General features: G+C 35.6%; 1 protein-coding gene across 1 annotated transcript; it reads left to right on the top strand.

Annotated features, from left to right (window-relative positions):
- Positions 1-18,280: 18,280 nt before the first annotated feature.
- On the top strand, positions 18,281-66,143 carry LOC149084959 (transcription cofactor vestigial-like protein 2). The gene is made up of 5 exons (XM_089233871.1): positions 18,281-18,597; positions 46,306-46,588; positions 55,625-55,885; positions 56,027-56,218; positions 65,707-66,143. The coding sequence occupies exons 1-5, from the start codon at positions 18,445-18,447 to the stop codon at positions 65,754-65,756; spliced, it is 939 nt and encodes a 312-aa protein (XP_089089997.1). The 5' UTR covers positions 18,281-18,444; the 3' UTR covers positions 65,757-66,143.
- Positions 66,144-72,089: the final 5,946 nt, after the last annotated feature.

Below are 72,089 nucleotides of genomic sequence, written 5' to 3'. Positions count from 1 at the left end.
AATAATGTTAACGTAGACTTAATTCTTACAAAAGTTTTATTCGAACTTATTCTTTTTTGTTTATTGATAAATGACTAAACAAATTGATCACACTCTTGGGACGTCTTGGCAAAGTAAATTATTTTTCATTTTTATATGAGAGGATTATTATTATTTAACTAGGCCTTATATAGTACGGGAGCCGGATAGTCACGAGCTGAATGTCGAGTATACAGTATGGTCTAAAGGGGGCTATGAGAAATGAATGGTTAAAAAACGCTGATTTAATCCTTTATTTACCACATTATGAAAAAATGAAATTATTATCATGTAAATTTTTGTGGTAGGTCATTTTAGTTGTAATTACGGCCTAAAAATGAAAAAAATTAGTATACAGTAAATTAATTGATGCGGTATCTTAAAGCAAAGTTTCTCAACTTTTTCTAGCCCATGCCCTCACCCCTTTGAACCATATAATACTCTCGTGGCCTCCTTTACTTATCCAGGGCTCCCTACCCTCATCCAGGAGCGTCATCCTTTTTACTTATTGAATTAAATTTAATCAAAACTAAAAATTTATAATGAACAAAAATTTTATAAATATCTCTGGACCGCTGGGACTGGACTGGCAGACTTCTGGTTATGGGGATATTTGAAATCCCGGGTGTACAGATCCGATCCATCCAATCTGTCGGAACTGAAAGATGCGATCCACCGCAATTCGGACCTGCTGCACTCTGCCGTTGTTGGATTTGTGATTCTCCTGCAATGTGTTGGTGGTGGTGGTGGTCATGTGGAACACATAATGCTGTAATAAACGATTTGGAGGCATTCTGTTCGTTATCTGCGTATCTGTTCTTTGACTTGTGTACGTCAGCCCCGCCTATCGGTTGTTTTTTTAGTTTTTTCCTCGCGATGCTAACCCTGCAAACCGTTTTTTATTTCGATTATTTTTCCGGTTTTTATGAATTTTACGGAAGTTTTTACGGACTTTTTGCTCACCCTGTATTTTTTTAGTACTACGCCTCGTAAAGTTGCAACAAAAACTGCTTACAATGGTTCCGTTTATGGAAGTGAATTTTTATTCATAAACTTTCGTCATATTTAAAAAACTAGTTGCCTGACACTTGTGGGGATATCTGGTAATCGCAGAGTAATTATACGCAATATATGCTCCACACACTGCCCGCGTGCCGAATGTGGCCCTGGGAGTCATCTGATGTGGACTGTGACCTCAAACCTACATTTGTAAAAATGAATCAAGTGGCACATTACCGGAACACCTAAGTGACCCGCAATGCAGTTCCACATTATTTCAGTAGTCCGTGACATATTCCCAGATCACTTAAGTTGCTCGTTTCACAGAGCGCTTAAGTGACCCGTAGCACAGTTCCAGAACACTTAAGTGTCCTGCGGCACATTTTCACGTCAATTAAGTTACCCGCAGCAAATTTACAGATCACTCAAATAATATAGAGTACATCCACAGATCACTTAAATGAACCGCGGTACACCTCCACATCACTTCAATTGTCTGCAGCAAATTCTCAGGTCACTCACGTGACCTAAAGCACATCCACAGATCACTTAAATTAACCGCGCTGCACCTCCACATCACTTCATGGTCTGCAGCACATTATCAGATCACTAAAGTGACCCGCAGCACATTTATAGACCATTAAGTAGCTGACGGCACATTTTCACTTCAATTAAGTGACCCGCAGCAAATTACAGATCACTCAAGTGACCTGGAGCACATCCACAGATCACTTAAATGAACCGCGGTGCACCTCCACATCATTTGAATGGTACGCAGCAAGTTCTCCGATCACTAAAGTAACCCGCGGCACATTTACAGATCACTAAAGTCACCTGGCTCACCGTTCCAGATCACCTAAGTGGTCTGCGGCGCATTCTCACTTCAATTAAGTGTCCCACGACACGTTTCCAAACCAAGGAAGGGGCCCCGCACTCTCCAAAAGCTCGAACACCTGTTATAGGGTATTTATACTTCAAAAATATCTAACCCCCCCCCCCCTAACAACGTATGTAAGGAAAATTACGGGGCTCTAAAGAAAGCGGTACTTTAAGGTACCGTCAGTAGATAAAGGATTAATCAATACGAGAGGGCACGAAGTATACCTTGTGGATGTTTAACGCGCCAAGTTCATCTTTCTGACATGAAAACTGCATACAGGCGCTTAGCGGAGTTTATAGATCTATCTCAGTGGTCCTTAAGCTTTTTAAGCCGCGGCTCAAAATCCAATGACATGATCAACTTCACGACCCATCGGTCTATTGCTAATTAAAAAATTCCTATCAAATAGTTCTGTTCAACAAAATGTTCAGTTTTCGACGTGAGACCAGTCCATGGCGTCTTAACGGGTGGGCCAGCGTATCCGGAGCCCGGAATCAAACACCGGCGGCCCAAATTATTGATTGAAAGCTGTTTCTAATTCTGAAGTTATTTCTTTTCGTGAATTCTGGATTTTTTTCTCTCTCACTAATTTCCGATTATTTTTCATTACTTTTAGAATTATTTTTCGAAATAATTTTTCAGTAATTCTGAAATTACGGTATGGTGTTCTTTCATTTCAAATTCTCATCATGTGTGAATTTTTAATTAATACTCATTTAATGCGTTCATAATTTTATATAGATAACTTTCAGCATTCTTATGCATTCTATAATAATGTCAAGCCATGCTGGATTTTCCCAAAAGTATATATAAAACCATGGCTCAAGGAGACCTCAAAAATACTGAGTTCGAGCCCAGGCCACCAGAATTGCTAAAACCCCCTGAAACCAGTGGTGAATAAAATAGATTTACAACGGGAATATAAGTGGATTCATGTGACCCATCATAGGAGCACATGTGACCCAAATTTGGGTAGCGACCCATAGGTTAAGAATCCCGGGGTTAATCGTATACCTGTCAGTCACGCATAATGTAGGTCTTGCATTGTTTTGTACAGGCGTGAATATATAGGGCAGATAGAGATAGATAGAACCATTCACAACCCTGGACTGATGCAAAGCAACTTACTTCCATTCGTAAATACAGGGTGATGTGTCGAGAGGGGTGACTAATTGCGTAGGTTTGTTAGATCGTTCTGCATTTTACGGGAACTACCAATTTTTTGCCGTACTTTCAGCTCTTGGTATTGTCGTCTCTTCCTCTGGCTCTACGTCTCGTTCTGTATAAATGTCGATGAAAATTAAGTCCCGAAAACTGAAGTACAGCCATTTCCATACAGCTGACCCATGTTATGAGCCCTTACTACCCAAGTTTGGGTCACGACCCATAGGTTAAGAACCCCTGATCTATATGATAGGAATAAAATTCTAGCAAAATCACAAATCTTTGTGAATGACGATTAAAACTGAGTAAATTTTCTTTCAGACAATATGTTATAAAAAAAAAGATATACGGAATTTTGACGTATTTCTTAGCAGCAATGCACTGTTCAAAACATCAAGGGTATATATGTATTATTTACGTCAATTTATTAAATTTATAAAAAATTATTTATTTAAATTTGTTAAAGTTTAGTTGATGATTAACACTTGTGACACAATTCTTTGTGAATACATAACAATGTTCTTTGTCGATATTTTATCAATTGAGATGTGTAAAAATCACAATTAAATAAGAAATACATTTCCTCTATTGGTTTTTAGCAGTGCAGCATATATCCGAATTTTCCTCTAAATTTTCATACATGTGACTGAGAATGCTGTAAATCGAAAAAATAATTTCATTCCGTAAAGTGGGGTGACTTGGTAAAGCGGTATGACTTGGGCACATGCTCTAATTTTTAGGTGACGCCATAGCCGCCGTGAATGGAATAGAGAGGGGAGGCTAGACTCACTCTGGAGTGAGTAGCCTCCAGGAAGAGTCTCCATGATTAAAAATTGTGCCCAAATCTCTCATAATTATTTTGTATGCCTACTTTTATCACATAACCTGTGTTTTCAGGTTTTATAAAACCATTGCAAAAATTTGTTTACGGAGCTTTGTGGTTACATATTACAATCTTTATAGAAGTTTGCTTTGGTATGTATACTTACTGTTCAAACTGTGGATGATAAATTATCTACTTAAATCAATTTGTTAATTAATGATTGTATGATTGGTGAAACTTTGAAGACTTTAAGACAGCATTTTATATTCGTTACAGGCACACACAGTTATACAGATGCCATGACCATACAAGAAAATGTTAGGCTTTGGCCCTATAGAAATTACACAGAAGATTATATTAAATTTTTAATTAAATGAAGAGATTAATACCAAAACAGGCATCTTTGACTAGGAAGATTTGCACTGCAGACGTAAAATAATAATTTCCTGTATTTATATCTGTAATGAAGCCAAAATTCATGTATTTATTTATTTTTTATTTGTCCTTAATTATTTCCAGTGGGATGTGAGGAAAACATGCGATTCTCTCAAAAGGCGAAATATCAAGGCATTGATTTAGATGATTTTATAATTTTCCCCCTTTAATTTCACTTCTGATATTTTAGTTTAGAGATATCAACCAAAAATTTCATTGACAAAATATTGTCGCGTATATTTTCTGAACTAATTCACGTCCATAGAAACAACATTAAAATTAAAAACAAAAAAGTTAAATTTTATTCTTTTAGAGTAAGTGATTTAAAAGCTGCGGCTTCTGAGGCTTCATAATGTCGTCGATTTTGACAAACATTCTATTTGATTGCAAATCAAATCCAAAAAATTTCCTGTTAGTCGGTTAATTGGTTATTTTAAAATGAAAGAAAGGCGTAATGAATGACACAGTGTAAAAGTATTAAAGAAAAAACTTTGAGGAAAACAAAAACTTTTAGAAAAAATCTGAACAAAAAGTTTCAATGTGTTTTTTTCGCATTGAATTTCTGAAGTTTTTTATTTTATAATACGTAAAATTAAAAAAAAACCTACGGCACCAAAAATTTGTAGAAATGTTTATTCGACATTTATTAGTAAAATGAACTTTTCCGGTTTAGCAATTGACTAATAGGAAATTATTTTGAAAAAAAATGCTGAATTCAGAATTTATCTTATTTTCAAATTTTCAAAATTCAGAAAATTCCAACGAATGCTCAGACATCCACATTTGAGGATAATTTTTGCTGACACATGTCATATAGATATTCCTACAAAATTACAGAAATTTTGGTGCAGTTGGTTTTCTTTTAAATCTTACGGACATGCTCAAAAACTGCAATCTGAGAAAATCGCGTTCAAACGACACATTATTTTCCTCTATTTGCGTTGTGGAAACTCCCGAAATATAGCGTAAAACAATTTCGTTATGAATGCGGGCAGCGATCCTGATTATTAGACGGAAGAGGAATTAAAACTGGAGTGGTATCATTTTGGATTTGCCTTAACGAAATCTACCCGAAGGCATAAAAAGTACCGATATATTTTGAATACTTCCTGAGATAGAAGCGTTCAAGTGATTTCATTTCGTTACGCAACTTTTTTTCGAAGTCACGAAGTCAGATGATTTAAAATTAGGCTGGCCAACTTCTCACTGTTCAAGGGCCAACATAATAGTCAGCTGCAGTGTCGCGGGCCGCACCAGGAACAACATTCCGGCGTATAAGCCGCACCTGTAAAATTACCCAGAAAACTCGCAGATTTGTGTCCACCACGAGTAATATAGTGAAAAACGGGCAATTTAGTCATTGAAACTTTACCCCCGGCTCCACTTCATAAATTGATACATACCCATTGTTTATCTGGTTCCCAGCTAGTAGATACATTGTATCAAAAATTACTGTTTCTTTTGCAAATTAGTCCATTCAATTACATACATAGTTGGAATTTTACAGAGAAAATAGTTTTCTTACATTTTTCTGCAATTATTTTTATCCCTTTCTCCTGATTTGGCAATCGGTGGGGCCGTGCCGGTCGAATAGATGCTCAAGGACTTGATTTAGGTACCGGTAGACTTCAAGAGAAGTTTCATTATTGGAATGGAAAGCATGCTGTAAGCCAGTCGTGTGGATAGTATTGACTATCCGGAATTGGTAAACCCGTGATGGTACCAAGATGAAATGGACTATCTTTGCATCTACCAGGCAAACTACCTGTAGATGTGAAAGGATGCGCACACGTGCCATTATCTGTAGCTTCTGTATGTCCATGAGATTACACGGAACCAGATTTGCTATGAATGTATTCTTATTAGTCCTACTTGAGTTACTTTTTTGGAACAAAATATCGGTATTTTTGTTTAGGAAAGTATTAGGTTGCTTCAACGTGGAATGCCATCAACTGCTTTTGTCGAAATTTAGAGATTACTACTTCTTTGTTTCTGACACAAAAGATGTTGGGTGTGGAGCCTCCTTGTGCAGCGGCACAATAAAAACCCGACCATCCAATATGACACATTTTTGCTTCTTGGGAATTATTAGCTTCTGCGTAGCCTAGTCGGTTGTGATTTCGAGGCGTCATTGTGAATTGCCATTTACTTCGATAAAGTTTCGTCACTGCAGCATGGCCCCCACAAAGGTGGGGCTGACAGTGCTTCAGCCCCGGGTCCCAGGACGAATCTAATCATTTTTTTGTTTTTTCACGTTATAAATTGACGATGAAAAGGAACCCACGAAAGATCACAGCCTGGGGGCATTGCTTCAGGATGTGGGGGGGGGGGCATGGTGAGCAGAACACCAAATATGCATTCAGCTACAAATACAGAGGTCACAGAAAAGCAACTTGCCCAACGATGTGGTGGAAAGAAATGGGGTAAAAATGTCCACATATATAGCAATACGTGTACGAAAAAGCAGTGATGAGATCATATCGTCAGTAGAAATATAATGAATGTAAATAGTATGTTAATCAGGTCTGGTGTTGAAATTATTTGATTAAATAATAAGAAACTCAGTTTAATGTAATTCTATAATTGATTAATTAATTGTAAAATTACATTAAGTAATTTATATTAGTTAATTTTTCCGGCAATTTTACCTATTCGCGGGCTGCATGCGGCCCGCAGGCCAGCTGTTGGCCAGCTGATTTAAAAGATATATTCATGACTCACACGTGTTCATCACGTATTCATTGACAGGTATATTCGTAATTTTGCTCATATTTGAACTTTAATTTTTGAAGCAGCTTAATAAACTTGAAAATATTATTTCAATACACTTGGATTTAACATGGAATCAACGGGAAATAAAATTTTAAGCTAAAAGAACGTAATTTACGGAAACCGAAAATGTAATTAATTGTCGAAATACCATAAACTTTCTGCGCTACTTTTTTATGTGGCATATATCCGAGCTCATTTTAGTAACGCGGTGAGGATGCTGATGAGGCGTATTAAAAAAGGCAATATCATGCATGTCGGCGATTTTCCATGTTTCAGCAATAAATGAGCCATCCGACCTCCATGACACGGGCGGTCCTCAGACCGCACCCAAATTTACGATGGTATCGACGTTGAATACAACGTATTCGTACATACTCTTCTCGCCAGGGATCCAAATACATTATAAAGTACCCACTGCTAATAAAATCACCGGTTAATAAAGTCAGCCGCTTTATAAAATCGAATTCAAAAACGAAATCAAATCAATAGCAATTACAATGATAAACTTTCAGTTTTATAATATCACCACCACCGCTTTTAAAAATCACACACGTTTTTGAAATGAATTTCATATACAAAGAAACTGTGTGAAACTCGGAAAGAAACATTGTGAATTTACCCGGTCTAATTTTTTGCATCTGGACTTTCTTTACAAGTCTGGTTTTTTTTTTTCAAATTGAAATTTGAAAAAAAATTATATAAATGAAATTATTTGTAAAAATTAACATGGTCATTTGGGTATCTGTTTTTGACGACAAACAAACACGGAGAAAACTAGAGATGAAGATATTTCCCGTAGACAAAACCATGATTTTTTAGTTATAAAAATCGGATTAGGAAAAAAAACAAAAAAAAAAAAACTAACGAACGGATTAAAGCGGTTTGTTTTGAAATATTTTAAGCAAATTGTACTATTCTTTTGTGCAAAAAACAAATAGTTATTTTCATGGTTCAACCGTCCCGTATCCCCCCTTAACACGAACAGGGCAACTAAAATTTATCTTATTACGCTATGAAGAAATAGGTGAATTGATTGACTGTTAATGAAGCGGAAGACTTTCTTCACCGCATTTCAATGCTGAGATTATAGCATCCGAAATGCTTAACACATTCACTGCCGCTCATGTTAGGTTGTGTTGATAGGCTATGGGGATTCACGCGCTGGCGCGAGATCGGTAGTGAATGCGCTAACTTGCGTGCATAACAGCAACAAGGACAAGAAATTCTCAAGAAGTTGCAAGATGCTTCAGCCTATGAATCTACGCTATGCAATACCTATTCTTCTCCATACGAATTCCCATTTCGCTAATCACGTGAACAAATTTCTTTCGAGACTTTGGGTTAGGAGTGGATCATCACTGCAGTACCAAGTGGCTTCCTCGGTCTCCAAATCCAACACCCGCTTATTCAGGTTGTGGTGTCATTGAAATTTCCGAGTATATGAGGTGATTCTAAATTAATGGGAACAAACTTTAAGAGGTGATATGACACGTAAATAAGCATTTTGGATTATAGAATGTGCGGTTTTTCGCCAGAGGGTGTTTTTAGAGAGTGTGCATAACATCACTTCATCAAAAACAAATATCGTATTTTCCCGACGGATTTGCTGTGATATGTGCTACCAACAATTCGGAGGTGCATATGTACTTTCGGATTGGATTGGAGTTTGTTTTTTATTGGTGCAAGGACCATCAAGGTTATGCTCCTCTAAACAATGATCAAGCAGTACATGTCTTATGGTAGAGTGTGCGTTACCCAAGTTGCACCATGAGAAGGCCTACCAATTACAATACGCGACACCCTGGAATGGTTGATTACACTTATTGCAGCAAATCCGTTAGAAAAATATGATATTTACTTTTGGTGAAGTGATGTTGTGCACTCTCTAAAAACACCCTCTACCACTTTTGTTATGGCGATTCGATCACACATTTTGTGACAGAAATTCTTGTTTAGGAGTCTTATATCACCTCTTAAAGTTTGCTCCATGAATTTAGAATGATCCTGTATATGTTACAGCCAAAGCCCGAAGTGCGGCCAATTTGCGAAATGGTCGAGAGGTTTGGCCCAAGTCCAATTTGCAGACATGAATTCGCGAAATGGCTGGAGATCCCTAGCTGAAGCTTTAGTTCAATGTGCTAATGTAAGACGGTCCGGTAGGAGCCAAATCCATTTTTTTATCGTCAACGATTGATACATGGCTATACATAGTAGATACATTGAATTAACTCCATGTGACGAAAGAAAAAAAAAGAAAAATTTGAGAGGTAAAGCTATTTATATAATAATATAGACGTATATAGTATTTTCCGTCAAATTTTGAAAAAAAAGTGATTACCGTATTTTGACTGTGGTCTGATGGGTTGCTATAGGTAACGTAGAAATAATTACCTCGAAAAAATAGGCCAACTTGGCAATGACCCCGAATGATGTCTTGGCCAGAGATCTTTGACCACTTCACAAACTGGCTGCACAAATCCCGCAATTCGGACATTGGTCGGGCCAATATTCAACGAAATTGGCCAGTTCGTGAACTGGTCAATTTTGGGGGCTTCGATAGTAACATACACTATACTTCCAAAGGTATGTCCTTTTTGGAGTTTCGACATTTTTTCTCGAATTTATAGAAAAATACTGATGAAATCGTTCTGAAATTTCAGTCCGGATACCTTATATTAGTATTCATCATTTCCGGTGTAAACTCAGTCACGAGTGCATTTAGGGGACCGACAAAAAATTAAATAAGAAAAAAAATTGGATCAACCCTGTATCAGAAAAACCTTCAAATGACTTGCAACCTCAAAAAAATATATTATATTAACTTTGTGTGCAATACTTCTGTGCATTTTCGTGAAAATAGCACGTATATTCAAGAAAATATAACTGTTTTCTATAAAAATTCCAATTTCCACCGCATGATTTTTGCTTATAACATGCCGAATTTTCAATAAATGTTTACGAAATTTACAGAAAACACGCCCTCTACCTTAGACATACTGTGTGTAAATTCAAATGCGAAAAATTATTGTTCAATGAGATACGAATAGTTTTGTAAATGATTATTAATTGCACATGCACAAAAAATATGAATTTTATTTTTCATAATTTCATTGCCAGATATATAGTGCAACTTAATTAAAAATTCCAGCGAATGTCGTAAAAATTCAGAAAGATATACGCGATATTGTGAGCTGCTGTAATTTCGAAATTTGTTGAAAGTGTAGCTGAATGGTAAAAAGGAATTTTCAAAAAGATTGGTATACGATTATTTTTGTTTTATTTGATTATTTCGAGAATAAGCCCACAGCATTACACGAAGACGTGTGACTGATGCTGTGTGAGAGAAGTGTTTTAGCATAATACTGAAGTATGATGTCAAAATAAACAAACTGAAGTCAGAAATGAAATAACAGAAAATATATATATAATCGTGTAGCAATTTGTGGAAAATACCTTATTATTTAGTTAGTTTCTGCAAGTTTCGAAATAACAGCTCGAAATATCGCGTATATTTTCGCGACCATTTTCACAGTTGGAATTTTATATTTTATTTTTATTTATTTATTTTGATTGCACTATGTATCTGGCAATCAAATTATGAAAAATAAAATTTATATTTTTTGCGCATGCGCTATTAATAATCATTTACTAAAAATATGAGACAATATAATGACATTTTTTGAGGACTTGTCAGTTTTTAAGTTTCTGTACAGTATGTGTCATATATAGCGCCATGTTTTCTGTGAATTTCGTAAAAAATGGTTGAAAACTCTCGGCACGTTATAAGAAAAAAATCATGCAATGAAAATTGGAATAGTTTTAGAAAACATTTATATTTTCATGAATATACGTGTTATTCTCACGAAAATGCACAGAAGTATTGTAAAGTCAGTACAATATTTTTTTAAGGTAGCAAGTAATTTTTTGAAGGTTTTTCTGATACAGTATTAACCCAATCTTTTTCTTATTTAATTTTTTGTCGGTCCCCTAAATGCACTCGTGACTAAATTTACACTGAAAATGGTGAGTACTAATATAGTGTATATGTGACCGAAATTTCAGAACGATTCGCCCAGTATTTTTTTAGAAATTCGAGAAAAATGTCTGAACTCCCAAAAGAGCAGACTTTTGAAAATATAGTGTATATATCGTTTATCAAAATATCAACCCTCGAGTATACAGGTTGGGTCTGTGAGACCCCTGCCCATATATTTCTCTCATTTTCCGACAGGTAGCTGGAACAATTTCCTTGAGGTTCTCGGTAATTTTTTTATTCAAACCCGTTTATTTACTATGCTAACTTTAGGCGCGGTGAGCATTTTTTTTCTGGAACTGGTGTCTGTATTTGGATCTGTGAGACCCAAGCCATGCACTCATGGAACGTTTTCTCACCCGTGCACTGATTAAGGGGTGTCATTCTTCGAGAGTTAACTTCTTTATCCGGATATTTTACATTCTGCGGTTACAGCCATTCTGATTCTCCTGAATTAAAAAATAACCCATAGCGGAGAGCATGTGGAACATTTGATGTAACATGAATTCCAATAAACTCTCAGAGAATGCCATTTATTTTAGTTATTTTTATAGTTAAAGATTACTCTTATATAAAGTTCTCTCTTAGAACGTTTTCCCGTTTACTACGACTTATTTTCGTGGTCTCTGATCTTTTACTGACTCATTAAGATTTCCTGTAAGCTAAAGCGTATGCTCATAAGCTAAACCCAAATCTGTTGCGTGTTTTTACATACACGTACTTCACACTTCCATCTTACATATCGTGTGTATAAAATATTTTACTTAGACAAATACATGTGACACACTTTCGATTTTGGGTCTAACCTCAACAATGTATGGCAGAATGTCATATTAAAATTTTGCAATGATACAATCAATACATTTTTAGAAATCATGTTTCAAACTCAAGTGAAATGTCAAAAATAGCATTTTTCATAAAACGCCTTTCAAATATTTATTCACAGATTAGTGTTGCGTTGTTCGCAACACTAATCTGGAAGGGGAAACTTCGATTCTAAGCGTCATATAAACAAAACTCGGTCTGTTTTGGAATCGCGAGAAATGCGGATTTCATAAAAGATGAAAAAAAAAAATCGGTATGTTTATCCAAAATGACGTTTTAAATGTAGTCGGACACCTTAAAAAACGTTATGAACGCGATCCACTGTATATATATAGATGCTACTTTTCGGCGAATTCCGTAGCCATTTTTTTATTGTCGGAAATAAAAGAAAAAATTCGTCACGTAGACAATATCGACTCAACAAATAGCATCACAATCTCAAATTTTCAATAATTTTTTGAACTTTTTTACGGATTTTTCTGGCCTTACCCTGCTTATATAATTTTTTGTTATAAAATATATTAGCATACATACTGCTTCAAGCTGTAGGAACTAAAGTGCATGAGAAAAATCTCAAATAGTTTTTCAATCGATAGACGCCAAATCAAAAATGAAATCAACAGGAAAAGAAGGCTAAAAGGAACCAATAAAATAGCGTTTTTCCTGGAGCCGCAAAGAGGAGAATCTCGTCGATGTCCGAAGAGAAAATCGATATTAGTTCTGTTGATTATGGGAGAAGCAACAGGGGTTTTGGAAGGCGGGACAGTCAGCAAAAGCGCCAGATCTGGGTGTGAAAGCAGTTGATGGCAGAATAGCACAAACATTGCTTTGAACTAGAAATTCAGGAATGATTTGTTTCCAAAGAGAATGTCCCGCTTTATTGTAGAATCGTAAGATATACGCGAGAGTAGGTATTTGACTATTAACCTTCTATGGTTCGACCCCATAAAAACGTATTGAAAACAATATTTTTTTAAGAAAAGGAATGTAAGTTGATACTCTGTTAGCATATTTTTAATTGAAACAATTTCTAATACAGCAATTTCTATACATTAGAGTGAATTTTTTAATGAGTTGAAATGGTTAATTAAGGGTGAAATATACAGTTTGCTTTGATTTTAATGTTATACATAAACAGATAGAGTTTTGCTTAGCAAAGTTGAATAGTTTCGCCTTGAATTTTATTTTCAATTGCCTCAATATTTGGAGCGCTTTTATAAATCTCTGAACACGTGAAATTTCAGCAGCTCCCAAAAAAAAAAAAAAAAAATAACACCGACAAGGAATCCTGATGACACTAAAAGATGTACTTTGTAAAATACCAAAAAAAATTGAGAAAAATAATTGGTATAATAGGTTTTTTTTGAGCGTGTATTTGTCATGTATATTCAGATATACACGGGACCATAGAGGGTTAAGGGGGAAGTTGCACGATCTTGGCTTCCCATGCAAGGTATGGAAAAAATCCCCTGCTTATAGAAAAACATTTAAAAGTTTTCAATTCTTATTTAAGATAATCCGTTTCTTTCTCAAATTTTCTGGGTATTTTTATACAATTTAACGAGAGCTTTCAGGATTTTAATAGTTGGTTTTTTTCGAATCTCAAGTAGAACAACTTTATGAAAAATTACCATAATTTTACCCATATTTTGTGCCATAAAATTTCTCTAAACCATTTAAATACAAAATTATCTTCTTAAAGCATGTAACACATGTGTTGAGAGGCACACAGATTTTTAAGACATTTGAACAAGTGATGCTAGAAAAAAATATTGCTTATCTGATAAAAAACAGTTTCGAGAGAAGAGCATTTTAACAGAAAACATCATCTTCCAGCAGTTTATATTGAAATACGTATAGTGCAGGTGGAGCAAAAAAACCGAACGCAGTTAGTCGCAGAAAATTTTGCAGTATTTACAATTCGGAAAATAAGTTTTTTTGGAAAATTTGATTGCACCTACGCCCTTAAAGACGTTCAGAAGATTTATGACAACACGTCTCTTACAAAATAACCAAATTTAATTTATAAAACTTCTTCTAATTACCTACAATAATTTTCAAATATCTGATAAAATGATCTGCTAAACACTGTTTCTAAATGAAAAATAAAATAGAAACTAACATTTTTTATAAATAACAATGAAGTTTCTTCATAACAATAGATATAAATGGAAGATTATTTTCTGGAAGAATTCATTCCTGTCATTTTAAAGTCTAACAGTTAACATTTTATTCTATATTTTCCGAACTGTGTGTGTGTGTGTCTCTCTCTCTCTCTCTCTTTCTCACATTCTGTATTTTTCTAATAAAAGAGAGTAACAAAATTCTCATTCCCTACTTTAAAGTTTTAATTTTTAAGTGCATTTCTGAGTAAAGTTGCTTATTCGAAGAAAAATGGGGAAAAAACTTATTATTCAAGTTGTTTTAATTGAGAAAAATTAAAATAAAAACAATTTGCATTCCGTAAAGGGAATTTAAAAGAAGTTAATTAAAAGCACTGTTTAAAAAAATTTAAATTGACATACTAATAATATTCAATTTATGTGAATAAATGCGTAATAACGAATTCAAAAATTCTGTTCAAATAAGAAAAACAAAAGAAATTTAAAAGATAATAATATAAAGAGAAAAAAAATGCAGAATATATGTATAAAAACTAAATGTTGAAATTTTAGTATATAAATGATATTCCATAATATTTTATATCATGATATATCATACCGTCAATTTAAATTATAATTTCGAACGTTTCAGCCAAAAAAATAAAAAAATTTAGTTGTAGTAATTATATAACACTATAAAAAAGCTTCTTCTACATTGCCCCTAAAAGGTACTAAACTTTTTCTACACCAAAAAAATCAATTTAACAATCAAAAAAACATGAATAATTTAGAGATAGATGGCTTTTTCTCAGACACGACAGATAAGGAAGGCAGGGTCGTGTCTCCAGTGGTGTAGATGGTAGCATGCTTGCCCGGTATGCAAGAGGGCCTGGGTTTGAGTCCCGGCGGACATGTGATGACTTTCCTTTCCGAGTTCACCTCAGCATAATATCCGGAAAATAACTGTTTCCTTGATAAATAATTTAGTTTTTGATTTTGTTAAAACTATTGACTACGAAACGATTATGACAAACACATTGTAATTAGATAGACGAAGTAAAAAAAAGTGTAGTGTTTAATAAATGTATATATGTGTGAATTATGTGTAGAGAGACATAGATATGTGAGTGTTTGTAAATATTTGTGTAATGTTCATATTGTATTGCAATATAGGCCTACTGATCTTCACAATAGGTAATTTAATTATACACATTGATATGATCGTCACGATAGGCAATTTAATTGCATAACTATATGATTTTCCCAATGAGTAATTTAACTAAACATTATAAAGTATACTGAAATCGTAAATATATGGACAAATATACAATATGACGTGTCTAGTCTTTGTATAAGCTGTTGCTTGAAACATGTTCGAAATTCAAACCCTGTAAACCTGCTGGAAGGACCTTCAACTCCCTTGAGGTCACAAAGTGTAACTTTTTTATGTATCTTTTTGTATCTATGTATATTAGGCTATATGTTTGTGTCCGTATATATATATGTTCGTGCTTTGTGCTTTGTTATATAAAAAACGACAACAACAAATAATTAGCTTGAAAAAGCACGCATTTGACCATCCAAAACGTTTAAAAAATCCTTTGAGGCACGCCTCATTTAAAATAACCAAATGAGTGTGTTGTGAACACTTGATTTGTGTGGAAATTTTTAAAATCACTTAACACAAAAAATTTTATACGGGAAAAATAAGGCAAAAACTAAACATTAAATAACAAATAAAGTATCTCCATACCTCAAATAAAAACTAAAGATTTTATTTAATGATAATTCATTCCCATTCTCCCAAATACAACGTCTAAAAGTTTTAATATTTTATATCTATATGTTACTCTATATTTTACTCTGTATATTTTTTAACAAAGAAAAAAAAACGTATAAAGTTATTATTTTCGGCTGTAAAGCTTGAATTTTTATTCAACTCTCTCTCTTTTAGACCCAAACATTCATTTTTTCTTGGAATTTTCATAATGTTTTTGAATTTTTGATACTCAAAAAATGCATTAAAAAATATAAATGTCAACAAATCTTTATTTTTTTATTTTTTGTAAAGAAATACTTCACTTCAAATATTTTCAGCCAAGATGATCCAGGGTATATTCATCTTCACGCACATATTTTTCCAGAATTTTGTCACTAAATTTTATGCAATCTCACACTTTTCCCGGAGGCACTTTCTCCTGGAAGAAATCTTAAAAACCCCTGAAAGTTCAAATTTAAGTGATAGTCTGTGATGAAAAAGCCCGCAGTTTATATTCAGTATATTTCTAACTCAAAACTTAAATAATCCTTTAAGTTCAGACTTTACTCCCTGAGGTCATAAGAAAAAATTCTACTGTGAGAAAAAGCAAACCACACATTTGTCGTACCAGGGTCTGAAAGGGTGATGTGTAAAAGTTTCCCATTCAGAGTAAAATAACCCCAATAAATAAAGGTTATTTAAGGTGAGTTATTGTTAAAGTAAAAACGACATGCATATATATGCATTGTGTAAGTAGAATTTAAAAGAAGTAAACTGTGTGTGTGTGTGTGTGAAAAAAATATTCAAATTGAGCTACACTAATAATCAATTTATGTGAATAAATCCACAGTAGAGCAGATTCAAGAACTCAGTTTTAAATAATAAAAATGAAACAAATTTCTAAAGTTAAAAAATTTATAATATCAATGAATTTTACAGAATATATCGGAAAAGTATAAAAGAAATACGAAGTGAGAGAGAAAGAGGTTGAAAGCAATTACTCATTGAAATAAAAACCATAGTGGACCCCACTTACAACGTTTTTCAACAAACCGTTGTAAGCGAGAAAACGTTTTAAACGGGAAATCTCGATAGGAGTTTTGACTACGAATATGAGTCGTACTAAGCGGGAAAATGTTTAAAATGGGAATGTAATAACGGGATCCACTTTATATGAATTCTGTAAGTAGAATTTAAAAGGAATGAATTGAAAAAAACTAGGGCTGGTCCAATTAATCGGGTCGGTTACTCGCAATTAAAATTTTTAGTTGAGTTAATCGACAGATCAATCCGATCAAAATTCGATCAAAATTTTTATTAACAGTTTATAATTTTACTTGATTTACTTGACTAAACCGATTAAATGTTTTAAATTATGTTCCTATACGTAACATATCAGATAAGAGTGATCGTACTTAAAAATATTTGGATCAATATTTTGACATGGGAAAACACACAAGCCGATTCAACGGAAACTAGTGATGATTTCTAAAATCATCAAAATGGCCGATTAAAAAAAAACGACGAGATGCAAGTAAAAAAAACTCCAGGATATGACAACCAGCTCAGCATATCATCCCCCTTATGCTAGAGATATGAATGTGTAAAATTTCATTTTTGGGTTCATCAGTTGGTTGGATCACTTATTTTGCTGTTTTACCAGAAACGCAAATGCGTATCACCTATTGAAACACATTTTACAAAACATTTCAGAACAACTTTTATAGTAAGAGTAACATTCAAAAGTCTTTTTCCAAATTTAGAAAAATTTTCACATTCATGTTTCTGGTAAAGGGGAGACGATATTAAAGTAGCTTCAAGCGGGCGGCTTTTATTTCGTAATCTATTTCTATATTTGTTTACATCCATTCAGTGGATAATGCGTGAAATGAATAGAATATATATTTTATAGCATCAATTAATATTATATCGCTACCAATACTACGTTTGCAATGAATGGATAGCATTTGAAAATATTCGATTAAAATCCGATTAATCGATTAAAAGTTTTGAATAACCAGTTAAAAATTTTAATCGATTCCCATCCCTAAAAAAACTCATGCAAAAACACACATTTAAATTGAGATACAAAAATATTCAATTTATATGAATAAATCCACAGAATAGCAAGATTGAGGAACTCAGTTTCAAGCAATAAAAATAAAAAATTAAAGTTGAAAAAAATGCAAAAAAATACCTTTTCAAACTAAATTTTAAATTTATAATATCAAGGAATTTTACAAAATTTTCAGGAGGGGAAAAAACAAAACAAAGAATTGTTCGTAATGCCGGAAAATATAGAAGGAATGCGAAGTGAGAGAAAAAGGTTGAAAGCAATTATTAATGAAAACAAAGGAGTTAGTAGCGAATGCGTGCGAATTATGTGAGCGAGAGATATCAAACAATGGGCGGATCCCATTCAAGAGCTGGACTCGTCTCTCTCATTGGGTTGTGTGAGGGGATGGGCGTTTCCCGCCTCTTTATTTGACCACGCCCCTAAATCCAAGGGCGGATTAACTGGGGAAGCAAGAGCAAAGAGAGAAGAAAAACGAAAGTAGAGATGGAGAAAGTGGATGAATCCACACCTCTATATCCCAACAACACAATGATGTACCACGTCTTGAGGCGTACAGAATGAGTTGTGCTCAAGTTATGTATCATCCGTACTCTTATTTTCCGTATCAGCGGACGGTGGCTGCTTCTGCAGCGGCTGGATCACCGGCTGCTTCTTCGGCAACTCCTTCGACCCTTGCTTCGTCATCTGCGGATGCTGCAGAACAACAAAAGGTAAATTTAGTGAAAACTTTTTTTTTTCTCTCGAAATTTATGAATGATGGAAGTCGATTAAAATTTTTTTAACAGGTTGATAAAATTTTTTCAATCGATTAATCGACTGATGAACCCTTTAAGCGGCGTTCACGAGATATCTCGCCTCCTGGAAAGCCTCTTGTTTTAGCATTGACAAGCCCAGATATTCTGTAAAGTTGATTTCTTAATGGAGCACTTTTTCCTATGCCGCTGTCTTTGCACCACCTGAAAATCGGAAGAAAGTCTACTCTATTTAAAAATATATATATATATATATATATATGGCATTTTACAGGGGGGGGGGGGGCTTAACGATTTCTGCTGTGCCGCTTAAAGGGTTAATCGAATATTTTTTGCAATCATATAATATTATAACGATACTCCGCAGACCAAGAAAAGATATCATTGTATAAGGATTATCTTTATATCGGGTATCGTTGTAATGAGGTTTCACTGTATATTTCATTCATTTTCATACACCTATTTAGTATAGATGTCAACAAATATAGGAATAGATTAAGAAATTCAGGCTGTCTGTTTGAAGCAATTTTATATGCTGAACATAATTTTGTCAAAACCTGTAGTTTCTTCACTTGGAACTTGTTGTTATTTACAAAAATCGGTTATTTCGGGTTATTCACTGATTTTGAAACTACAAGTTTATGTAAAAAAATTGGAACGTGCCAGAAATTTACGAGTGCAGTTCATAAAATGTTTATTCAAGTTAGGAAGCCCATATTTACAGTATGGATGAAATCGCCATCTTCTAAGAGGTTCTTCTTGAGCATATTGGTGGCAAAAAATTTGCATAAAATAGATTGAATGCGCCCAAAAATGCCAAATTACTTTTTCTTCTTTGTTTCAAAATATTGTAACATCCCGAAAGTTTTTGAGAAAATTAGAACATCTCCGACTTAGAACGCATTATCCCATTATGAATAAAATTCATGGTCAAGGTCAAAGATCGATCTTGACTTTGAGACAACCATAATTTTTTATGGGCAGTTTATATTTATATTTATTCATAATTATTGCTCTTATTTGATTGCCGAATTTTTGATATAGTATGGATTCCACATCCATATTTTTTATGGGCATGTTTTTTAAGCCACCTCGTTGGGCATTTTGTCTGTTGTGGCCTTTGTATTAGTATTTGTATAAAGATGGCCTTATTACAATTTATTCGTAAGTATCATCACGCATTTTCTCGTACCATCCAATCAAATACACGTGCAGTTTCGCATTCGAAGAAATGCCTCGTTTTTCTACCCGTAATGTGAAGAATAAACTACCCCTAGGTTTATACACATAACCAGGAAAGAAATAGCTTTTTACATATTCGATCAAGTTGACGTAAATTTGCGAGAAAATATTCATGTAATAATAAGATGTTTTAATTTTCTGAAACAACTTTCAGGATGTTATAATTTTTTGAAACAAAAAGAGGAAAAAACTAATTTGACATTTTAGGACGCATTCAATTTACTTAATGCAAACTTTATACCACCGATATGTTCAAGAGGAAATGAGAATGGTCAATGAAGAAATGAGAATGGTCAATGAAGAAATGAAAATTCTCATTCAGTGAATTACTCACTACCTGGTCATCTAAATTTTAATATGTCCGATATTCTGACTAAGCCTTCTTATGTCTCCAATAGACTTGACCACTTTAAAAAATTAATACTTACTTTTGCCTCTACCGATTGTTTTAAATACAGTTTCTTTCTTAATACCATAGTTGAATGGAACATCCCCCCCCATTGTTCACTTCCCCACGATCACTGATTTCTTGTTCAATGTTACAAAACATCTATGCGTAAATCTACTGCATCCTCTTGTATAAGCCTCTAGGCACAATATTGCATAAATAAATAAATAAATAAAATAAAATAAAATAAAATAAAATAAAATAAAATAAAATAAAATAAAATAAAATAAAATAAAATAAAATAAAATAAAATAAAATAAAATAAAAACCGCTTACAGGATGGGAATGCAAATTTCAGCGATGCTTATAAATTTGGGCTGTCTTACTTGAGTATTTTATGAACTGCGCTCGTAAATTTCTGGGACGTTCTAATGTTTTGAAACAAACGTGTAGTTTCGAACTTACTACTGTTTATTTTCCTAGAAACTCCTCCCAAATGGTACTTGTGATCATTTGAGTCACACCACAGTCATTTTCTGCACACGAGGGCTAATTAGACCGGAACCTATAATTTATTGCTGATTAAAAACCGCAGCCCTTTTTTTATACTCAGCGAGAGGTTTGGTGCGCTAACCCCTGTCGGGCTCCCCGCGGTAGCAATCCTTTTCTGTGGTTATGCCGCCGTTTCTGTTGTATTCTTGCGTCAAGTTTCTGACAAGGAAGAACCGGGTGTCGAACTCATGACACTTCTAAACATCCTTTGGTACTTCAGACGAGTATCTTATCGACCTGGGCTACCGCACCCATGGTACTTAGGAGGAGAGGATCTGATGATGTTCGAATTAGAAACTGAAATCCTCTGTTTCCGTTGAATCGACTTGTCCAAAAATTTGATCAAAATATTGATTCAAATATTTTTAAATATGTGATCACTTTTCCAAAATTTTATGTATTGGAACATTTAATCTGTAAGATATCTAGTCAGTTTTTCTTCAAACAAATCAAGTTGATTCACAAACTTTTAATAAGAATTTTAATCAAATTTTAATTGGATCGATCGAGTCGATTAAATCAACTAAAATTTTTAACTACAATTAACGATTGGTTGATTAACCGACATGATTAATCGGACCAACCCTAAAGTTTATATAGCAATGTTTTTTTTATCGGTGAAAAATAAAACTGGAATTTTTGTAATCGCATATTTTGCTGAAAAATGATAATTTAAATGTTTAATTAAATGTCAAATTAATTTTTTTTTTTTTTGTATTTGTACATGTTGCTAATCTCTATTTTTATTTATTTATTTACTCACATTTTAAAAAGCAGAGCCAAATCACAGAGATAATACAAACGTAATCAATATAAAAAATATAATAATGTAATTAAAATTATTAATTAAATTTACATATTCAATGAAATATATATATATATGTATCTATTGGAATTCTGAATCTTTTTGGAATATGCCTGGAAACACACTTTTATTATAATTGTTACATGCTCACTGAATGTGGGAAATGAATATGTTACGGTAGATGTGATAAATCAGTAGTTATAATATATGCATAGTTGATGGCTATTATGCATAATTACTAATCCTTTTGATAAGTTTGATAAAACAAAATATGAAATAATAATAATAATATGCACACATCACTTCAATTTAACCACTCATCGGTTTTGCCAGCTCGTGATGCGTGCACTACCAGGGCCCGTTTCTCGTAAGTTCGAGCATGGGCAAACATGAATTTTCTGGGCCCCTATCGTGTTTTTTGAGGCATGATAACATGTCTCAGAATGACAGTTACAGAATGTCATTCATATATAACAGTCGCATCTCTCATGATGTTACAGAAGATATAAAAAGTAGCAATTATGTACAATTACTATCAACATAAATTTTGAAGCTACAATGGTATTTGCTTACTTTATATCGTCATCAGGGTATTCAATTTTACGTTCAGGAATTCAACAATTTTTTAGAAAGTAAATATGCAAAACAAAGTTAAAATTATATACTTGGCGATATCTTTATGTTGTGATAACAGATAAGTATTTACGATTCCATTTTTGGGAATAATTCACAAAAAGGGAGACAAAGACTAAAATACAGAAGACAGACTATTTTTGGGGCCCCTTGAAGTATGTGAGCAATGGGCTCATGCCCCATTTGCCCATGAAAGAAACAAGCACTGTGCACTCCACGTATTTTGCCATAAAGATTGAATTAAAATACATATGAAGAAAATGGAAACATAATTTTTTTACCAGTTTTTTAATGTTGGCTTTCTTTTCACAGTATTTATCAACACGTGCAAATATAACCAACATAACCTATCCAATTATTCATCCTAGACTACAGTTTATGCATAACGTCTGGTAAATTTGTGGAATTACAGTGGATCCCGCTTATAACGTTTTTCTAAAAACCGTCATGAAAAACGTTGTAAGCTGGAAAACGCTTTAAACGGGAAATTTAACGAGAATTACTTTCTTACTTTAACGAGTAGAGACCACGAAAATAAGTCGTACTGAGCGGGAAAACGGTATAAACAGGATCGACTGTAACTGACAACTTACCATAGTTACCAATACGAGCCGAGGGTTATAATGATCGGTGTGGTTATGTATGGTTACTGGATTTATCACATTTTTATAGTGACATACAAGTATATTCAAACTAAATATACACCATATCAAAATTAGGATTGAATTGATTATTCTGAAACATTTTCATTGTTATATTTTTACGGTAAAAACTTATTAAATAACTACTGAAATTTATAAGTTAAGTTTTATCATTATAAATTCAATTTTTTTTTTATTTTAGTGCAACATATGCTATCATTTTCCAGTTTGAATAGTTGAATAATTACATTCGTTGACCTTGAAGTACCTCGTTTGACTAATTCTCGAATTTTATTTGATGTTACGCTAGACAACTTAATGTCTTTCAAAATTAAAGCATGAGCTATAGCACATAAGAATGTTCCTTATATAATACACACATAATTCCTTATTATACACACATATTCCTTATTATACACACATATTCCTTATTATACACACATATTCCTTATTATACTCACACATTCCTTATATAATTAACACATAACATGTTTCTTCTATCTTTGTGGATAATAATGTCAACTATTGGAATTGCCCTCAAATGGTAAGTTTTAGTTCGATTTCGGCTCGTGTACAGGGCCGGTACTAAACATTTTACTGCCGGAGGCGAAAAAAACGTTGTATATAGTTATATACAGACAGACAGACATGACCGCTAATCCCAGACATGGTCCAGAGAGACCATCAGTGATATACACTGAAGGGCCAAAAGTCGTGGGATACCTCTTAATATTGCTGCACTTCGGAAAAAAGGAGATCCCACACGATATTAAGAGGCATCCCATGACTTCAGCGCTGAAGTGGCATAAGTCACGGGATACCTCTTAACATCGTGTGGGACATCCTTTTACCCGGCGAAGTGCAGCAATATTAAAAGGTATTCCATGACTTTTGGCACTTCAGTGTACAGGATAATTGTAATCTCTTTCATCACAAAGGATAAAAATTAGGATGATAGTATACATCAAGACGCAATAGAGAACTTGAATGGAACATCAATATTCGTAATAGAGTTTCGGGTTTTCCCAGTTACTGGGAAAGATTAAATTTAATAAATGGTGTAACGGTTCTAAAATGATTAATTCTTATGCCAAACATGGCCCCCGCTCTGTCCCTTGCAGGATATAAACAGATTGATCTTTAAGCCGAATCCACATCACCAGAACTCTGCGGAATTTCGCAGCGCAAAAAACTGGTTTTGAGATGTGGTTAGCATAGCCACACTAAAGCTCCGTTCGCATGTGAAAATATTGTCGTAGCATTGGGAGTTCTAGCACCCGCTTGACGACTTTTTTCCTTCGTAAGGAAAGAAATGAAGAGCAGTTATTGGTGAAAATTCTCGAAGCGGGGGTTTAAAATCCGCTTTTTCTATTTCCCATGTGAACGGGGCTTACAATACCGGTTTTTGCACTGCAGAATTCTACGGAGTTCTGGTAGTGTGGAACCGGTTTTGTAGATCGCAAGGAGTTCGCAACCTCACAGTAAATATAGCATAATTTACTTGACGGGTATTCAACCTGTTGCACGACATGGTACAAAAGGAGGGCACACAATGATGCCCCCGCCAAATTCCTCGAATTTCGAAAATACAGTGAATTCCACTTATAACGTTTTCCCGCTTATTACGACCCTTTTTCGGGAGGAGTGGGGGGGGGGTCTCCTAGCTTTTACCAATACTTACTAAGATTTCCGTTTAAAGCGTTTTCTCACTTACAAAATTTTTTCACGACGGTTTTTTTCAAAAACGTTATAAGCGGAATCCACCGGATTTCATGTTAAAAGCATTTTCGTACACTCTTCTGTATCAATCTGGAAAAAATAATCCAAGTTTGATTGTATATGAAGGCTTCTAATATGCCAATGCGATGCTGTGTTCGGGCGCGGTGGCCCATGGTGACAAGACATTTGTCCATACAAGTTTTTTTTAAAAATATTTTTCCACTTTTGGTTCCACTATTTTGGAATATATTTATCCTCTGTTTTATCCAGAGCTCCCCTCTCCCTCATCCAGGAACGAGACTTGTTCTACTTATTGAAAATTGATTTTTTTTCAGTAAATTTATAGTGAAGCAAAATTTTATAAATAACGGCAGTTTCCGCACGCCTGGGCGGAAAATGTTCAGTAATTTTCCCTCTTGTCCTGGGACATCTCAACACCATGGGGGGCCCCGCGTAAAATGATGTTCTAGGAAGTCCTGTATTTGGCTGGAATAATAGTTTACATTTTTACATACTTGTGATCCAAAGTCATATGACGAGATATCATCATGTAGGCCCTCCTATGATCATAAGGCTCTCGAGTCATGCCCGGACCGGGCACATGCCTTAAGATGATTCTAGTTGTATGAGCATTTTCTGCTAGATTCTGCAGGTAGTCACACTAGTTCTGCAGAGCACCTTAATCCAGGGCTGTATAGTAAGGGCTGTCTCATTCCTTTACAGTTGCTCTTGCCACTTTGGCACAGTGGACGTGGTCACTGATAAGGTATGTGACGTCACTGCTCTAATACTTCTAAGTAAAGCGACCTTGAAATATCAGGGTAGCCAATGGCAAAAAACCGGTTTTGTCATGGCTGTGACGCAAGGTGGTACCAACTCCGGGGAGTTATGAAATAGCCTTTGCTATATAACCCTGACCTTAACCCCTGTCAGGGCTTCGCTTTCACTTTATTTTCACCCCTAACCCTCGTAGAACAACCCTGAGCAGTCATCTTTAACCTGTTGCTCCGAGCATCACGGTGCTCCCTAAAACACCCAGAGTGCTTAATGCTCGTGTCCGATTTTGTGCTCGCGAGCACTTGAACAACGTCCCAAGTGAACACTTTGTACCAGTTTCATTGGATGAAAATACATTGGTATGAAAAACTTGCCGTTAGGGGTGCTCTTCTTGTGATGATGCTGAGTGCTCGCGACTAGAAAAAGGTTGAAGGACTCTGACCTAGAGCCACAAGTGGGACAAATAGTTCTAGGTTGAGTACCACTGTACACTGTACTAAAGAATTTTCAGAAGTGTCGAGAGTTCGATATCTACTCAATCAGCATCTTTCCTGTCACAGAAGTAGGACAAAAAGAGTGACAAGATGAGTGCGGAGCACGTTGCTACTAAACTACAGATCCCGGTCTTACTAATGAAGAAAATGACTGCGGTGCGACAAAAATTATCGATGATGATGCATCAATGATCGGTTTGACAAGTTCAATAAATGAGCGACGGCGTTGAATGCTACAAAAAAGAATAAAAACTCACGGGGGAAAAATAGTTCAAATTTTTTTGAATGTGGTTAAAAATTCCCCGGTATATACTGGGAGATTTCTTCAAAATACGGGACATCTGCCAACTTCAAACACCTATTTTTCTATTCAAAGAATTTAATTTTTAATGACACGTTTATATGAACCATGCTTCATATGTTTTTGTAAGACTTGTACAATTTTTCAATTTCAAGAATGGCTTCAATATTCGGTGAGGTAAGCATTCGTAAATTAATAAAAATATCCAGAAATACTTCGATGTATTGTTGAATATAATATTTAATCAAACCATCATTCTTTTATTTATGGTGCTTGGAAGAATTAATAACTCGTTCATACTGTATTATTACATCCTTCATTTGTTGAATATGCATGAAATATTTTGCACCCGTTATTTTCTGAACAAATTATGAGCTTCCACATCCAGTGTTGATGAATATTTTTATGAGTTTTTATTTGAAATGTGAGTCATATAAAATTTATTATGTTGTCAATCACATACATTCATAGTGAGGGGCATATACAGAGCGACTCCATAATTCTCCTTTCCGCATTTTACTGGCGAATGGTTGATCCTAAAGGCGTGCTTTAAATTATAAAAAGTATCCAAATAACATGCAGAACTCAGATACGTCATTCATGTTGTGAATGGATTGTAAAATTATCAAAATATAAAAATTAAAATTTCATACGAATACCGTCTTCAAAAACCCAATTAGAAAGATGTTGCCCTCTCTCTTCTGAGGAGAAAAATGAAGCAACATGAATGACGTATCTACATGTTATTTGGGTACTTTTTCTAATTAGAGATATACCTCTAGGATCAGCGGTTCGCCAGTAAAATCCGGCAAGGGGAATTATAGAATCACCCTGTATGAAGTTTCATTTTGTTCATTTCTTTTAACAATACGTAATGACGGAGTTTTGGAATTAGTTTAATACCTAAAGTATGTTTCAAGTTTAGTTTTTCAGTATAGAAATTTGACTTTCTAGAAACGTATTGAGAGAAAACAAGAATCTTTGAAAGAATAGAGCAGTGGTTCTCAAACTTTTGTCAACCAAGGCTGCCTTGGCCAACTCATGGTTTATCTGCGGCTCCCCAGAAAGTTTGGTAGATATTTTCACTTATAAAGTAACGACTTTAAGGCATAAATAGGCACACAAATCAATATCTACAGCTCGCTACGACGCCTTTGACAAAGGTTGGTGACGACCCTAGGAGCCACGACTCACACTTTGAGAAAGATTGGAATAGAGGATGAGATCAAATATAAATGATAATCAGTACTTTTTATAGAAAAATCACGATCGATTACGCGGAGCCTCATTTTTGAATGTGAAAATAAAGTATTTCAAACTTTAGGCACAAACATCATTTTATATAAATTAATGACTTCGTATGATTCAGCGATCAGGGCCAAGTGTCATGTATAATAGCAAGAGAACAGATTTCACTGCAGACTTTGAAAATGTCAAAATCATTGAAAGTGATCAAGATTGTGATGTGTGGAAGCTGAAAGCGAAAGGTAGGTGTGCTAACAAATCTTCAATAGCTTCACATGACGGTCCAAACGAAGTATTTACCATGTAAGTAGAGAATATGATATAAATTTTGAGCTAGCGTCACTATGTCGAAAGAAGAGTTTCGAGATGAAGAGACCGAGACCATCTCGGGGACGACTTAAAACTCGGATTATGTGGAAAAACATTAGAAAACGACCATCATATGGGGGGGGGGGAAGAATCTCTATATTGATTTTATGGTAAATATGTGTATAGTAAAAAAGTAACAAAACGCATGATCCCCTGTCCCCAAGAAACCGCCAGTCTTTCACTTGCATAATGGCCTTTACTCATTCACAAATGGGCATTCTAATTGAAGTAAACGTTAAAAATGGAACTTATTTTCATTTGATAAAATATAACTGTTCTAACTTGATTTCCTTTTTGAACACATACCGAGAGATTCATACTAACTCTTATCTTTTTTGTTCTTAAGTTATTTCCAGTTCTCTGTAGACAATGGTTGAGCTAATGCCCTTTGAATAATACCTAGCTAACTCATCATACTTCATTTTAAGAATACAAACATAGTGCAGGCAGATTTTCCGATTCCGACAGCCGGCGCGCTACGGATTAGTTAAAAAGCATGAGAATTTCTGGTTTTTAACAAGTCCATATCACGCAGACTGTCGGAATCGAAAAATCTGCCAGCACTGCGTTTGCACACTAAAAGTACAAACGTAGTAGAGGCTGGTTTCCGATTCTGCAAGTCGGCGCAGTTACGGACTTGTTAAAGATCTGAATTTCGAATTTTTTAAGCAATTCACACACACATAACGGCGCTGACTTGCAGAATCGGAAATCAGCCGCCACTATGTTTGCACCCTAAGAGGGAAAAACCAGTTTTCGAAGTGAAAGTTTTCGAAGTTCGAAGTGACGTCTAATCGTGAAAAAAAAACAAGCGGCATAGGGAACATCTATTGGTGGTAGCAGTAATATTGACGTCACACTTTGCACAAAAATGATGGATAAGTCAGCCTGGGGTTTCTAGTAACTATAGGTAGAGCACTTGCCCGGTCCACGAGGGGTTGGAAGTTCGATTCCCCGCAGAAACATGTGAGTTTTCTTTCCGAAATCAGTCTTCATCTCTATAACCACTATGTCATTAGTTGACGCTATCCCACTAGAATACAACGTTCCTCTTTATTTCCAATAACTGACCGCCCACAATCAGGCTCAACGGGATCTCCCTCAAGAGGACCAAGATCCTAAAGTACTTGGGACTCAATATTGACGAGGACCTCAAATGGGAGCCGCACCTGGAAGGACAGAAGGTGAAAATGACCGAGGTGCTACAGAGGTTGAGGAGAACTGCGGGCACTCAGTGGGGTCTCCCACAGGAAATGAGACGAACTTTCTATCAGACCGTAGCAGAGCGCATAATCGCCTACGGCACAGCCATATGGTTTTCTAGACTCAAGGTCCAATTAGGGAACAAACTTGACTCAATCCAGAGGCCCCATCTCTTGCATATAGACGGAGCCTACAGAACGACTCCCACCAACGCGTTGCAGGTCATTCTAGGAATACCACCGCTCCGGCTGAGACTCAAGTACGAAGCAAGAGTGACCAGGCTGCTGAGGGTGCGCAGAGCCATAGTCGTGGGAGAACAGACGTTTCAACCGGATCGGTACGAGAACCACTGTGTCGGGTGGTCAATCCATCCATCCAAGACATTATCTAGATACCAGCTAAACGAAACGGACCACACACCGCAGGAAACAGAGTTCTATACGGATCGCTCCAAGGTGGAGGGCTCGACAGGAGCGGCCTATATACGGACAGCACAACAGACCATTCTCAAAACTTGGAAGTGCAAGCTGCGAGCAGAGAACTCTGTATTCCAAGCGGAGCTACTAGCGTTGCATCAAGCTCTTAAGAATGCAGCCCCACTAAAAATTCCGACACATATCAGGTCAGACAGGCTCTCAAGTCTGATGGCAATAAAGAACCCCCTTGACTAAATACAGAACAGTTAGAAAAGCCAGAGAATTGCTCCACAGACACCCTCACATTCGTGTGTCTTGGATCAAAGCACATGCGGGACTGTGGGGGCAATGAGGAGGCCGACAGATGGGCTAAGGAGGCGACAAGAGATGGAACGGCTTTAGACAATGTACTCCTTCCCCACTCGGCAGCCAAAGCGACCCTATGGAGAGATATGATGCAAGAGTCGCAGCAAGCATGGGATACCGTCGACAAACCAGGGCGGTCAACACACGAGATACTACCGAGGGTCAGAAACAAGATGAATAAATGAAGGAGGGAGAGCATGATATTCGTTACAGAGCACGGCCTCTTTGCTGCCAACTTGCGAATGTTTAAGGTGGTATCGTCTGACAGATGTGGATGCGGCCAGGTAGGCACGAAAATGCACTCCGCAACAGCCAGCCCGCACACGGCACATCTACATTTCAACGCACCATCCAACAGGTGGATCGCAGCTTGGGCAAAGAATATCCTGGACAGACCTGAGCTGACGAGAAAATTTGCAGATCTCCTTGCATTTCTGGAGAACAACCTAGAAAAAGCCATGTATATGGGTCCATAGAGACAGGAAGTCGAGCAGATGCAACAAGAACCGACACCGCTAAGGAGATCGACGAGACTATCTACCAGGCACCGATACACGGGGATATCTACCTCCTCGTCGGAGTCAGAAGATTTCGAACCATCTGCCGCCGGACAAGCGAGCCCGAAGCTGACAACCCACGTGAAAAGAAAATCTGGAAAATGGGAAAAGAGGCACGGTGAGCACCAGTTAGCCCAATAAAAGAGTTGACAAGCCCACACGACATAAACAGTAAAAGGTGCCGAGAGCCCATGATCAGCTTATACCACACTGTGAAAAAAGAGAAAACAGGCTAAAAGCCCACTAGCTGCATAAGAAAAGAGGCCAAGAGCTCACAGCTAGCCCCACATATTAATATTATTATTATTATTTTATTCTATAATTTATTTACTTTTCTTATTTTTATAATTATTATTTGCTTCTCTTTTTTTTCTCTATTTGATTTCCTCTTTTATTTTCTTCTTTTTCTTCTCTTCCTTTTCCTTCACTTACCCGGCCGGACTGCCAGCTCGAATTTTTCCGGCATGACCGCACCCTCCGAGGTACAGAGCTTATATTGCTGGTGTGACAGAGCCTGGTCATGGTTGGTTCGTGTAGTTTAGTTTAGTCTTCATCTCTGATTGTTTCCAGTCTTTCGTACTTAGTGTGAACAGGGGAGTGTGGCATTGTTTCTGTCTATACATCCTTTCTGTACTCTCACATGCCAGTGAAATCCGGGACCCCCCTCCCCCATCCTCTCTCCAATGTAGACAAATTAGAATCTATTGAAAATAAATCCGCCCGCTTCATTCTTAACCGTTTGTCATCCTCTGCCTCCGTCACTGAACTCAAGCGCCAAATCAATATGCAACCGCGTTTTACCCGTAGATATATCTCTCGGTTATCTTTCCTTTCAAAATCCTTCATGGCCATTTTCATATCGACACTTCGAATTTTCTAACTCCAGCTTCATACTTTTCAATAAGAATTAACCATTCACAAAAATTGAAACCTATCTTTGTATCCACAAATTGTTTCAAATTTAGTTTCTTTCCTCTAACAATAACCGACTGGAACAACCTCCCGTCAAACATTATTGATTGTACAACAGTTTCTGATTTCCTTTGTAACATCAATCGTCTCAAACTTCACCACCGCATTCCCTTGTATAGGCCTCGGCCAAGCAATATTGAATAAATAAATAATAAATAATACTACCATAATTGATTACATAGATTAAGGCTGACAAGACCTATGGTCTCTTTCAGCGGTTCCAGCCCATATTTTAATGCTATTATTTTAATATTATTTTTTTTACAATATAAATTTGCAATTTGAAAAGTTCCTGGAAAATTCTTTCTTGGGGGGCCGCCGAAAAATCCCCAGCCCAGCGATCAAGACCACTTCAGTCCCTGTGAGGACCCTTTCAATTACTCGCGTACGTAGGAAAAATGAGAGGAAAATTAAATAAAACGCGTTTTTTCTCTCTTGTCAAAAAAACTGCAAAAGGAAAGTTTTGAGAAGGAATTTCAAAAAATTCCAGCATCTCGAATTATTCAGAACCTCGAACTTTCGAGACTCGAATTGTCGAGATTACGGTACGTATAACGGCTATAACTAGAAACAGTCGGTTTTCAACAATGGTGTCGAGTCAAGAAATATCTTTAGGTCCGCTGAAAAAGTTTCATTGATCGCAAAATATACATGTCAATAAATCGTCGTCGATCATATCGTATTAAATAAAATGTCTTCAGAAATTTTCCAAAATCTTGTTCTGTCAATGGAAAAGGGGGCGTTTAAAGTGATCCAATACCAAGGTAACTGTATAAATATATGAAATATTTTTGCGAGTGAATTCTAGGAATTTGAAAATATATATTTCTTTTGACTTGTGCCTAAGCTTTTCGTACTCCTGTTTGTGATGGTTCGGTTTACCCAGTAGAAAGGTAGGTATTCATATTTTTTTAAAATTTAATTTCTTACTATGGATATGTGCATATGAGTTTAAATAAATCTTAAGTAATATGTTTTTTTGCTGCTTTAACTAGTTTTTTGTTTACTGCCATTTTCTTATTGTGTCTAAACTTTTGAAACCCTCTCTGAAGCAATATTTCCCAGGATATAATACAGCATCCATTTGTCTATGGTGCTTATAAAAATTAATTGCTTAAATAAATTAGTCATTAGCTGAAATTTCTTTATGCTTTGATCTCATTCATACTAAATTGAATATTCAAGATGTTATTAAATGGTCTGATAATGATATCGAGAGATACCTGCTATCATTATTCTCTGTTTTTTGTAATCAAACTTATTTGTCTTCGCAATTCAAGTCAATAATTAATAGAAATGAATAGTAATGTTAAAGCAGTCACATGAGAACATCAAAGCTAAAGACTCACTATTGAAATTCAGTTGGAAATTATTGAGAAAAGTTGAGGGTGTGTTTTTTTTTGGTTTGTTGATTTTATTCAGGTCTTATGAACACAGGTTGAATTTTTTTAAAACTTTATGAGAATTTTCCAGTAAACCTACAACTGCATAGGCATCAGAATTACTCTCAACTTCATCGATGTTCCAAACTGATACAACAAATAAATAAGCTTTAAATCCATGAATTATTCCGGTAATAATAACGATGGAAAGAATAAATTAATTCATGGAATACCATTCATTTTTTACACGAAATATAATGTAGCTCTCTCTAACGAAAAATATAATCAATAGCAAAACTCATTTTAGTTTCATTTGACATAATAAAAATTAAAAGAAGTATTTAATTACAGAGGCCTGCAATAGAGAAGTTGTCTGAAAAGTAACACAATGGGTTATAATAAATTTTTAGGTGCTCGGTTCAGAAAAAAGTTAGCGAAATCTTTTCATCACGCACTGATTTTACTCACCTTCAGATTTTATTATTTTAATTAGAAATCACTTGATTGAAATTTAGTGCATTGAGGGGGGTGGAAGTATCTTCGTTTCACGTTATTTGCAGCCAATTTAGTTGTACTAGTGTTATATTGCTTTTCAGAGGAAGGTGATTCATCATACTTTAGCAATATTTCAAACTGATAAATACAATCCACATAGAATATGAAGTCGGAGATATTGTTCATCGATTTTAATCAAAAGAGCCTCAAAAAGCCGTGTTTCGCCATAATACTGTAATAACTAAAAGTGTGCTTCAATACCGTTAGGACATTCTCCGAGTTCGAAAGAACGACAAGAAAATTATTATTTTTTTATTTCCAGCAAACTTTTAGGATCGTGGATGTAGATTTTTCCGAAGATCATATCTGTAATTTTGGAAAAACAAAGAGGATACACAAAATGGCCATGCTTTTTATCTGAGTGGAACAGTCAATTGAGAGAGCATCAATGGATCAAAAAGAAATGGTTATAAAATTTAATTTCATGTTAGAAACTAGATGTTAATATTCAAGGTTTGATTAAAATAATGTCAACATAATGGAGGATAAGAGTTGAGAGGAATGTTGCACAGAAAACGCTTGAAGAATGAATTTCGTAGAAAAACTAAATAAAGAACCTTTCAAGGCAGGAGAAAAAGACATCACAAAGAAAAATATTTAAAATTATACACTAAATATTATTGTTTAATTAATTTAATTCAATTTTTTTTCGGTGTTATATTTTAGGTCATCAATTTACTTAATACAATATGTTTTAAAGTAATTTTCTTGTAATAGTGATATCCATTTTGTGGAAAATTCTTACATTACAGAGGAAAATAGAAGTGGAATTCGAAATCTGTGGCTGAAAATACATCAGCAATACTCTACAGACAATAAATTTTTCATGACAGAAATTTGATAAGCATTATTAATAATTATAAATTAACGCATGAACGTAGGACGAATAAAAATCAATTTCTACGTTTATACTGAAAAAATTGCATAGCGGTAACAAAAATTTCTCACTTTTTGACACTATAATAGAATGATTGCATAGTCTTTTTTGACTATTGGAAAATAATCACCATTAATGGGCAGATTATTAAATTTCTTACCGGCAGACCATAAATATATTGAAATCAGTGTACGTAGGTTAAGGTTATAGTTGTATATATATATATATACACATATACATCATAATTGATCATTGATCATTTGTGTCGTACCACTGTCATTTTCTTCACACGAGGGCTAATTAGACTGGAACCAACAACTTATTGCCGATTCCGAACGGCAGCCTTTTTTATACTCATCGAGTGGTTGGTGCGCTAACCCCTTGATACGGGACTCCCTGCGGTAGCAATCTTTTTCTGTGTTCATGTCACCGTTTCTGTTGTACCCCTGCGTCAGAAAAGTTTTCTGACAAGGACGAACCGTGTATCGAACTCGCGACACCTCTAAAAATCCTTTGATACTTCGGGCGAGTATCTTATCGACCTAGGCTACCGCACTCCGCGCATGAGAAAAGGATCTTTAAAAAATAGCAGCAAATCTATCATAATTGGTGGAACTAAGCAATTAGAATGATTGTAGTTGTGTGTGTGCTGAGATTCATATTAATAGTTTACACAAATCCATATGCAGGAATTGTTTTGGCATTCGAATAAAAATAGCATGCAATGTGCATTAACGTATCGGGTTCATTTATCACTGATTTAGTTTTTGTTCTTAGTTATTGAAAATCTCTTATTGCATCTGTAAAGTGCTCACAGGCGTCTTTGCAAAGTGAGAGCATATGAAGGCAATACTGCCGAAACATTGCTATACACACGTTATGTTAATCTATTGATCAGCACTTAGCGACACCCATGCATGGAATAACCAGACTTTTTAGTTTCGTATCTCATTATGACTTAGGCTTTTAATCTTCCATGGTCCAGTATATATTCGAATATGCATGGCGAACGCATGGTCAAAAATACCTATTATACCAATTTCTGTTCCAAACTTTTTTTGGATATCTCAGAAAGTAGATCTCTTAGACTGGGATTACACTTTAAGTTTGATAAAAGATCTTTTACAAAACTTGAAAAATGCAACCAATAAGCGCATCGATTACCTCCGCTCGATTGCAACCGATGCGTTTAATTAATTGCATTTTTCAAGTTTTATATAAAATTTTTTTATCAAACTTTTGTAGTGTAATCCCGGCCTAAAAGTCATTTCAATACAAAATACGGCTATATAAGTACATTTTTTGTTTATCTAGAAAGAGTTGATTTTTTTGTCGTTGTTATTTTTTGAGAGTTTCTGAAATTTTACGTGTTTAGAGATTTATAAAATCGCACCAAATATTGAGGGGATTGGAAATAAAATTCAAGATAAAAACTATTCAACTTTTCTAAGCAAGGTTTTATCTGTTTATAGATAACATTGAAACCAAGGCAAACTGTAAATTTTACCCTTGATTGACTATTTTAACCAATTAAAAAATCCACTCTAATTAAATTGCCGTGCTGATGTATTGTTTCAATACAAAATATGCTAACAGAACCAATTCACGAGTATATCCGTTATTGTAAAAAAAATTTTGTTCAATACCTTTTCGTGAAGGTGAACCATAGAGGGTAGAATGGGAAATTTTGAACTTCAATATAATCCAGTAAACAACTGCAACACACTCACTTCAATGATCAATACTGAACAGAAACGCAATCCACAAGAACATCCGTCTTACAGAACTGCAACTCAACGAGTGAATAGTTAGAGGTACCTTAAAATGTTTGGCAAGGGATATGTTAAGGTTGAAACTCTCAATGATATCTAAATACCGAAATTTTTCTTCCAACAAACCAAGTCAGTAGCATCTCAAGTATTCGAAACGAGAAGAATTGAGCATTTTTTTTTCCTTTTTTTCTTTCTTTCGGGAGTTTTCATTTCATTTTCTTTTATTTTCTGTAACTGATAGGAACAACGCTTGTGAAGGGAGAGAGAGAGAGAGCGAGGAGAGCCAGTCTCTTCAAACAGCGGGAACTTCAACAACGTGAACCATGCGAAGTGCATGCATTTTTACGGTTGGGGCTATGAGCAACGAAGAAGAGAGGGGGGTAATGAAATTTTCCCAATGAACATAGACGGGTGAGGCATACCATGCATGCCATTCGCTCGACGTAGCGTGTTTCGCTCACTCACTCACTTCCCGTAGCCTTTCTGAAGTGTCGCGTGTCTGAACCCAACCAAATGACGACGGTCAAAGTATTCTGATCCCAACACGCTCAATAAAAGACAAAACACGCGAATGCAGCGAGACCTCACTACAACGATATTAATTCAAATTCGATATTGCTAATAGTCTAATGTTAACTCCCCTAGATACAACGATATCCTATATACCAGCGGTTCTCAACCGGTAGGAGGATAATAAAATAAATCAATAAATTTGATAAACAAACAAAAAAAAAGGAGACCTAAAACAGCGGTTCTCAACCTTTTTTGACCAACGGAACCCTTTCTGGTACATAATTTCTACATCGGAGCTCCGTTGGCCTGTTTTCTATTTATTCATCAAAGTTATTTTATTTTCCTCGAGAGGCCGCGAAGACCCTGGGAGTTCACACGGAGCCCTAAGGGCTCCGCGGAGCACCGGTTGAGAACCGCCGGCATAAAGGGTGTACCGCCATATAAATAATATACTAAAAAGGGCTCCGCCATAGAAATTATACACTGAAAAGGGCTCCGCGAGTCAGAAAAGGTTCAGAACCGCTTTGGTTCTGAGGCAGGGGGCGCGGTAGCCCGGTCGATAAGATACTCGCCTAAAATACCAAACGATGTTTAGAGGTGTCGCGAGTTCGATACCCGGTTCGTCCTTGTCAGAAAACTTTCCTGACGCAGGGGCACAACAAAAAACGGCGACTTGACCGCAGCAAAAAACTGCTACCGCAGGAAGTTTCCCCCCCCCCCATCGAGGGGTTAGCGAGCCAACCTCTCGATGAGTATAAAAAATAAGCCTGCCGTTCGGAATCGGCAATAAATTGTAGGTCCTGGTCTAATTAGCCCTCGTGTGCAGAAAATGACCTGGGTGCGACAAAAATGATCAAATGATCAAATTCAGAACCGCTGTCCTATACTATGACAAATCCCTCTATAACGATATTTTTTTGAGGGGATTTCGATTCTGCTCTATAACGATGTGTATTTTCTATATTTTATGTAAAATCATCTACAGTATATTTTTGCATTTTCCACCAGTTTTTTTTATTTTCAGAGTGTCTGATATCATTGCTTTTTTGCACTATCTACCCATTAAAAGTGTTAATGAAGTTGCCATGAAGCTACTTTCTGTGTAGTACATAAAAATATGGTACGGTAGACTACTTTACTGGGCGAAACAACTAACTGAATTAGCAATAAGATACACGGATACAACATACAAGATACACAGAAATCTGGCTATATGTAGGGATGCTGATTTTTTGGAAAGGAAAGTGAGCATCTCTACATATAGTAAGTTTTTCGTATATCTTGTATTTACAAGTGGAGAAGATATATCTTTCTCTACATTCTCTACCAGGGTTCGTTGATTTATATACATATATCAATCGATATACAAGGTTCATATTAAGGGCGTATGGAATTTTACTGGTGAACCGTTAATCCTATAGACGCATACTTCCAATTAAAAAAGTATCCAAATAACGTGTAGTACACAGATAGATATGTCATTCATGTTGCAAGGAGTTGTATAGTTATTCAAATAAAACAATTAACTTTTTATACTGTCCTCGTGTGAATAAAAACCCAGTTAGAAAGTTTTTGCCTTGTCTCTTCTGATGCCAAGCAAAAAATTCCGCGTTCCTGAGTGTAATATTCACTGATATATTCTATTTCAAAAAATGGAGGAAAGTTGGGGAAAAAAGCATTAAATGCGAAAAAACCGTTTTACCCGATTGGCTTGCATAGTTGAATTGTTCTTAACAAGATCTATAAGATATCAATTTTGCCTAATTCTGCATGGAAGTTTTGGTGATACACTTAGATATAATGGATATTTTGTTATTATTTGCAATTGAATCGTTTGAAATTTTTCATACGGATTTAATGGGAATAGATCTTAAAAGCTGGGTCCACACCGGCCCCGCTACGCGATTTTTAGCTGCGCAAAACCGGTTTTGGAGGCTGGATACGCAAAATCGGCCATCAAAACAGACTGCGTTGTGTTAGCCACATCTGAAAACCGTTATTTTCCTAAACGAATATATATCGGTAATATCAATCTTGAATCCTGGTGGATCGCTGAGTCTGAAAAGTACATAAAGAGGATCCGTGGTAAATAAGAAATTTAAAACTCCCTGAGTTAGGTATTCTTAAATAAATGGTTTAGGTAATTCTTTTTCGTCTGTTAAATAAATGACAAAAATGTTTGAAAAAATCTGATGGAAAAGTAAGAAATATCACACAGAGATTACGTGTACGTTCCAATGATAAGTTCATTTTAGTGTTATGCACATTAGGAGCAGCTATGACTAAATTTGAAGATTTTAGTCTGTGAATATGTAATGCTTGAATTTTCTCTGGCATCTATAAATTTTTTGGGTGACGAGGGGCGGGGAGAAGACTGGGTAAACGCTTGTCCATGCAGGAATCATACCTAGAGTGCATTGACGACTGCTTCTCGGATGCTGTCCGTATTTGTTACTAGTATTCCGTGGGGTATTATTAGAAAATATATATGCTGTGCAAAGAATGTTTCCCTCGAAAGGAAACATGGAATTTTACGGAGTGATGTTTACATGTCCTCTCTTCCATCAACAACTCGATAACGAGCCCTTTCCCCAGCATTTTCTTTCTAGAACAAGTACCTTACCTGCCCATGGCAATTCTGGGAAAAAGAGTCAGAAAATATACTGAGAGGGGAATACTTTTGGAATTGGTTACTGGATGACGATACGCACACAAGTTTTCCATTCCAAAGATGAATCTCATTTTTATATCCTACGTGGCCAATTTATGATAATGGGCTGATCAGATTAGTATTTAGAAGCGATTTTATCGCCCACTGGGAGGCGATAGAAGCTACAGGTTTAGTATAGGATCCTATGGGTTGGCTCTTGAGTTGGGGGCGATGAGAAAAAAAAATCTTTGAAGAAGGGGGCGATGGAACAAAAAGTTTGGGAAACACACGCGCGCACACACACACACACATCATTAAAAATATTATGTAACCATTGTTTTATTTAAAATTCGGTACACACATATCTGATTGTATATAAACCAGGGGTGCACAACCTTTTCAGTTCGCGGGCCAGATGTGGATATTTTTGCCGCTTGCGGGCCAGAAACTTTTATATTTTATACTTTTTTATAATGGTGTTTTATAACGGTTTTAAAATGATGAAAAATATTGAGATTTCATTGAGTCAATCTTATTTAAATTGTATTTTAAAACCGAAAAAAATTAAATATTTTTCTCTTATAATTCAAGTATTTATGGATTATCTCAAATTTTTTCCATCATTTATAAACTGAACATTTTCCTTTATTTTTAATCATTTTTTTTCTCCATAATATTGATGTCATGCTATTTTATCATGCGCGCAAGATGTTAATAATGCATTTTTGTTAAAATTCACAAAAAATTTGGTACTGGAACTGTGTAAAATTTTGTACTGACATAGGATAGTATATATATGTGTGTACCAAATTTGAAATAAATAAATAGTTATATATATATATATATATATAATGGTATTTTTTTTAATGATAATTTCAACTTAGCGTAGTTTTTCTCCATATGAAAAGAGGTTGAAGACTCCTTAATGGCTTAATGGGAGGATGAACAGGACCTTGTGCCTGGTTCATCCCAAGTGAAACAGGGGTTTCAAAATTGAGAGCTTCAACTATTTTCGAAATTATTTCTTTCATTAATTCTGAAATTATTTCTTTCATTAATTCTGAAATTATTTCTTTCATTAATTCTGAAATTATTTCTTTCATTAATTCTGAAATTATTTCTTTCATTAATTCTGAAATTATTTCTTTCATTAATTCTGAAATTATTTCTTTCATTAATTCTGAAATTATTTCTTTCATTAATTCTGAAATTATTTCTTTCATTAATTCTGAAATTATTTCTTTCATTAATTCTGAAATTATTTCTTTCATTAATTCTGAAATTATTTCTTTCATTAATTCTGAAATTATTTCTTCCATTAACGCTAAATATTCATTTGTTCTGAGAATTTTTAATTAATTTGAAACAATTTTTTCTATTAATTTTTTACTTTCATAAATTTTGAAAATTTTATTTCATTGTTTTTGAAATTAGCTCGTTCATTAATTCCGAATTTTCATTAAAATTCTTTATTTTCAAAATATATTCTAAAAATATTTATTTTATTGCTTTTGTAATTATCAAAATGTGTAATCATTAAATCATTAAATTACACCATGTGTGGTGTAGCAGTATTAGGTAGGGCTCGGGGATCCATGATGTTCTTAAGTCAGCCACCTCGTTGGGCAATTTGCCTGTTGTGGCGTTGTATTTGTATTTGTATATAGGATTACCGTAGGCTAAAAGTGTTCAGAAGATACTTTTTGGCTTATACCGAGAGAATCTCTTACATCATCAATTATGAAATTGCAGCGCCGTCTACAGGGTATTGCTCACATAGAATTTTATTCACCTGGAAATATACTTGAGGATTGCCTCTGCAACTAAAATTTATACCCAATCATTTGTTGTTTTCTCACAATATAAGCAATCAACTGCTCAAAAAAGAAATTCTCGTTTTCATGGAAGTTTTAGTTATGTCGCCTGGCAGTCGAGTGGTTAGGGAACTAGCTTCTCACTGTGCAGGTCTGGGTTCGGACATGGATGTATACTAACACTAACAAATTCCCTGGACGGATCATGCTGATCCCTTGGGAATATGTTAAGATCACGTTATTTAAAAAAAAAAATTATTTCGGGGTGTAGTGGGACTTTTAATTTCAAAACTGGTGTCCGAATCGGTTCTAGTTTGAGATAGTTCATACTCTTAATATTTCGATGTAGTCTGCAGCCACTAATTTTTGTGTCAAATTTTTTACATCAAATTGTTTATTTATTTTCTTATTTCATTCACTATAATATCGGGTAGTCGTTAAATCCAAAAGAAAAACATATGGGATAGTCGTTATATGAACAAAATTTGGGTCGTTATAATGAGTGCTACCGGTCGTTAAAATGGAATGGTTGCTATAACGTGGGATCGTTATAACGAGCGTCGACTGTATTATATTTATTATTAAATTTATATCATCATCAGACACCAGTCGTCTACATGCGTAAGTTTATTATTGATTTGCATTTCACACAGTTTTCCAATGTGATTTGTATGTTGATTATATATTATTATTGAAATTTGATTTTCACTTTAACTCAAAAACTAGAGCCAATCTGACAAAACCAATGCCAGATTTGGAATCTGGCCCCAAAAAAAATCACCCTTCACTGAAAGACATATGGGAACAAAATCAGTGATGAGCAGCATTAATTTGAAATACCATTAGCTCGAACAACCTGCAATATTCGCTGCATCATTTACCCTATAAACTACGTACTGAAAATTCAGGAGACAATGAAAACAAAGTGATTCGTCAACAATTGTTCCACCATAATAATCAGAGCAGTAAAAAATTCATCGCCAACAGTCAAGGCTCAACACCAACTCACGTGGCAAAAGAGTGTGAGGAACTAGATTGATTTCCAAAAGTCTTTCGATTCGGTCCAATATAGTGAACTTTGCAGCGTTTTTCACATGAGATTAGGATTGGGGGTAACTTGTTGAACTGAACAGAATTATGTTTGCAGGACAGATCACAGCGGGTTATGTGAACGAGGATTTTTGTGATTGGACAGGTCACAAGCGGAGTTTCTTCATTAAAGTGTCCTTGGGCCCCATACTCTTCTTAATTTTTATAGATAAACTCGATCAAGGAATTGATAGTATTGTTAGCAAATTCGTGGATAACGTTAAATTAATGGGTGTAGTCGGGAATCAAAGCGATAGGGGCTCCAAGTCAACTTAAATAGGATTGCATCATGGGCGAATTCAGGGACAAGTGCATGGTCATTCATTTTGTTTCAAACAACATACGTTTCGTGTTATTATTCCGGATGCAACTAGATTCACCGATTTGGGAATTCTCATTGACGAGCGGCTTAGGTTTTCTGAATATTGTTCCGCTGCGGTCATAAAAGCAAATAGAATATTCGGTTTGATTATTAAAATGGTCTCTTTGTCCGGAGTCACGTTTTCGCTTTTTCGATCATTCGTCCTGGACTTTATGCTGCACGGTTTTGCAGACCCTATCTTTAGAAGGATGTAGACTTGTCTGAAGGGGTGCAAAAAGAAGATCCCACAGAGCACTTGCAGGTATGCAAGGCTTGAACTATGAAGAGAGACTTGATTCATTGAATGCTTTCTTTTGCAACGTGGGCGTCGTGGAGGTATAATTTAAGTATTGTCCCCTTGATAATATCAAGGGGATCGATATGATGGACCATGAAATATTGTTTCGTCATCATTCAAATGCTTCGACTCCGGGACCCTAGTTTCGTGTAGTTAGGGAAAATTTTAGTTGTAGTGTCACAAGGAGATTTTCTCCAACGGTGTTGTAAATGCGTGGAAGAGCTTATCTTCTGGTGTCGTGAATTCCCCCATAATAGATACCTTCAAGAGAAAATATGATAAGATGGGTGGAAGTAATCGAGAAGCTATTCGTTTTTAAATGAATGACAACCATTATATTTATGGGCAGATATTTGTTGTGCTTATTTACTTTTTCTGGCTTACTGTTATCTGTATTTAGGCTGGCAACCATATTTTTATGGACTTTTTTCCAATACCACACAATTTACTTTTTTATATTTATTTTTTCTTATATCTTCTTTATTTTTTCCAGCCACATTGTTATTGCGGTGGTTGAGTGATCATAATGACGGACTCGCATCGCGAGGATCCGGGTTCGAACCCCACCGTCACCGCAGTGGTCGGCTGAAGTTGGTTTCCTGTGGTTCCCAATTTCGAGGTGCAAATGCGAGCCTATCTCCCCATTAAAAAGTCTCGCCACAGAGAGCAACAGGTCTACAACGATAAATTATTCAATCATTACGCTTCACTCATAGTTAGAAAAACTGGTGGAAGATGGCAGCACTACACATAACAAGCATTGCACGGAAACAAACTTCACATCAGGTTTCAACACACGGACACGCACATTCCCGTATGTACCAGTTCGTTAGAGGTTCCACAAAGGAATATAGACGAGGTGCATGTGTGGTTTATTAGTAGCCACATTGTTGTCACTTGGCGCACAGTGGTAAGATGCTTGTCTTCCACTATGAAGGTTACAGTCAAAGTTTACGGGTTCGAATCAGAGCAAAGAGCGTCCAAAACAAGTTCTTTACCTACCGACCCTAGGGCGACCACTGATAGATGGCACCTTCATTTCCCACCCACCTCCACTGGTTCGAAATATCCGTATGGCACTATATGACGGGAGTTGGTGTGCGGTAAAGTACCTTGTTGGGCAATTCGCCTATTGTGGTTTCTGATTTTGTATTTGTATCAGAGCTAAGAAAATTGAATAATTTTTTCTATGAAATTTAAATCTCTGAAATTGCTCCTGTCATCTGAAGATGATATCTGATTTTGGACAGTAATTGCCTAGGACACGGAGATGTATCCGTTGAGCAATTATATCTGCTCTCAATCCACGCGCGAGAAGCTATTGCGCAACCTTATATATGATACTCTTCAGTTTCAACTACCTTGACATTTTTTGAGCTTTATTAACGGATAGCAAAGTAACTGGTCAAGGAAACAGATATTTTCCGGATATTTTTGCTGAGGCGAACTCGGAAGAAAAGTCATCACGTCTGCACCGGGATTCGAACCCAGGCCCTCTTTCATACCGGGCAAGCATGCTACCATCTACACCACTGGAGACATGACCCTGCCTTCCTTATTTCACGCACTGTGGCGTGAGAAAAAGCGATCTATCACTCAACCGTCCCACCCGGGGGATATTTCCTGAAGTTGAGAGGCTACTGCCTCTACTTCAGTGCCTCACGCCACAGTGCGTGAAAATAGGAAGGCAAGGTCAAATCTCCAGTGGTGTAGCTGGTAGCATGCTTGCCCGATATGCAAAAGGGCCTGGGTTCGAGTCCCGTTGGATACGTGATGACTTTTCTTCCGAGTTCGCCTCAGCAAAAATATCCGAAAAATAACTGTTTCCTTGATATATCGGCTGAGAAAAAGCCATCTATCTCAGTCAAAATAACTGGTATTTATAGAAAAATTATGATTCTTTTTGTTGGCTGGAAATATACTTGGAATAGAATTTTTCTGGCTGTTAATGCCCTGATTTGAACCTTTGGAAAGAAAAAGTCAGTTGCCTGAAGAAGTCAGTTGCCTGCCTCTGTCTGTTGCCAGAAAGTTTTTGACAAGGACGAATCGGGTGTCGACACCTCTGAATATCCTCTTGTACTTTTGGTGAGTGTTTTAGTGTCTTACTTTTTCTGCATGGGGGCCCCAGATCTTCGACAACCTGCTTATATCTCTTCCTTGAGACAGAGCGGTGGGACATGATCTGGTAAGGAGGAGGTGAGTGTCTTATCGTCCGGTGCTTCCACGACCTTACCCGGTATGCAAGCGGACCAGGGGTCACTTTGGCTTAAGCTGAAAATTTCAATTATCCAATGACTATTGTGTATGAACAACGTTTGTTTGACAAATTAAAACCCAAATGTTAAGATAAAGCCTGATCTTTACGATCGTTTCGGAACACTATGGGTTCCGTTCTCAAAGGATAAAAAAGATAAAAAATTAAATTGGTCATCAAATTAAAAATTTAAAAGAGACCCAAAAATCCATCTATCACGAAGGACGCCATCTAAACATTTAACCCGTTATTTGGCAATGTTGCTCTCAAAAGCAACACGGTTTTCTTATATTGTTGAAGTAAAATCATTCTATATTTTGAGCTCGTTTCGACATTGGTACTTCTAAGCAACTCTTAAACATTCCATTTTTACTTGTGCGATGTTCATGATGTTTCTACAATTACGAGCAGAATGGCTCAAAGGTACACGTAGATCCTATTACTTGACAAGCCAAGCAAGAACGATTTTTGACTTTTGCATTTCGAAGGGAAATACCATGTGCACAGAGGAGAGACTTTGAATTCTTTGATTGTGATAGAATAGTAAATTGGCAAGCAATAAATGACATTTTCGTATTATTCCAGTCTATGTAAATCATATAAATACAGTGTGTTGGTTAAAATGCAACACCCACTATTTCTTTAAATAGTGACACTAAATTTTTCTTTGTCATGAAATGACGTTCAGGGGGTACCGCATTTACTTAATATAACCCCCCCCCCCCCAAAATTTTTCGCTCCTGGATATTTTAATTTTCGCCAATTAAAGGATTGAGTTGGCGACAATCGACAACGAGACAAATTTAATTTTCTTCCTTTTTTCTATCCTTTGAGAACGGAACCCATAGTGTTCCAGCGATAGTTAGGATCAGGTTTTATCTTGTTATTTGGATTTTAATTTGCCGAAAAAACACTGTTCATACAAACAGTTTTTGTTCATCTTGTGGCAAAGTATTTGCTGTTTTTGTGCAGTTCATTGTGTATTGTTAGATGGATCGTGTATCGATTTTTTGACGGTTTTTGTTTTGCGTTTTTCCGTTCAAACAGAGCATGCCAACTTTCGGATAAGAAAAAAAAAGTGCTAAAATACGGTTAACGTTGAAAGCTCGGAAACACACTGATATAAACTATTGTTTCCTTAGAACGTAACTGGTAACAAATGATGTTTCTTCTGAATTCTAACTTTTTTTGTTGTTGCCCACACGCTACTAAGCAGCCATTTCACTTAATTCGTTTCTACTTCTCTTTTCTTATTCCATGACACTTCTTATAGTGAATGAATGGGTAGAAAATTTTTTGTTTTGGTTGTTGTTTCACTCATTTTTATTTCTATTGTTGACATTTATTTGTTGTTTTTTTTTTATATACATATACGTATATATATGATTGTATTTCACGATGGTGTTGTATTGCTGTTTCAGAAATACGCCTCGGCAAAACTGGCGAGCGAGTCGCTGACTTCAGAAGGTTCTCCCGACTGTAACGTCTCCAGTTTGTCTCCGGCCTCGCTTCCAGCCCAAACAAAAGAGGAAAGCACGTCGCAAAAAGAGAAAAGCATGCACTTTGTTTCCTCGAATTGTGTCGTATTCACTTACTATACCGGTGATATTTCAGCAGTTGTTGACGAGCATTTTAGTCGGGCGCTTAGTCAACCAAGTAGCTACAGCCCGGAACCCAGTACAAACAAAAACCTATCTGTCAAAGGTAAGACTTCAATTCGATGCACAACAAAAGCGTGCCAACCAATGCTTTTCTGTTGTTTTTGTTTTTTCAATTAATCGACATCAAAATTAAACGCATAAATTATACATCTAATACATTAAATTTTTTTATTCACGTGTTTATTCACGTCAGTATCTTTCGTATACACTAGATCCTCTATGGTCTAGTGTATGCAGTCAAACTCGATTGTAATAATACCTCGGCTATAACGTAAATAATTGGTAGTCGGGACTGATTCTCATAGATCTCGGTGGTTCTCAAAAGTTTGTCACCTCCGGCTCCTTTGCTCAATTCATGGTTAATCTGCGGCTGTCCAGAATAGTTTGGTAGATATTTTCCCTTATAAAAGAACCACTTCAAAGCATAAATAAGCACACAAATATCTCGAGCTCGCTGCGACGCCTCTGACAAAGGTTGGCGATGCTCCTAGGAGCCACGACGTATAACGTGAGAAACACCGCCTCAACGTATGAAACAAAATTTATCGTAATTGTAAGCGGCAACTGAGATTTTGCGTCGCCAACAATAATGTTAATAAATATTGCTTATAGCGTCAATGAAAAGCAACCACCACGGATATAACGATAAATTTTGTCGTCACTTTTGTTTCTGTTCCAATAACGATTTCCCATGAAATTCCTAAGATTAGAGCTGATCACATCCAAGGAATGTTCTTCTATTTATACCTAACGTTGAATAAAAGATTCATCACATGTTTGACACTCTGACACTTACTTGCTTATGATTGCTATACAAAATATTTTCGTATTTTTCCCCTTATCGACTTTTTCTTTTAAAAATGTTTCGTTTTTTCAACGAAGCTCCCTTCAATTCCTGAATCGGGCATAAAGGTAATTTACATAATTCACAGATTGTGTTATAATAAATATGACTATATAAATATTCATCTCACATATTTACCCACAAGTTTATTTTTTTTTTTTAATACATTTTAAGAGACTTGCTGTATCACTGTATTCCTCGTGAAAGGTTATTTAAAAGCATGTTTGGCAATTTGCCGGCATTTGGCAACATGTTAGGCGATGTCCCGTATCGATTTACCGTATTTTTTTCGATCAAATATGGTCACCCTAATCATAAAAAAACGAATCGCAGTATTTGATTTCATCTGATTATATTTTTCAGCTAACAGGGTTGTGTAATGACACCTCAGTTGTATCGAAAGAATTTTGCGGAATCTTCGATGTTCTTATAACTGAGTTTGACTGCATTTGAATATACAGGGTTAGCAAGAAATAAGTTACCCACTTCAGAGAGCTCTGGAGTGCGTTCTACTGCTCCAAATGAGACATAATATACATTACAGATAATTCAAATGATAGTCTTATCATTTTGCAAATTGGAAAAATAGTACAAAATCAGTTGGTAGATGGTGCTAGAGCACACATACATATTGAGAATACTTACATATATAAAATTTTATATGTAGCTCTAAAGCTTCTCATCATATCCCCCGCCATTTTGCAAAATCTCACTCTAATCGCGCAGAATTCAGCATTTTTAAAGTTTTATAAAAGCACCTTACTAGAATTTTCATATTATCACGGCCTTACATATATCTAGTACTTTGTTTTTTTGCAAATTAAAAAAAATTCATTAAAAAAGCGACTTGAGTGAGTGAGAAAATATCAGGACATATCAATGTAATTGAATAAAAATTGATTCAAAATATATAACGAACACTGTTCAGTTCGTGAAATGAAGCAAAAGATTGAGATTTCATTGACTCAATCTTATTTAAAATTAAATTTCAATTTTGAAATTTTAAAATTCAAATGTTTTAAATTTGATTTTAAATAAGATTGAGTCCATGAAAACTCGTTTTTGCTGCTTTATTTCATGAACTGAACAGTTTCCTTTATTTTGAATAAATTTATATTCAATTACATTGAGGTCATACTATTAATATTTTATAACGCACGAAAAGTGTTAACGACTCATGTGTTTTCTTAATGTTTAAAAATTTGCAAGAAAATAAGTATAGGCCGGGATTACACTATAAAAGTTTGATAAAAGTTCTTTGATATACCTTGAAAAATGCAACCAATAAGCATATCTGGTATATTCGAGCAAATGTAACAAATTGACTTAATAGTTGTTTTTTTCAAGTTGTGTAAAAGATCTTTTACTAAATTTTTATAGTGTAATCCCGATCTCTTGGTATGTTCTACACAATGTAGAACATTGTGTTGGCATAGAGAGCATAGCATATACCATCGAAAATATGTATACCGAATTTGAAATAAATTCAATAATTAAATAATATTTTTGATGATATTCCCCACTAGAACATAGTTTTTGAGGCTTTTTGTGTATGTTAACCCATTAATCCGAGCTCGAACGATCCTGCGGGTGAAATACTTAAACATTCATGTTTTCAAAAATTTCCTGGTCTTAAAGAGTTATGACGCCAAATTATGTATATAAATTCTCTATCCAAGTTATATCTAGTTTATCCAAGTTCAGAATAGATTGGTATTTTAATAATTAGAGATCAGTTTTTTTGGTCGTTAAATGATTAGTTTTAATTGTTTCGCACGTATGAAATTTTTTTGACTAAATATGACTTACAAAAGATACCTCTCAGACTAACGGTTCAGAAATTAGGTATTGGACAATAATACATCCTATATAGTTCTCAGAAACTACCTCTTCAAAACTGCTTTGTTATTATAGTGATTGTCAGTAATTAATGAGCAAGTAATACAAATACAACAGGCAAAGTGCCCAATGAGGTGGCTGAAAAAATTATGCTCATAAAAAATATGGATGTCAAATTTAACCAGAATACAGCAACCCAATATAAAAAGTATATACTGTTTCGCCAAAAAAAAAAAAAAATAATAATTCAATAATTCCGTTGTTAATAATATAACTACTGTATACAAAGTACAGTTTAATCTGCCTAAAAAGCTTGAGAAAAGGCGTAGTTGATTCGAAGTACAGTATATCTTTTTGTATCGATATTTTCGATATTTTGGTTAAATTTCTATCATTTATATTAGCAGCTGTAACTAACAGTAATTTTTGCATTTCTCAAGCAACCCCCCTCGTGGCATCCATCTGATATACCCTTTTTGAGCGGAATGAAAATTTGGTTCCACAGTTCGTAATGGATTAAAAATGTCGATCGGTGATCATCAAAATTATTTCACGGACTTTTCTCCTTTCTCTAATTTACCGATCACAACATTGCGTAAAGTAAACATTGGCGCACACATAACGAGAATGTACATGTATGCAGAAAATTATAGGATCTACACTACGCAAGCCACAAAAGTCACAGAGTGTTTGTTGAGCGTCTCAACACCATCATTCCACTAGAGAGCGGGAGCTACTTCGTATCCGGAAAACAGAACAGCAGTGAAAACAAAAGCGCTTTTTGCTTCGATGCTATAAAAATAGCGAAGTGAATAAACGGGGTTAACTAACCGGGAACCCTGTTACTGGCTAATTGGTGTGTGGGTGAAAAGACTGCGACTAAAATGTTCTCGAAAGAGAGAGAAAAGCATAACTTTCCAAATCTCTTATCTTATCGCATTTGCGACGGCAAATTTTCGCAGCACATGTCGAAAAAACTGTCGCTTGTTTGATAGAATGAAAAAAAAAAAACACCTAGTACTTCTTGAACAACGGACTCTTGCATTCGTACAAAATTTCCAAAATGAATGTCGTTTTGTAAAAATTTTAGATTTGTCGGGATAAAGTAAGTAGAACGGGAGCATTTAATCTACTTGTTCTTCTGGAAAAGACCACCCTCTGGGTTTAAACCTCCGCTGAGTTGGCAACTTCTGTGTGTTCGCCATTCCGACGAACTACTCAGGAAAATATTACAGCAATACCGCGAAATTACACGATAGGTGGGACCGACGACAAGCACGTAAGTCGAATTCGCGAAAGTCTGGGTGCAATTTTGCATACAAATACATTAAATATTGATACACACATCATAATTACAGGTTTCCCGACATATAACTGAAAAATTATCATTAAAAATTTTAAATTACCCCACAAAATATGTACAAACGTCATGTGTAATGCAATATTTGATAACACTTCGGTACATCGAAAGAAGTGAGCTTCTTCTGTTAAGTAGGGATAGATGCCTTCTCCACTTGTTAGAGCCAGGGCCACACTCGTGTCCAGTTTGGGCCCAATACGTTCCAAGGTTGGTCATGGGTGAGTAGTGTGGCCGCTCCACATTGGCAATGATCGTCAAATGTTGAGGGCTGGAAGGAATTGGAAGGCTGGTCAAAGAGAACGACCAGGACTTTCCAGCTCCCCAGCCTACGTCAAAGGAGAGAGAGAGCCGCCTTCCTTCCCGATCTTCCAATCAGTCTGGCCCCATATTGGTCAAAGAATGCCAACAGTCGCAACACGCGTTGGCGTATTAAACTGTTCTGAAACAAAATATTTGTCAAGGAAGGCTGGCCCAGCGTGCAGCCTCTATGCCACTACTGTTTTTCGGGGAAAGGCAAATATTGCAAGCAAATATTTTCGAATGACTATTGAGCCAGGCTTGACACGAGTGTGGCCTGAGATATATGGTAAACTGGCCAAAAGGATGAATTCACATCTACAGACACTCAACACCGTGTCGTGTCAGACACGGCAAACATTCGTTAACATAAAAATGTTTGTTTGCGCAACCACGAAAAGATAGATATGAACAGGGCCGCAACTAGGGGGGAACAGATGGGTTTGGTGCCCTAGAGAGTGGGCACAAATTTCACCCTTTAATCTCTCCTTGAACATTACAAGGGGGTGCCGAAATACGTTCTTGCCCCGGCTGACTAAATATTTAGTTGAGGCCCTGGATATGAACACGTTCATTTGTTTTATGGTAAATAATGTTTGCCGTGTCTGACACGACAAGGCGAGTGTCTGTAGGTGTGAATCCTGCCTAATATGTAGACATGCTATTTTTTTTTTGGAAAAATTGGCCCGTTAAATGCCATACGCTCTGTTACCTATGCACCCTGTATATGTATACAGGGCCGTAACTAGGCAGGTGCAACAGGTGCACCCGCACAGGGTCCACCACAATGGGTAGCTACGCCCCTGTATGTATGTATATATATATATATGTGTGTGTGTGTGTGTGTTATTGCCAAAGCCTGAAGTTGGCCAATTCGCGACGGGGCCAGCGCTGTTGACCCGGCCAATGCGCGAAATTCGGACTTTTGCTGGGTTTGGCTGACCCTATATATCGATCCCTATGCATCCCTATATTGGTCTCTATGATTCGGGTCATTGACACGTTGGCGCATTTTTTTTGTGATAATTATGGCCATTTATAATTAGCCATAGTTAACCATAATGATTAAGGTTAGCTATGGCAACTTTAACTATCAAAGGAATCTGAGTATCGATATCTTAGTGATCCATATATAATTGGATCGATATATAGGGGTCGGCTAAAGCCCGTCGAAAGCCGGAATTTCGGAAATTGGCCGGGTCAACTCTAGTCACGCTTTTTCTCACCATATTTAAATCAGCAGATTTATGTATTCAAATCGGAAAATTTTTATACACAGTCCTCTGTGGACTCTTTCAACCAACTTTCATAGCTCCCTTTCCTTTTGATTTTCACCCATACCCCCCTCCACTCAGAATAATAATTAAATTAGGGCTCGGAATCGATTAAAGTTTTTAACTGGCTAATCAAATAATTTTAATCGATTTTATGACCGATTAATCGAATTTTAATCGAATATTTTCAAATGCTATCCATTCATAGCAAACGTAGTGTTGGTAAGTAGCCACTGTGGTGGTCGAGTGGTCATAGTGACGGACTCGCATAGCGAGGACCCCACCGTCGCCACAGCGGTGGTCGGCGGAAGTTTGTTTGCTGTGGTTTTCAATTTCAGTGTTAGAAATGTATTTATTCACGTTAAAATGTGTCGCCACAGAAAGCAATAGGCCTACAACGATACAATAACTCAATCATTACACTTCACTCATAATCAGAAAAACTGATAGCAGATAGCACTACACATAAAAAGCGTTACACAGGAACAAACTTCACGTCAGGTTCACTACACACACATTCCAACATGTACCAATTCGTTAGAAGTGCCACAGAGGTATGTGGACGAGGTGCATGTATGGTTTAGTAGTAGTGTCGGTAACTATATAATAAATATGCATATTAACTATGTGTGCTATAATAATATGTTCTATTCATTTTATTCCACTGAATGAATGTAAACAAATATAGGAATGATATCACTTTAAGCTATTTAATATCGTCTCCCTTTGTCAGAAACATGAATTTGCAAATTCCTAGAACTTGAAAATCACGACTATTGAATGTTTTTACTATACCCATGTAGTAGGCTTACTACATTACGCCAATGCCCATGTAGTCTATGAAAGTTGTTCTAAAATTTTTTATATATGGGAGCGGGATACTGATTTGCATTTCTGGTAAAAATTAGATACCAAAATAAGTGATCCAACCAGCTGATAAACTCAAAAGGGAAAATTTTCACATTCTGTCATAAGAGGTACGATATGTACTGAACATGCTAGTGATATCCCAGAATTTCCCAACTTGCATAGTCAGGTGCTTTTTTTTTTAATCAGTAATTTTAGAAATCAACACTAGTTATAGTTGAATCGACTTGCAGGAAAAATTTGTGACCAAAATATTGATTCAAATACTTTTAAATACTTCACTTATCTGAAATGTCACGTATATAGGAACATAATTTAAGATATTTAATCGGTTTAGTCAAATCAAGTTAAATTATAAACTTTTAATTGGATTTATTATAAACTTTTATTTCGGATTAGTCGAGTCGATTAACTTAACTAAAATTTTAATCTTAAATTTTAATTAACCTCGATTAACTGAAGTTATAGGTTAACCGACCCGATTAATCAATTACGCGGACCAGCCCTAAATTAAAAATGAATGGTTAAATAATATATTTAAAAATATTTCTGCTAGAGCGTAGTTTTTGAGGTTAATTTAATCATGTTAAAAGAGATCTTCTTAAATAATTGATTTTATATTTTCGATTCAACAAGTATTTAAAACGAATAAAACTAGCGAACAGTTTTGAAATTGAAAACCCTAAATCACGCCACACACAAGAGAGATGGTAGAGATGTTTAAGAAGAGTAACTGTTTCTTTATTTGTGCAAAGTCGCGTTCGGGGCTTCTATTGTTACGTTATTGACTGCAAGAACATTCACGGAAGAAACACGGCATCTGTTTCTTATTCGAGGCAGCTTAAATTAGGGCATCCTCGGGAATGTGAAGGGGGAACGCATTCGACTAGAGAATATTTTGCTCAGAAACGTAATCTCCAGGTATCGAGACTAAGATCGCTTTGTTAACGTACGGTGACGATGAAGGATATAGTCCATTGCGGTACTCACTACTGTACTGGGTGAGTTTGGGTTGAGTCGGGGTAAGCTAAAGTTGGTTGCAAGAGTGTATATGTATTCTTGCTACCCCTACTGATTGCACCCTCAAGAGAACCCCAGTCCGAGAGTATGACAGATAGTTCAGGTCCCTCTCTCCTTTGTTTTCTGCATTGTCTTCTGTTTGTCTGATAAATATGTTCTCGGGTTTTCTCCTGAACCACGAACTATTTAGTTGTAAGAGAGAGAGAGGAAAAAAAATGGGATAGTAGATTCTCTGGCTTAGTTCGTCAATTATCTGTTTAAGTTTTGGTTATTCTTGTGGGTAGAACAACCGCCCCCGTAAGTCCCTCTGTTAATGAGTGTTCGCTCTGAGAAGTAAGACAATATCTTCTTTTCCCGAATCTTTTTTGTTTCTGGAAACTATATTGTTTTAAACCATTGTTATATTTATAAAGCTACTTTCATCAAGATTGTTCTACCGTGCACTCTCCAAGAGCACAAACCAGCTACTACATTAGTAAGATATTTTTACGAGATAACCATACAAGATTCGTAATTTTTTAAGTACAACAAGCTGGACATAAAGCTAAAAAAATTAAGGCATAATTAGTCTATTGTTCACGATTTCGAGACTATATGCTAAGAATCATCAATCAAACCCAAAAATGCTTGAAACTATCATCAGATTTTGAGTTTTATTTTGGACGTTTTTTTCGAAAGTAATGGAGGAAATCAAACATATGACAATTGAGCTTTAAATACTACAATAGTGTTTGAAAATTTGTTTGACATGATTTTGTGATTATTTATTCGAAATGAATTATTAGTCAGAAATCAACACACACGCATAGCGCGGAATGAAATACCAACACACAATGATCTAAATAATTAGTGAATAAATATAAATTTTGGAATTTTTTAAATTCCAGGTGAGCAACACAACGCGGTGTATCGTAATACTTATTACCGTAAATTCTGAATTGATAGTGTTTGAATCACTATATAGTTTTCTTATGGACCTCCATGAGTAATCGTTTTTTTGCATTATATTATAGAAATGATTAACGTATTTTAATTGATGTCAATCTCCAGTCATGAATCAATGTTTATATACACTACCATCATGGCTATTAAAATACCGTATCTCTCAATTTCGAATTTGCATGAGTATAAATTTTCATTTTTATGTGATGCTACAATCTCAACTGGCGGAATTTCAAAATGTGAACTTTATACTACGTTCTAGCTTCTTCACACTTAAGCCAAAACTGACTGTTAAATTTTTTTTGATTGATTTGCGTTTATTGTATGCCAAAATGCCCGTTAAAAATAATTTTTTTAATTAATCAATTAATTCATAAATTAATTAATTTGAGTTGATATCTTTACTAAGACTATTTGAGTTAGGTACACGTATGTGTACCTCATGTCTTATCTTGAAAAAAGAATCATTAAAAATGACGTACACATGTGTATACCTCCGGAGCGAAGGGGTTATAGATATTCCTGTAATAAAATGTAATATGACAGAATGAAATCTTCTTGAATTTATGTTGAAACATCTTTCATGTACGACGATGAAAAAATTAAATGATGTAACTTTTCTTTTCTCTTTCTCAGACGCGCCTCCAATGTCACAAAGAAATTTTCCACCTTCTTTCTGGAATTCCAACTATCAGCCTGCGTCTTCAGGCCTTAGTGCTCTCGGTTCGATGGCCAACCCAACACATAACGAAGTTGCATATCCACCAGAAGCATACCATACAGGCGCTTTACACTCAATTCATCAAGGTGACCCTTGGCATTACACTCTTTCATCTCATGCGCAAGCAACGGGGCACTATACGCACAGGCCATCAGTTCACGAACTGTCTTATTCAGGTAAGCATTCTCAAATTAAATCACGCCTCTAGAATGACGATCTATTGATTAAAGATTTAGAATATATACTGTGAATTAAAACATGTAAAAGAAATAGATGAGTTTTGTAACCTTTTGAATTTAAATTTCTTTCCTCTGAAGGTATGTCTAGTAGTAGGTTCAGTCCACAATATGGATCGTTACTACTGCAACCATCAGTTCGAACAGCGAGAATGCCTCCATGTAGTGCACTTGACAAAGGAGACACATGGGCGACCTCGAGGTATCACGATTCTTTGGGACACGTCGATGCAAATTACGGGCCAACTTACAGTGCTATGAGTGCAATTCCAGGTATATAGAAAGTATCAATAATTTTTATATAACAAGTTAAACGTAATTATATTTTAGAATATATATATTTTGCATTCCAGCTAATATTTTATAAAGTGCATATATATTGGTGATTTTTCACAAATTTTCAAAAATTAACATCTCGGTTAGAGGTTATGCATCTAGTTTGCTCTCTAGATTAGAAGACATCCACGTGGAAATATAGCATTATGAATTTCACGAGCCTTGATTTTAACGGATATTCTAAGATTTCTCGACCAAACATTAAATAATTGTATTATTCACTAACAGTTTTCTTGGAAAGTTAGGTTTTTTTTCCTCTCTTTGGATTAGTTTTCCTCGGATTAACTCTATACTAGAGAAAACATCACTTGGCAATCAAGAGCTGACGTTCGTGAATCCTAGCGAATATCCTGGGCATAAATTAAGAAGCTGATAGTACCGCAATTAGCTTTGCTGTAGGCTATGATCATACTTGAGTGAATAAAATTACCGTGGTATGAAACAAAATAAGCTTCAATCAAAGATTCGGTCGATAAACACAGGTCTGTAATCTTGTGAACAGAAATTTTTAGACTGAGGAATATAAATTTAGTGGAACATAAATCAATGATTGTTGCATCTGCGTGATGGCTGTCTTGTAGTTAGCGTATCAAATTTTGGTTACATTATGGATAGGACTGATGATTTGATTGTCTCGCCTTCAGCATGGAAGCTCTTCAAGAACTATGTTCAGATTAATCTTTAATACATTTTTATCATTAAATATGAATTTAGTGGTTTAAAAAATTGATTCACTTCAATAGAGAGAAGTTTTGACACACATATACGTTCGGATTAAATTATTTTTACTAGAAATGTGGGTGGATTAATTCGATTAGAACAATTTAAAGAGTGTGTATATTCATATTCCTTCTATACTTTATAAATAAACATTAAAATATTTTGACGTGTAAAAAAAATTAACCCTTCCATTTTGTTAATTTTTGTTCCCTCTCCTTCTCTTTCAATGAAATATATTTTCCTCACGTAAAGAACCACCTCTTAAAGTTTTTTTTCTCGGCCAATGTTGTTTTCTCTTCCTTTGCAGCATAACAACCAGAAAAATCTGTTTCCTAGTATGATACGGGATGAGAAAACAACATCATCTCTTGAAACTGAACTTTATTGTATGGTGTTACGGTAAAAGCCCGAAGACTGGATAAAACCTAGGATTTACCAATAAGACCTAGGTCTTATCAAGGAGAGCTGGTAAAAGCCCGAATTACGCTTGTAAACGTTTTAATTTCGGACTTTCTCACCAAATCAAACACTCTTTTAAATGAATCAATTAACCTTCAGTTATTGTCATTTAGTAATTGATCACTATACAAATTATAATTATTTATTAATTATAATTAACAATTAAAAAATGAATTAACTAACTCACGTGAACTTATTAATTGCATGGTAATTAATAAAAATTAATTAATTTACTCCGAACAATAAAAGTCCGTTTTCAATGAATCAAAAGTAAACTTTTGTTTTATCATGCCCCAACATAATTATTAAATAAATAATTTAATCAACTAAACTGGAAATAAAGGCTATGGCTATTGGTGGTCGCCTCAAGTTCGTTAGGGAAAATGTCTTACCTATATCCTCCCTCGGGTTCGAATCCAGGACTGTGACAGCAACCGTCACGGTGGTAGACGAGCATCTTACTACCACGCCACCAGGCCCCCCGCATCCTGGAGCAGGGCTCTTAGGCTGTGATCTCATGCGGGGGCCCGGGAAGTCTGACCGGGCCCCTCCGTAGTTAATTTATAGCGTGAAAAAGCACAAAATGATAGGAGTTGTCCCGGACCCCAGGGCCAGAGCCCTATCAGCCCTGCCCTCATGGGGGCCATGGCGCAGACATACACATATATCCGATTGTTTCTCATATATGTCTTTCATACTTTCATTTACAACATAGGAATAAATAAATAAATGAAAAAAAGGAGAAAAAACAATAAAGAAGCGAACAGATACGGAATTACTTTCGCCCATTTTGGACTGCCGCTACATTTGCTCAACGATTTGTTAAAAAAATTTTCAATTAATTTCCATAACCTTTTTTTGTATGAAATTAACATTTTTGGAAATTAAAAAGTCTAATGAAAGAGAGAGTGTCATAGTATTTTTTAAAATTTGTTTAAAAAAAAACTTAATTTTTTATGATTTCTCAAAAATGAAATTTTTGCAAATTTCATCCTTATCTTCGATCTGGAAATTTTTTTCCCATGACCATGAACAGAAATAATTTCTTTTTAAATAGAAAAAAATAGTTTTTCTTAAATTTCTTCTGTCACGAGATTTTCCGAAAAAAAAAAACCATAATCACCAATTATTTTATTTAAACGAACTTAGTTAATTTATATCAATTAAAAATCTAATTAATTGAAATTTGCTTTAACTACTAAGGAAAACAAGCTAAATTAATATCCAATTCTTTTTATATTCTCTAATATATAATGTATATTACTTAAGTAACCATTTATCATGTACAAAAAAAATTGCGCAATTTGGTCATGAATCGGAGCAGCAATCAAAAATGGGTTAAGGGAGGCTGTAATGTCTCCACTTAGCACATAATGCTACTAATACATGTTATATGGAGAGGAAAGTTATCTCTGGTGTATAGGTTAGCGAGCTTGCACGGACGAGGTTCGATTCCCGGAAGTGATTACTGACTTTTCTTTCCAAAGATCCGTATCGGTAAAACAACCAGAAAAATCCATTTCCTAGTAATTATATTACGGGGCGCGAAAACAACTTCTCTCACTACCTTCTTTTTAGTATTCCAAAACAAAAATTCTACTCCTGGGTAAGTATTTTAGTGCAAACGAGAGAGAGACACACATTTTTATGTCAATTAGTTGATTTTTTTAAATTAATTTTTGAAATGAGTCACGAACTTTCCGCCCATCGTTTCTACCAAAGAGCGTCATTTTAAAATATGGCTTCCATACGGAAGTTCTATGCCGAGATCCACAAAACGGCGTTCCAACAAAGTAAGTCATTTTGAACTGTTGAAGAGCAGTTTATTGTGTCATGAAAGAGAACTGTCAAATGAAATGGCGGTGAAGAATATATCTCTCCGTGTTCCTTTCTCTCTTTCAAATCATATAAAGCATTTCCAAGGAGGAACTCTTCATTACGAATCGAGAATTTTAAACGCCCCTATCGAAAATAAATAGGCTTTTTGTTTTGGTTGCGCTGCACTCGCAAGAATGGAATTCAACTTTAAAATAGCCACGCTTCACCGCTCTTTTCCGAAATACCAGAGGGCTGAACGGCAAAGAATTTAATTTACCTCAGCCACCTCTCTAAGGTTGCTGCATCTAATGCGACCGGCGTTGGCGATCACTTCACAAAATGGCGAATATCATGGGAAAATATTTTGTGTGAATTCGGTGTGTTTTTCATCAATCTGAGAAGACGCATGCCAGGATTAGTTTTTTTTGTTATTATACAAACCGAATATTTATTTATGTATCATTGTTTATATAGCCGAGTTTTTGATTAAAATATTATTTAATTAATTTTAACTCAATTTTTCTTTCAAGATTTTTTTTACACTTTTAACCCTCTATGGTTTACCCTCCGTAAAAACGTATTGGAATTGTTTTTAACAAATAGGGATGTAAATGGGTGCTGTTAGCATTAAGTGTAAAATTACAGTTTTCCTTTATTTTACTGTTATCTATAAACTAATAAAATCTTGCTTACAGAATTGAATAGTTTGTACCTTGAATTTCATTTCCAATTCCTTCAATTTGGTTTGATTTTATGAATTTCTAAACCCCTTAAAATTTCAGAAGCTTTCAAAAAATGACACCTACAAGAATTCAATTCTTTCTAGCTTAAAAGCATTGTACTCATAGAGGCGTATTTTTTACTGCAATGCAGTGCCGTAACTAGAATTTTTGCCGCAGCTACAACGTTAAAATTCGATAATTTTATAACGGTATTTTTTTCCACCTAAAAAACTGCTGCTTCCAAATTTTTCCACCCGGGGCAGTTGCCCCCCCCCCCTCTAGTTCCGGCTCTGCTGCAATGACACCAAAAGATGTTCTTTCGAAAATACGAAAAAAGAGAAAAGAAATAGGTATATGATGGGTTTTTTAACATGTATATTCAAATAAAAACGGGAGTCATATATTTATATGCTATTTCTGATATCAGAAAGAAACTTGTGCATAGCGAAAGCAGCAAAAAATCGTGGTAGGTGGTGTCATAGACACGGTCACACGTTTTGACGTGAATACGTTTTTTGTTCCTTGAATCGCGTGGCAGGTACTGACATAATTTCATTATGACACACAAAGCCGATGATAATTAATTTCATTAATTATCATCGGCTTTGTGTTTGGAACTGCTCGAGATATAGTGGAAAACAATTTGTTACGAATCAGGGCAGCGGGCCTGGTGCCCAGAGGAGAAGAGATACTAAAACCAAAGAGTGATATCATTTTATTTGTACGTGCAATGTGAATCTGACGATACCATTGCTTTTGACTTGCGTTGGGTACTTCTTCAGACATGAGCGCTTATTTTAAAAAGTTTCGTCACGCAACTTTTTTCGAATGTAATTTTTGGAATTTATTTTACGTTTCAGAAACAGGCGAAACAAAAGAATGATTTCAAGTTTTTAAAGTTTTAAGGTTTTACGTGATTTTTTCTCTGCGCTGTTATTTGGATCTTATGTAGCTCCGCGGATAAAAACGAGAAGATGAAAGAAAGATGACTTTTATGAGTGAAAAAAATGTTTCCTTCTGTTCGTAGGGTTACTTTAGAAATCACAACTTCCAGAGGAAGGATTCTAATATGTATTTCTTATAGCACTGCTGTCGAATAATATGCTGAGAACGGATAGGGGGCGGGCGGGGGGGGGCGTTAAATCTCTAGAACTTAATGTACAAAGTACAAAACTTTACATAAGAACTGAGAGTAAAATTATTTAAAAAAATCAAGGAGTATAGATTGCAGGAAATTTTTTTTAAATGTCTTCCCTTAGAATGACATGCAATGGTCTCATCATTCAATCCACTTTTGAAAGAAAGTAAAGAATCAAGCAGACTTTTTCTAGAAACTGCCTCAGTAAAACCTGCATAGCTGAAATAACGTGAGCCCTCTTTGTTAAATTTTCTGTCACGAAGCTAATCCTTCAACATCGGATACAGCCAGAAATCGCGTGGTGTGAGATCAGGCTGTAAGGGGATTATGGTATGATTTTAATATCGCATTTACTGAGAGATGTTGAACAGAAGTAGAGTGACATGCGGGTAGATGTTATGATGTTGCGTCTAATTTTCCATCAGTTCACGAGCTTTCTCGATACAATATGTGTTGTCGTAAGCTTTTCAAAATTGAAACACAATATGTAAAAGCAATATTAAAATCACGTCATAACTCCCCACTTTACAGTCTGGATCCGCGATTTCTGGCTATTTTGATGTTGAAGGAGAAGAGCTCCTTGGTAGAAAATTTAATGAGAATGCATACGTTATTTCAGATCAGCAGGGTCCGTTGAAGCACCTTCCCAAAAAAAAGCTTTCTTTATTTGCTTTGAAAAATAGATTGAACAATGGGATCATTGCATATCATTCTAAGGGGAAGATATTTGAAAAAAAATATTTTTTTTTTTGCTGCAGCAATATTTCTTGATTTTTTTTATGATTTCACTCTTAGTTGTTATGGAACGCACTATGTACATCAAGTTCTAGAGAAGTAACGTCATTTGCCTGTTTTTTGCATATTACAGTATTACTTCGGCAGCAGTGGTAGAAGAAATGCATATTAGAACCCTTCCTCTTCCAAGTTGCGATTTCTAAAGTAACCCTATACGAACACAGAAGGAAACATTTTTTTTCACTCACTAAGTAATTTTTTTCCTTTTCTCTTTTCTCTGTCTGCAGAGCTAAGTAAGATCTAAATAACAGCACGGAGAAAGACAGCACTTGAAAACTTTAAAAGTAAAAACCTTCGTGAGAGAAAAAGGCTTTCTCTACTTGCTTTGGAAAGCGGATAAAACGATGGGATCATTGCATATCATCTGAGGGAAGACATTTTGAAAAAGAATAAATTATTTTTTGCTGTGCCTATATTTTCTTGATTTTGTATGAATTTACACTAGGTTCTTATGGAATGCACCTAGTCCTCAAAATAAAAATGGTCAAAAAAAGAGGTTTATTGTTTAGAATTTCCGGGATGACTTCATAATTAGACTCCCTTTCATTAACCATTACGAAGGTGAAATAGAAACATTTTAAGCACAACATTCTCAAAAATTCTAAACCCCTAACTCTAATTAAATATGATTTTGGGAAAATGATGGGGATGAACCCTTCTTACATATATCTATATACGATAATTTTTTCAGAAATAGATCTGGCAGGAAAGGGGCTGGAGTCTTAATTTACGTGAAATCGAATTTGCAGGCTAGAAAGTGTAACGTACAGGGTAATGATACTGAAACTACTTGGGCTGAGCTTGAAAAAAAGGCGTCCTAAGCTTATTGTAAAGGTTTCTTATAATCCACCGAAGGATTATAAGAAACCCCTATTATAGCCTAAACCCCTACAGGGATCCAAACTACATCGCTAAATTTCATGATGAAATTTCCTATATGTGTAAGCATAAGAGGATTGTTGTGTTAGGAGATTTCGACTATCCAGGTATCGATTGGGAGAACCTTTCAGCTGGAGATCAATATGAGACTTTCTAAATTGGAGCTCGATGATTTTTTGTATCAGCAGGCATCAGAAGCCGCTAGGGGTACTGCTATTTTGGATTTAGTTCTCATAACTTCCGAGGATCTTGTTGAACATGTATCGGTAGGGGACGAGTTTCCTTTTAGTGATCATTGAGTTGTTAGTTTTCTCTGTAATTTTTTTCCGGGTAAAGCTGATAACAGAAGAATGGTTACTTACTTTTGAAGAACCAACTTTGATTTTTTGAAAGAAAGGATAGCGGGAATTTTCAAAAACCGGTTGTAATCAGTTGAACGGTAAGTCAATGGGAAGGATTTAGTACGAAGCTGTCCTCGGTTTTTCACGGCGCCATACCATTTGTTCGTAAAAAGCGCGTTTGTAGATCGCGCCTCCTCTTGATCACGGATAGCGTGTGGAATCTTAATCTTGAGAAGAAAAGAGCATCAAAAGCTATCATCGTTTACTGATAAAAGAAGGGCATTGAAGAAATGGATAAGGGATAGTAAAAAGAAAGTTGAATCTAGATTGTCAGATAACATTGGCACTGAACAAAAATAATTTTTTCAGGCACGTAGGTAATGGATGTGAGGGGACAGTTGGACCCCCTCTTATTACATCGATCTAGGGTAGAGAGCAATGTAGGCATGTGTAGTGCTTTCAATGACTTTTGTGACTTTTCTTTTTCACGTCGATTTTTAATTGGGAGGATGATATTTAAAGTAAGAGGAGATAAAGCCCTCCACGATATGTTGTTTATCTTGATTTCCAGAAGGCATTCGATCGGGTCCAACTTGGCGCTCCAACTCTTGAAGCGATCACATGAGATTGGGATTAGGGGGGGTATATAACTTGTTGAATTGGATATAATTGTAATTAAGAGATAGGTCACTACGGGTCATAGTGAACGGGGTATTTTCTGATTGCACAGGTGTGTAGAGTGAAGTCCCGCAAGAAAGTGTGTCCTTGGGCCCATACATTTTCACTTTTTATCGATAAACTCGATCAAAGTACCAAAGGGTTTGTTAGCAAATTCACGGATGACGTAAATCTTTTATTTTGTTTCAAACCGAGCACTACTCAGGTCTATCACCATCGTTGGGCGATTTACTACCTAGTGAGTTGTTCCGGAAGTGTAAGTGTGTGTGTACCTAAGTGTGAGTGCGTATGTAGTGTTGTGTTTGATTTTTCAGTGCCGCCATCTATATTTCAGAAGTGAAGTGAGTGATGTTTTATGATTGAATTACATTTGTACTGTTTGTAGGTCTGTTGCTCTGTGGCGAGAATTTTTAAAGGGGAGATGAGGATGACGTAAAGCTAATGGAGGTTGTCCAGATGAACTTGAATATGATTGTAGTATGGGCTAACAAGTGGAGCATGACCTTTAGTGATGATAAGTGCATGGTTGCTCATTTTGGTTCGAACAGCCCACGTTTCATTTACGAGTTGAATGGTGTCACTATCCCGGATGCAACTAGGGTCACCGATTTGGGAATTCTCATTGACGAGCGGCTTAGGTTTTCTGAATATTGTTCAGCAGTAGTCAAAAAAGCGGATATCGAATGCTCGGTTTCATTTTCAAACAAAGTCTCTTCATTGTTCTCCTAACGACATTCTTTTGCTTTTCAGAGGCTTAGTTTGTCCTGGAATGGAGTATGCTGTAAGGTTTTTGAGAACATACTTACAGAGGGACATAGACTTGGTTGAGCGAGTACAGAGAGGACCTACGCGTGCTCTTGTTGGCACACAAGGCATGAGCTATGAAGAAAGACTTGATTTCTTCAATATGTTTACAATGAAGATACGCAGGTGTCGGGGGAATATGATCGAAGTGTCTAAAATTTTCAACAGGATTGATAGGATGGACCATTAGTTGACATCGTCAATCAACTGCTTCGACAAGGGGACACCATTAACGTTTTGTAAGGGACAATTCGAGGTTGTGGTGTCGCAGGGTGTTTTTCTTTAATAGGGTTGTCAATAAATGAAATATATTACCTCCGGGAGTCTTGAATTCTAAACAAAATTGACGCGTTTCAAAAGAAGTACGATAAACATATTGGGATAAATCGAGAAGCTATTCATACTTCGATAAGATAACCATAATCTATGGGAAATGTATTATATAGTATTAATTATTAGTTTTTCTTTCGTGATATATGCTTTTATATTGCATTACTTAATTTTGGTTATATTTGACATCCATATTTTTCATGGGCATGTTTTTTCAGCCATCTCGTCGGGCATTTTGCCTGCTCTGTTTGTATTTGTATTCGTATAAATGACGAAAACATTCTAAGTGTGAACGTTATAAGCGAAATTTTTATGAATCCTCAGATCATTTACATAAAAATATTGGCTTCTAGCGCTCAAGCTTCTGAAGTGCTTGGATTTACTGAAATATTGGTGCTTTATATATGACAATATCAATAATAATCTAACAATATGAAGCTGAAATATTTACTAAATATATCACTTTCCCTGACTTTTGCCTTAAAAAACATGAAATGTATATTTGACTTTGTGGAATCTCGACTAAGCAACACATATGTCAATTCATTAGCGAATTGAGTTGTCATGACCGTTGTAAATATAATAAATGGATTCAATGGTATGAAGAATCTAGATGGGTTAAGAAAAAATTGCACTAAACAGACATTAAAATTTAAGAAATGTTGTAACATATTGTAACTACGGCTAAACGGCCAAACTATCAGAGTTTCCACAGTAATGTAATTTTTTTCATTATTGTAGGTTTGGAAAGTCAAGTGCAAGAGCCAAGTAAAGATCTATATTGGTTTTAAATTGCATTTTTTCTGGAAAAAACCGCCTTTTTTTTATAGCAACTGAAAGCGAAAAAGAGTGCGAGAAGCCATTTTTAATGTACTCAGAAAAGCAAAACCATACAATGCATGTTGAAAGCGTTTTTTCCTTGAAGTGAAAAAAAAAAATTCTGTTTGATTCCCAAATGTACAAAGTTAGTGAGATATCTCATCTTATATTCATTCAAGCTTCGATCGATATTGTTGTGAGTCCGAAATATATTATCTAACATCTCTCGGTGAAGTACTGATTATTCAGAATGCGAAGAAATGTTTGCTGGATTCGTAAATGTTACATGTTAAATTGTTCGGCGCACGCTTTTGTACATTTTTCGTTCGACTTGTAAATAAACACATTTATGATGTCACGATGCAAATTACTCTTACGTGTATGAATTAGAGAAGAAAGAGAGAGAATACAACAAAAAATCTTTTTTCTTATTTTACTCGTTCTTCAAATTCATTCATGTATCAAAGATTTTTTTTCATGACAAATGAGGAGTTCATTTTCAAAAGGGAACATTTTCACTTTTTTTTTTATAATATACCTTTTCAACGGTTTCTGAACCTTTGGGATGAGCTCTGTTGGATTATGAAACAGGGACTATTTAAACGGAATAATTTTTGGTCGAAAATAAAATGTAAAGTGGGTCGTTTCTACCAGAGGGAACATATTCACCGTGTTCATTCACTTCGGTATTTTTCATTCAAAAGGGAACATAACAAAAAAAGCGGTTTTCCTATTAGTGTTAAAAGATTTTCTTTTCAAAACGTTACATTTTTTAGAATCACTTTTAAAGTCATATTCTACAGTAGAATCTCTCGATAACGGACACCCACCCATGGGACTGAAAATTTTGTCCGCTAACGGGAGTGTCCGTTATGGGAGGTTTGATTATAGAGTGATCGTGTTTTTTATGCTATACACGAGAGAGAGAGAGAGAGAAGTAAGGGTACTTTATATTTGGCTAGGTGAAACCTTTTGGAATCAACGGATGACGTAGAAATTTCCAAGTTTTCAGATTTAACCAGCTCCAATTTCAATCAAAAGCTAACATTTCCACTAATTTTCATTCAAAATGGAACATTTGCACTAATTTTTTTTCAAAACGGAACATTTCCAAAATTTGGATGCAGATAACTCCCTTTAATATTGATCAAGAAACATAATGCACTTCCTTATGCTACCTGTTGGGCTATTTTATACTTTTGCAAAGCAGTCCATTCCGGAGAAAAAGGGTTTTTTACTCCTACTGTATATTTAGCAAGAGTGGAAATGTTCCCTTTTGAAAACAAGCTCCTCAAACGGTCAACGAAACATCATGCTCATAGAAAATGAAAGCCACCTTCACTGGGAGCTCCATAAATTTGAGAATTCTGGCGCAAAACAATGATATTTTATTCAGTGAAAACTGCAAACTATAATTAAAGCTTCAGCTTGCGTAAACCTACTTTAGCGTGCGTTCGGCCTTTTTTCTTAAAATCTAAAGGAAAAGCTTGAGAAATACTTCTACAGTCATTAAGGAAAAGTTGCAGTTTTTTTGAAAGTCATCGAAAAAATGCCAACCCGGTACTCAGTATTAATCATTTTTGCGTCAAGTGAAACAGACAGAAGGAAGATGGTTTCCCTCTTCTTTTCACAATTTCTAAAGAGGATTATTGGATCTCTGCCCATATCTTTTATGCTCAGCTTCTCCTCGTGAAGAAACGTCATTTTCATGAGCGTATTTGATGTCCTTACATTCATTAAAACAAGATTTTTAACAGCGACTTTTTCAAATTAGACTTTTGACATTTATTAGCGAAGAGTCATTCACCACTTTTAATAACTGTCTTATTATATATCGTCACCTTTATGCTAGAAACACGAATGTGCAAATTTCAAGAACTTGTAAAACGGTGTTTGAACGTTTACTCTCCTCACGTGGCTCTATGGAAGTTGTTTTCCTGAAATTTTTTATAAAATGTGTTTCAATAGGCGATTCACATTCGCGTTTCTTGCAAAACTTACAGGGAAGCGTCCCAAGGTGACGTCTTCAAAAGGTTTTGAGAAAATTACCACTCAAACTATTCATTTAAATATGCACAAAAATAGAGAAAAAAAGCCGGTGGTATCATTATAGGTCACTCAAAAAAAATTGCGAGTATTAATATTTTGAACGCCAATAGAGGCCAAGAACGAATTTAAAAACCCCGCAACCCCCTAGTGTGTTAAAGTGACGTCTTTCAAACAATACATGATCAACTACAGCACATAGAGAAACAAAAAAAAAAAAAAAGGAAATACTGTAAATAGTTTCTAGAAGAGAGAAGATATGGAGGAAAGAAAGGAAAAGAAAGGTAAATGACGTTTTTTTATAGATATCGCCAAAAAGCGCAAGAGGCGATGAGTAGCTGACTGTTATCATTTTTAATCATTTTTGCGCATAATAATTGCATTTCGTCGCTAATTTTTTTGTTTTTGTGTTTATGGGTTTCTGGGTGAAACTAATGTACTTTATTTTTTTCATAATTTTTTGAGGATCACACGTTGGGACCCTCTCCTTGTAGAACAGGGAGAGAGAGAGAGAGAGAGAGAGAGAGAGAGAGAGAAGGAGGGAAAGAGAAAGAGAGAAGGAGGGAGAGAGAGAGAGAGAGAGAGAAAGAGAGAGAGAGAGAGAAAGAGAGAGAGAGTGTAGGGAGTGATCCAACCAGCTGACAAACCAAAAAGTGAAAATTTGCACATTCGCGTCTGGAGTAGGGGGAACGATATACTGTCCAACGTAATTCCATTTATACGAAGTTTAGGTTCGGTCTAGGCTCTCCTATACAGAATGTCAAGTCTTATCCTTATGCACCCTTTACCTTTTGAACCATTGATGATAGAAACATACTTTTAATCAGAAAAACTATCAAAATAACGTTCACATTTTAGATACTGTATGTCATCTTTTCTATTAGAGGTCGTATATGTACTGAGATTACAAACTTAATTTTTTGTACGGTACCTCAGTCCTCTAACTTCTGATTAAAAAGTTCTTACCTTGTCTTTCCCGAGTAAAAGAAAAATAATCCATTCTTTTAGGTGCAATATTAGCCGAGATATCACACTTCAAAATCACTGAAAATGAGGGAAATAACACCATTTATTGTGACTAACTTGAGAAAAATTTCGAAACATTTTTTCGCAGCTGCACTTTATTAAGACTCTATTCTAAATTCTAAGATTCCTTCTTAACTTTCAATCAGCAATATCTCAGCGAATATTAAACTCAGAAAAAGGCAATTATTTTTGTTGGTCTCAAGAGAGACATTGAAATAGTTTTTTAATTGAAAATTAGAGGACAGAGAGACCGTATAAAAATAAATTTTGTACCTCAGTACGTATACGGTCTTTAGTAAAACGAATATACCTAAAATAATCATGTTATTTGGAAATTTTTTCTAATTGAAACTATGTTTCTATCACCAACTTATAAATGATGTGTGTATAAGGATATGGAATTTTACACCCTCTACCATTTGTTCACTTGCATTTCTCATGTGACCCAGTACTTCGGGGACATTTTCATCAACGTTATGATGTTTTTCCTGTTTCACTTCTTGGTCTTGAAAAGGTAGAATAATTACTCTGTTATAATTCAAAATAATTTTGTACACGAGGGGATGTGAAAGGGTGCGATGAAAATCTTTTTATCTCTTACATACATTATAAAAGAATCTAAATAGAAGAACCGATGGTTGAGTTCATTCTATTTGTGTGCAGCCCCAAAATGTAAATTTTCGAGCCAATGAAAACTTCCCACCACAGAGATAAGTCGCCAAAACATAGTGATTTTTCATCATAATATCTCAATAAATATTGCATTCAAAAATTTGGATTTTTTTACAAATTCATTTTTGGAGCAGGTTCTAAATTTAAACAATCGAAAGTTTTAGGGCGTAGAAAAACTACATAAAAACTTATTTTTTGTATTTTTGAAGCAAAAAACCTCTCAAAAAATTTATGGCATGTTAAGTAACCGCACGTCATTTGAAAAAAGTTGGTACTAAAAGTATGTTTTTTTTTAACAATTGCAGCGGAAATTACGAGATATCTCGCTTCCTCAAAACCCTCTTATTTGGGCAATGAGAGGCCTAGATACCGTTGTAAATGTTATTCTCCTGATCACATGTTTTCAATCTCCCCCCTTTCCCCCACCCAACCTGTCATAGATAGATAGATATTGCCACCTCGCTGGGCATTTTGTCTGTTGTGGTGTTGTATTTGTAGTCAACTTTTGCTCAAACTTTGATAACAGAAGGAGAGAGAGAGAGAGACGTGAAATATATACTTTGTCTCCTTCCCTTTTGGGTAGTACAGGAACATAGTACCGCGCACAGTATAAATAATTGAAAATTATATAGTATTTATCTTCCTTTTTGGGTTTCTTTCCGTAATAAAAAGTCTTCTTAAAAAAGATATAGCATGTTACAGAGACTTCGGTTATTTCCATCTGTGCAAGTTATAAAGCGGGTCAGTGAAATTTATAAAACGGTTTAAAGGGTTGAAGTACGATTTCAGAGATACCCGCTAAGCAAACAATCTGGGACAGCCTGTATACAGTGTATATGTTACGGAGAAAGCTCTAAATCACGAATTGGGCGGCTAGTTGACCCGGCCAATGTCTTAAATTCGGACTTTGGCCAGCCAGTTCATAAAGTAGCTCGAGATCACTGGCCAAACATGCATGATTCAGGGTCATCAGCAAGTTGGCTTTTTTTGTGTGATAATTATGGTTATTAATAATTATGGTTAGCTACGGCAACCCTAACGATCAAAGGAATCGGACTGCCGATATCTTGGGGGATTGATATCAGTATTATAGGGATCCACCGTTGTGGGCCACAGTGGTGGTAGGCTGAAGTTGGTTTTTTGAGGTTCCCAACTTCGAGGCGCAAATGCGAGCCGATCTCCTAGTTGAAAAGTCTCACCACAGGGAGTAACAGGCATACAACGATACAATTACTCAATCATTACACTCATGGAAAAATTGACTGCAGCATTACATAGAAATGAACTTAACGTGAGGTTCACAACACGGAAAATGTCAATCAAAAATAATCTAGAAAACAGAAGTTGAGTTTTCTATTTTTAGCAGCGCCATCTGTTGTGCTCTGTAATGGTATGAAACCATATACATTTAAATTATTGGTTGCGTTCAAAATTACGTAGTATGTATTCTTTTAATTTTTTAGGTGTGTTACTTGTTCAATACTAATATCATATTTATGACATTCTGCTAAAAAATTCTGAAATATAAATAAAATTTTAACCATTGAATTTTTATAAAGGCAATGTTTTATTTATAATTTTAGCTTTATGAACTTGTAGAAAGTGAAGAAATTACACAGCTTCATAAAACCCCAGTTGGCATTCCCAATAGGGGTTGCTCTAAGAATAGCGTCTAATTTTCTGAAACAAGTGATTCTCGTGATTTATTCGCTTTATTGATACGTCTAATAAAAATGTTAATCGATAACCAGTTCTGGTGCAGTCAATAGAGCACGGAACTCGCAATCCAGAGGTTACGTGTTCGATTTTAGCTCGTTACATTTTGAAGTGAAACTTCTCTACTGACATACGAGTGAATTTCTATAAGGGAAAGGAAATTCATCATAAAAACTGAAACCCTTTATCTTCCTCTCTAACGGATTGTGTGATGAAAGTCCGAGAAGCAGATGCGTTGAGGGAATGACAATAGAGGTTCGGCTGAGTAAGAAAACAAAGTTGGGAGGCTTTGGTTTGGACGGTATGTGTGTCGGACAAAGACGTTTATTACCTTTCCCTACTTCCGGTGACGCCACACCCTGCTGGCCACAAGAGAGTATACTTCGCACGCAAACGCAAGTTTTGTGACGTCACAATGCCAACTCCTAAATGACTGCGCTGTCATAAACGCAATTTCTTTTATTTTGAATACATTTTATTCAATTACATTGATGCCGGGTTATTTTATCATGCGGGTGAGCTGTTTTTGATGCACTTTTAAACTTTATTTGACATAATTTATGTTATGTTGGCATATGTGTAATAATTACAAATTTTCTGGCGAGTCGGGGGTACGGGGGCTTGCTCCCGTCGGACGCGACCGCAGGTCACGGCCAGTGCTCGCACTATAGTGGTTATCTTTAATATTGGTTCACACTAAGAAAAATCATAAACATAATATAACTACTTACTACTTAACAGTAATCTTAAGTCAACAAGACTAGATTAACCACTAAGCAAAATAAGCACGTGCTTAGGGCATCAAGAAGAAAGGGGCACAGCAAAAATATAATGATGTACGAGGG

This window comes from Pholcus phalangioides, unplaced genomic scaffold (genome assembly GCF_987345545.1).
Source record: "Pholcus phalangioides strain wild (caught in Gottingen) unplaced genomic scaffold, Ppha-v1.0 ptg000007l_1, whole genome shotgun sequence".
In the NCBI taxonomy this organism is placed as follows: Eukaryota; Metazoa; Arthropoda; class Arachnida; order Araneae; family Pholcidae; genus Pholcus; species Pholcus phalangioides.
Note: the sequence above shows the minus strand (reverse complement) of the source record. Positions and strands in the feature narration are given on the sequence as shown.

Coding starts and splice junctions, on each gene's coding strand:
- LOC149084959 (XM_089233871.1), top strand. CDS start 18,445: ATGAGTTGTGCTCAAGTTATGTATCATCCGTACTCTTATTTTCCGTAT. Junction 46,589..55,624: donor CAAAAACCTATCTGTCAAAG/GTAAGACTTCAA, acceptor TCTCTTTCTCAG/ACGCGCCTCCAATGTCACAA. Junction 56,219..65,706: donor TGCTATGAGTGCAATTCCAG/GTATATAGAAAG, acceptor TCATTATTGTAG/GTTTGGAAAGTCAAGTGCAA.